This window comes from Bos grunniens, chromosome 24 (genome assembly GCF_055505025.1).
Source record: "Bos grunniens cultivar Pamir isolate PY7600 chromosome 24, Bosgru_T2T1.0, whole genome shotgun sequence".
In the NCBI taxonomy this organism is placed as follows: domain Eukaryota; kingdom Metazoa; phylum Chordata; class Mammalia; order Artiodactyla; family Bovidae; genus Bos; species Bos grunniens.
Genome location: NC_141188.1, coordinates 17,585,208 through 17,657,296, shown reverse-complemented (window position 1 = coordinate 17,657,296; position 72,089 = coordinate 17,585,208).

Below are 72,089 nucleotides of genomic sequence, written 5' to 3'. Positions count from 1 at the left end.
ATCTCAAAAATGACAGAATGATCTCTGTTTGTTTCCAAGGCAAACAATTCAATATCACAGTAATCCAAGTTTATGCCCCAAGCAGTAATGCTGAAGAAGCTGAAGTTGAAAGATTCTATGAAGACCTACAAAACCTTTTAGAACTAACACCCAAAAAAGATGTCCTTTTCATTATAGGGGACTGGAATGCAAAAGTAGGAAGTGAAGAAACACCTGGAGTAACAGGGAAATATGGCCTTGGAATATGGAATGAAGCAGCGCAAAGACTAATAGAGTTTTGCCAAGAAAATGCACTGGTCATAGCAAACACCCTCTTCCAACAACACAAGAGAAGACTCTACAAGTAGACATCACCAGATGGTCAACATCAAAATCAGATTGATTATATTCTTTGCAGCCAAAGATGGAGAAGCTCTATACAGTCAACAAAAACAGGACCAGGAGCTGACTGTGGCTCAGACAAAGAACTTCTTATTGCCAAATTCAGACTTAAATTGAAGAAAGTAGGGAAAACCACTAGACCATTCAGGTATGACCTAAATCAAATCCCTTATGATTATACAGTGGAAGTGAGAAATAGATTTAAGAGCCTAGATCTGATAGATAGAGTGCCTGATGAACTATGGAATGAGGTTTGTGACATTGTACAGGAGACAGGGATCAAGACCATCCCCATGGAAAAGAAATGCAAAAAAGAAAAATGGCTGTCTGGGGAGGCCTTACAAATAGCTGTGAAAAGGAGAGAAGTGAAAAGCAAAGGAGAAAAGGAAAGATACAAACATCTGAATGCAGAGTTCCAAAGAATAGCAAGAAGAGATAAGAAAGCCTTCTTCAGCGATCAATGCAAAGAAATAGAGGAAAAAAAACAGAATGGGGAAGACTAGGGATCTCTTCAAGAAAATCAGAGATACCAAAGGAACATTTCATGCAAAGATGGGTTTGATAAAGGACAGAAATGGTATGGACTTAACAGAAGCAGAAGATATTAAGAAGAGATGGCAAGAATACACAGAAGAACTGTACAAAAAAGATCTTCACGACCCAGATAATCACGAGGGTGTGATCACTGACCTAGAGCCAGACATCCTGGAATGTGAGGTCAAGTGAGCCTTAGGAAGCATCACTACGAACAAAGCTAGTGGAGGTGATGGAATTCCAGTCGAGCTATTCCAAATCCTGAAAGAAGATGCCGTGAAAGTGCTGCACTCAATATGCCAGCAAATTTGGAAAACTCAGCAGTGGCCACAGGACTGGAAAAGGTCAGTTTTCATTCCAATCCCAAAGAAAGGCAATGCCAAAGAATGCTCAAACTACCACACAATTGCACGCATCTCACATGCTAGTAAAGTAATGCTCAAAATTCTCCAAGCCAGGCTTCAGCAGTATGTGAACCTTGTACTTCCTGATGTTCAAGCTGGTTTTAGAAAAGGCAGAGGAACCAGAGATCAAATTGCCAACATCCGCTGGATCATGGAAAAAGCAAGAGAGTTCCAGAAGAGCATCTATTTCTGCTTTATTGACTATGCCAAAGCCTTTGACTGTGTGGATCACAATAAACTATGGAAAATTCTGAAAGAGATGGGAATACCAGACCACCTGATCTGCCTCTTGAGAAATTTGTATACAGGTCAGGAAGCAACAGTCAGAATTGGACATGGAACGACAGACTGTTTCCATATAGGAAAAGCAGTTTGTCAAGGCTGTATTATGTCACCCTGTTTATTTAACCTATATGCAGAGTACATCATGAGAAACACTGGACTGGAAGAAACACTAGCTGGAATCAAGATTGCTAGGGGAAATATCAATCACCTCAGATATGCAGATGACACCACCCTTATGGCAGAAAGTGAAGAGGAACTCAAAAGCCTCTTGATGAGAGTGAAAGTGCAGAGTGAAAAAGTTGGCTTAAAGCTCAACATTCAGAAAACGAAGATCATGGCATCTGGTCCTGTCACTTCATGGGAAATAGATGGGGAAACAATGGAAACAGTGTCAGACTTTATTTTTTGAGGGCTCGAAAATCACTGCAGATGATGATTGCAGCCATGAAATTAAAAGACGCTTACTCCTTGGAAGGAAAGTTATGACCAACCTAGATAGCATATTCAAAAGCAGAGACATTCCTTTGCCAACAAAAATTTGTCTAGTCAAGGCTATGGTTTTTCCTGTGGTCATGTATGGATGTGAGAGTTGGACTGTGAAGAAGGCTGGGTGCCAAAGAATTGATGCTTTTGAACTGTGGTGTTGGAGAAGACTTTTGAGAAGCCCTTGGACTGCAAGGAGATCCAATCAGTCCATTCTGAAGGAGATCAGCCCTGGGATTTCTTTGGAAAGAATGATGCTAAAGCTGAAACTCCAGTACTTTGGCCACCTCATGCGAAGAGTTGACTCATTGGAAAAGACTCTGATGCTGGGAGGGATTGGGGGCAAGAGGAAAAGGGGACGACAGGGGATGAGATGTCTGGATGGCATCACTGACTCAATGGCTGTGAGTCTGAGTAAACTCCGGGAGTTGGTGATGGACAGGGAGGCCTGGCGTGCTGGGATTCATGGGGTCACAGAGTCGGACATGACTGAGCGACTGATCTGATCTGATCCTTACTCTATTTTAAAGTTGAATAAAACCAAAGGCCCGGGAAATGATAAGGTTTGCCAAAAATTTTACAGACTCAGAAAGTAGACTAGTGGTTGCCTGGGTCTAGAGGAGGGGTGATAATTACCTTTAAATGGGAATAAGGAATCGTGGGGGAGTGATGAAAATATTCTAAAGGTGATTTATGGTGATGCCATTTGTATATTTATTAAAAGGTTTTGGATTGTACCCTGGAATGGAGTAATTGTATGATTTAAAAAATATACCTCTGATAAAGATGTTTAAGAAGGAAAATCATACCAAAAGTCACATCACTGTATTCTACCCTTGGTGATTGCACACTTACTGCAATGCAACAAGCTCTGGGAAAACAGTGAAGAACTTTGGGCAATTTATGTACATTTTCTGGGTTGTAGTTTCTTCAACTATAAGTGAGGTCACTAAACTTGTCACGTGTCTCAAAGATCTTGAATTAATTCTAAGAGTATCTAATTCTAGCTGAGTAAGCTGTCCATGAATTGGCATGGAATAGTATAATATAAGTCAAAAATTGCATATCAAAAATTATGATTCTGGAAAAGGAAAGGCATGAAAGAGATTATTATCACTTGATAGTGGGGTCTGGGAATTTAATTTCTTCCCTTTTTATCTTTTTATTTTTAAAACATTCTAAAATAAATGTGTTTCAAAAAGGAAGTGACTTTTATTCAAAGAAAAACAGCTCAGTAAGAACATTTTATGAAGACAATTTCCTACATAAAATAAAATGGAAAATGCTGGAGTGCTGAAGGCAGAATTGAGACAATGCTATAGTTCTTGCTTCAAGTTAAAAATAACAGATCTACAAATTTATGCAACTATTTAACTTTATGTAGCATCAAATCTGAGCTTTGTTTGGTTACTTGGTTTTCTTGGTAATTTCATTGGTGAGTTGATAATTTATGAACACCCAGAGTGTGTCCCTAGGATACAGTTAGAGTTCTAGAGTTTCTACAAAGCACACTGATCTGCAGTGACACAGCAACATGAGTGACAGGGCCATTATAAAAACAGAATGAAAGATAAAATTATTTTTAAATCCAATCTAGGTTATCAACGTTTTCTTTAAGAGAAGTCAATATGAAATTGAATAAAGGCATGCTGCTGCTGCTGCTAAGTCGCTTCAGTCGTGTCCGACTCTGTGCGATCCTGTAGACAGCAGCCCACCAGGTTGCCCCGTCCCTGGGATTCTCCAGGCAAGAACACTGGAGTGGGTTGCCATTTCCTTTTCCAATGCATGAAAGTGAAAAGTGAAAGTGAAGTTGCTCAGTGGTGTCCGTCCGACTCTTCGAGACCCCATGGACTGCAGCCTACAGGCTCCTCCATCCATGGGATTTTCCAGGCAAGTGTACTGGAGTGGGGTGCCATTGCCTTCTCCAGAATAAAGGCATAGAGGGAATATAAAAAGGGTACAGTATTTTCTCAAGAAAAATTATATTTACATTACTTTTTGTATATTTATTTCCAATATCATGTATTTTCTATATCAGTTTCAAATAAGAGTTAATTTAGAAAATTCAATTTGTATATTATATATCCATTTCAAAATATGCCCATTGCCTAAGATGAGGCACATTCACATTCTGAATGCATGTGAAATGCTGTTGTTTTGATAAGAGTAGGTATGCAGATAAAAGAACTTCTTACAGCAGGGAAGGAAGGAAGAAACACTGAGCTTAAGTGGAGGCAGTGAGAATATAACAAATAAATCTATGTGATGCCAAATATTTGGAATAAAAATTAGCATCTTGCACACAGATGTATTTGTACTACACCTCTGAAATTTTGGCCATATGAACATAAATATCAGGATAGTGGACACTATTCACATATAATTCAGATTTTAGCTTAAATACTGTTTTGAGAACTGCTCTCTGACTTGGTATGCAACCAGATTGCAATTCATATTTAAGTATTTCTCTATGTGATATATGAAAAGTACCCATATTGTAAATGCAGTTACACATAGCTTAATTGTCACTTCTGCCATTTTGGTTAACTATAGGAGTTATTCATACAATCATTAAGTCTAAAAATACTCCGTGGTGGTTTTGTCCAATCTCCCACCAAAATGAAGGCTCTCAGTCCTAGATATGGATATTTAGATCCTCTTTACATACCTTCATGGAAGATGAACTCAACTCTGAGGAGGTTAGGACCATTTTTACATTTTTTATGTTTTAGAAAATTGTTCCTATATTCAAACCTGAAATATATTTTGTTAACAAGATAAGGTTTTATTATCAACAACTGAGGATGAACAGAATTTTATTAACTTTTTTTAAAAATTGGCATATCCTTTTATATTGGAATAGTTACTATTTCCCATGCTATATGTTTCTAGAATAATCTACCTTTTCTCATATACTATTTTTTTAAATCATAGAATCCTTATGAAAGCAATGTTTTGTGAAGGTGTGCTTGTGAGAGGGGAAGGGTAGAGGGAAAAGGCAGACTCATAAATGTCTTTATGTGGATACTAAGAGAAGAATCATTTGGATAATGGAAATTTAATCTTATTTATATTGTATTACATTATCTTGTATACTCAAGTCTCTTCATGGGTCACAGCCTTGTCATGGCAAATGGGCTTGCATAACTCAATGAAGCTATGAGCGATACCATACAGGGACACAGAAGTTGAATCATAGTGAAGAGCTCTAACAAAATGGGGTTCACTAGAGGAGGAAATGGTAACCACTCCAGTATTCTTGCATATAGAACCCCAAAGATAGTATGAAAAGGCAAAAAGATATAACACCATAACATGAGCTCCCATCAGAACTTGTCAAATATGCTACCAGGGAAGAATGGATGTCAGTTACTAGTAATTCCAGTAAGAATGAAGCAATTGGGCCAAAGCAGGAATGACACTCAACTGTGGATGTGTCTGGTGGTGAAAGTAAAAACTGATGCTATAATATGAAGAAAGGTATGGCATAAGAACATGGAATGTTAGGTCCATGAATCAGGGTAAATTGAACATGGTTGAACAGGATATGGCAAGAGTGAACATCAACATTTTAGGCATCAGTGAACTAAAATGGACGAGAATGGGTAAATTTAATTCAGATGATCATTATATCTATTACTATGGGCAAGAATCCTTTAGAAGAAATGGAGTAGTTCTCATGTAGTTCTCATAGTCAACAAATAAGTCCAAAATGCAGTACTTGGATGCAATCTCAAAAATAACAGTATGATCTCAGTTCATTTCCAAGGCAAACCATTCAATATCATAGTAATCCAAGTCTAAGCCCAACCACTAATGCAGAAGTTGAAGTTGACTTATTCTATGAAGACCTACAACACTTTCTGTAACTTACATCCAAAAAAAGATCTTTCTCATCTTAGGGGATTGGAAAAATTCGAAGTCAAGAAATAGTTCTAATGAGGTGGATGAAACTGGAGCCTATTATACAGAGTGAAGTAAGCCAGAAAGAGAAACATCAATACAGTATACTAATGCATATATATGGAATTTAGAAAGATGGTAATGATAATCCTGTATGCGAGACAGCAAAAGAGACAGAGGTGTATAGAACAGTCTTTTGGACTCTGTGGGAGAAAGCAAGGGTGGGATGATTTGAGAGAATAGCATTGAAACATGTATATTATCATTTGTGGAACAGATCACCAATCCAGGTTTGATGCGTGAGACAGGGTGCTCAGGTGCACTAGGATGACCCAGAGGGATGGGATGGGAAGGGAGGTGGGAGGGGGGTTCAGGATGGGGGACACACGTACACCCATGGCTGGTTCATGCCAATGTACGGTAAAACCACTACAATATTGTAAAGTAATTAGCCTCCAATTGAAATTAATAAATTAAAAACAAAAAAGATATCCAGAATGATAGGCAAGTTGTTTTTGGAGTACAAAATGAAGCAGGACAAAGGCTAACAGAGTTTTGTCAAGAGAACATTCTGGTCATAGCAAACACCCTTTTCCAATAACACAAAAGATTGCTCTACACATGGACATCAACAGATAGTCAATACTGAAATCAGATTAATATGTTCTTTGCAGCTGAGGAAACACTCTATACTGTCATTGAAAACAAGACTATGGACCTGACCTGACTATGGCTCAGATTATGAACTCCTTATTGCAAAATTCAGGTTTAAATTGAAGAAAGTAGGGAAAACCACCAGACCATTCAGGTATGCATGTTAGTTGTTCAGTCATGTCTGACTCTTTGAGAACCAGTGGGCTGTAGCCTACAGGCACCTCTGTCCATTGGAGTGGATAGCCATTCCCTTCTCCAGGGGATCGTCCCAATACAGGTATCAAACCAGGGTATCCTGCATTGCAGGTGAATTTTTAACCATCTGAGCCACTAAGAAAATCCCTTGTGAGTATACAGTGGAGGTAACAAACAAATTAAAGGGATTAGATATGGTAGACAGAGTGCTTGTAGGACTATGGATGGAATTTTGTAATATTGTACAAGAGGCAGTGACCCAAACCATCCCAAAGAGAAAGAAATGCAAGAAGGCAAAGTGATTGCCTAAGGAGACTTTTTAAATAGCTGAGGAAAGATGAGATGCAAAAGACAAGTGAGAAAAGGAAAGATATACACAACTGAGTGCAGAGTTCTGAAAAATAACAAGGAGAAATATGACCATGTTCCTAAACGGACAGTGTAAATAAATAGAGGAAAATAATAGCATGGGAATGACTAGAGACCTCTTCAAGAGAATCGGATATGTCAAGGGAATATTTCATATAAGGATGGGCACAATAAAGGACAAAAACTGTAAGGATCTAACACAAGCAGAAGAGATTAAGAAGAAATGGTAAGAATACACAGACAAACTATTCAGAAAGGTCTTAATGACCCAGATAACCACAATGGTGTGGTCACTCACCTGGAGCCAGACTTCCCGGACTGTGAAGTTAAAAGGGCTTAGGAAGCATTGCTACAAACAAACCTAGTGGAGGTGATGGAATTCCAGCTGAGCTATTCCAAATCTGAAAAGATGATGCTGTTAAAGTGCAGCATCCAAAATGTCAGCAAATTTGGAAAACTCAGCAGTGGCCACAGGACTGAAAAGGTCAATTTTCATCCCAATCCCAAAGATACAGAGAAGGCAATGGCATCCCACTCCAGTACTCTTGCCTGGAAAATCCCATGGGAGGAGGAGCCTGGTGGGCTGCAGTCCATGGGGTCGCTAAGAGTCAGACACGACTGAGCGACTTCACTTTCACTTTTAATTTTCATGCATTGGAGAAGGAAGTGGCAACCCACTCCAGTCTTCTTGCCTGGAGAATCCCAGGGACGGGGAAGCCTGGTGGGCTGCCGTCTATGGGGTCGCACAGAATCAGACACGACTGAAGTGACGGGCAATGCCAAATAATGTTCCTACTACCATACACTTGCATTCATTGCACACACTAGCAAGCTTATGCTCAAAATGCTTCAAGCTAGGCTTCAGCTGTATATGAACCGAAAACTTCCAGATATATAAGCTGGATTTTGAAAGAGGCAGAGGAACCAGAGACCAAATTGGCAACATTCATTGGATCATGGGAAAAAACAAGGGAGTTCCAGAAAATACTTGCTTCATTGACTACTAAAGCCTTTGACTGCTTGGATCACAACAAACTGTGGAAAATTCTTAGAGATAAGAATACCAGACCACCTTTCCTATCTCCTGAGAAACCTGTATGCTGGTCAAGAAGCAAGTCAAATTTTAACTGGTCAAGTAATAATTGGACATGGAACAATGGACTGGTTCAAAATTGAGAAAGGAGTAAGACAAGGATGTATATTGTCATCTTGCTTATTTAACATCTATGCAGAGTTGCTGCTGCTGCTGCTAAGTCGCTTCAGTCATGTCCGACTCTGTGCGGCCCCAGAGATGGCAGCCCATCAGGCTCCACCATCCCTGGGATTCTCCAAGCAAGAACACTGGAGTGGGTTGCCATTTCCTTCTCCAATGCATGAAAGTGAAAAGTCAAAGTGAAGTCACTCAGTCATGTCCGACTCTTAGCAACCCCAGGGACTGCAGCCTACCAGGCTCCTCCATCCATGGGATTTTCCAGGCAAGAGTACTGGAGTGGGGTGCCATTGCCTTCTCCGTCTATGCAGAGTACATCATTCAAAATGCCAGGCTAGATGACTCTCAAGTTGGAATCAAGATTTCCAGGAGAAATATCAACAACCTCAAATATTCAGATGATATCTAATTGGAGAAAGTGAAGAAGAACTAGTGTCTCTTGATGAGGGTGAATGTGGGGAGTGAAAATGCTGGCTTGAAACTCAATATTCAAAAATTTAAGACCATAGTATCCATCACTTCATGGAAAATAGGTTGGCGGGGGGTGGGGCAAGTAGAAGCAGTGACAGATTTTATTTTCTTTCTCCAAAATCACTGGACAGTGTAGTCAAAGCCATGATATTAAAAACTACTTGGAAGAAAAGCTATGACAAAAGTATACAACATAATTAAAGTAAAAAAATAATAATAATAAAAAGAAAAAAAAAAAAGCATAGACATCACTTTGCTGACAAAGGTCTATAGAGTCAAAACTATGGTTTTCCTGGTACTCGTGTATGGATATGACAGTTGGACCATAAAGAAGGCTGAATGTCAATGAATTGATGCTTTCAAATTGTGGTGTTAGAGAAGACTCTTAAGAGTCCCTTGGTTTGCAAAGAGATCAAGCCGGTTAATCCAAACCAGTTAATCCTGAATATTCATTGAAAGGACTGATGCTGAAGCTCCAATATTTTGGCTTCCTGATGCAGACTCCACTCTTTGGAAAAGATCCTTATGTTGAGAAAGACTGAAAGCAAAAAGAAAAGGGGGTGGCAGAGGATGAGATGTTTTGATAGCATCATGGACTCAATGGACATGAACTGAGCAAACTGCAAGAGATAGTTTAGGACAGTGGAGCCTGGCATGCTACAGCTCCTAGGATCACAAATAGTCAGACATGACTTAGTGACTGAACAACATGACAACAAATATAGCCAAGCTTTTGTTCAGTCAGTAATGAGTTGCTTATAAGAAAGTCTACACAAGTCCACATGTATGCTATTAATATTTTGATAGACACAGCATAAGGCAACTGAGGATTCATGAGTACCAGCAACATACTTGGGTATATAGTAAGAACTTTACCCATATTACTTGTTTATATCATGTCATGAAGCATTATGTTTACATTTAGATGACATATGTAATAATAGGAAGCAGAAAATGTCTTATTGAAATGAGATGATGGGGCTGAGGGGAGACAGTGATCTGGGCCTTAAAGAAAAATGAAACACACACAGAAGGCGAGGGCATGTGGACATGGTTACAACACACAAACAGCACTGTGTATGCCAAGTCATAGATGTAGGAAACTTTATAGGAGCAGGTATAAGGTGATTTTAGAGCAAAGACAGTATTGAGAGATATCCTTGGAAATGAAGTTAGAATGGTATGTTGAAACTAGACGGTGGTGGTGATGGTGCAGAGCAGAGTGGATCATTAATGCCAGTCATAATAATCTGACCTTGTTTTGTGGATGTTTAATGTCATTGAATGCTTTTGATCAGAGGTATGATATGATCACAGTCAAACTCAAAGAATTTTCCTCTAATACCCTTGAGATACATGGTCCTTTTAGGGCACTGATGCTTGGAAGTTCTCAGGGCTCACCCTGAAGTCCTCCTCAGTCCTCCTTTGTTTTCTTTATTGCTAAGCAGTCTCACCCAGTTTTAGGTTTTTCTCACTAGACACCTGGTAGTGATGTTTCTCACAGTTTCATGTTTTCTGAACTCCAGATCTATTTGACCACTCTCTAATCAGAATCCACTCTAGCTTTCAAGCTAATCTAAAATTAATAAGTCCAAATAAATTTATACATACATATATAAAATTTGGCTCTTTTCCAGATAGGCTCATTTTCTGTCCATCATCTACCCATCATCTCCGTCAACCCAAATTTATAATCCAGAAACCAACAGTATTTCTAGATACCTCGCCCCCTCACCAGTAATATACAATTCATCACCAAGTCACTTTCTGGATATAGTTGTCTTAGTAATCCCCACTCTTTCTGTCACTGTGACCTACAAAATCGTCTTCCGCTAGGCTTTGGATGGCTTCTAACCTTGTGCTCTCAGAATTTCATTGCTCTCCATGCAGCCTCAAATTCTCAGTGCTACAGAAAACAGAGAAAGAGATTACAATCAGTGGAAGCAATTTATAGAAATGAGGGATCAAAAGAGCCCTTATTTGTTTTAAAAAACAATGGATTTTTTTCAATCTGAATATCTGTCTAATTGAGTAATCAGAATGTGTTTGGCCTGATGATTCAGCTACTGAGGCAGGAGCTGTGCAATGTCAATATTTTTCAAGCAGGATTCTAATTCATCTTTTAGAGAAATAATAGATCATGGAGACATAATTTTTCTTCTTTCTTTTCTGCTGTGTCAAAAGCCATTTAGTATATTGTGGGAAAGTTTCTTAAAAATCTCACTAGCAGTGATTAATACCTTTAAATCTGATTTTATCAGTAGACATGTCTTCAAATAGCATGGCAAAAGAGTTATGCTAAGTCTCTCCCATGGAAAATATTGTCTGTAGTTCCCAAAACTACATCTGCCACAAGCGTATCCTTAAGTTGATCAAGTGACCTCATTTTACTTTCTAAAAGGATGAAAGTTTTATGATCAATCAGTGAGTAGGAGTTTGCCCAACCCTATGGAATTGGCTTTTCTCTCTCTTATACTACAACAGTATAAGTCCACTCATAATTAATTGGAATTTCACAATGAAATTAAAATTTAAAGAGGTTCAAAACATCTTATACTGTCACTGTATAAAGGTATGTTATTCAATATTTTTCCGTGAATGTAAATAAAATGAATTCATGATTATCTGTGTTCAGAATGGGAAAATTAGTTAACATTTGAAGGAAACTTCCACATCTTATATGAAATAACCTGGTTTATTGTCAAACTAAATGTCTATCTTGTTGAAATGAGCTCTCTGAATAGGTATCTCAGGAGCCCTTTGAATTGCCGAAACAGAATCTCATAAACATTCATTAATATAATACTTTGGGAAATATTTTCCCTTTTCCAAAACATTGTAATTTCTGAAAAAAACATTTTTCCATATCATAAAGATAAATCCTAATACTGTAAGCAATTAAAAAGAGAAGAAAAACAAAGGTTTTAAAATGTTATCTCTGTATAACAACTGGTGGAGAAGGGGTGGAGGAACTCTGAGGGATTTGCAGCATTTTTAGTTTCTTCAGGACAAAGCTGAGCAAGTCAGCAATTGTTTTCCCCTGTAATATTTGCATTCTTCCTTCACTTTTCTGATCAGGACTAAATCTAGGTCTGTCCATTCTTATACATTAGACATGTTGATTTAAAACTTGAGCCACATCTGTAAAGAGACAGACTGAACTGTTTAAAGCTTTAAAAATAATTGTAGAGTTTCTTCAGAAAAAGATGCATTTGACAATGGCAAATAGAAGGTTGGTCTCTTCATGGTGTAACACTGGCCTTTTATAAATCTTCCAAGTATGTATGAAATTCTGAGACAGACAGACTGAGTACAGTTCTAAAGTCTGGTTTAGTGCTTCTGAGATTGGGTTCACATAATGGGAGATATCCACAAAACAGAATTTTATGAGATTAAGAGACTCGCTACAGAGCACATGTGTTATAAAGAATAACAGAACCTGTTGTTGGGGTAGAACCTGTTGTTTTTAAACACAGTCCGTAAGGCTTCCTACTATTTATTGTAAACGGGCATGGCTCATTCAGCGATAGTAATTAACATCACTGTGTGACATTATTCTAAATGCAGGAGATATGACACTGAACAAAGCTCATAAAACCCCTATCCTCCTGACAGTTTCATTCCGAAGAAGGGAGACACATAAGCAAAATAGGTACTGTCAGTTCTGTAATGTAAGTACATAGAAGTAGTATAAGTCATATGTCCTATGGAGAAAAATCTAATTAATTGGAAAAGGGGATTGAGAGTTTGGGGCAGCAAAATTTTAAATAGAATATTCATAGCAGGCCTCAGAGAAAACATGACATTTAAATAAAGACTTCTAGGAAAGGACGGAATAAGCCTGGGAATAACTGAGAAATAGAATCCAGGCAAAAGGGGAAGCAAATGCAGAAGTTTTCAGACAGTAATGTACCTGATAAATAACAGGAAGACGAAGTAGCCCCATGTAGTTGGGGGATCTAGTCAGAGAGGTAAGTGGAAGAATATTCTCATAGAACCTTTTAACAAGACATTAGTTTTGCTCAGAAAGAAGGGAAAAGCTTTAGGAGTACTTTGGACAGAAAATGACATCGTCTGACTTGGTTTTAAGGTGATGGCTTTACACTCCATATATTTTTGAAAATAGATCCAAGAGGGGAAAAGAGAAAAATGGGACAACACATTTGTGAATAATCACAAGAAATTGGTTTGATAAGCTTGACAGGGTTTGGAATAGAAATGGCAAGGAGAAATTGCACTCTGGATACATTTTTTTAAACTGTCATAATTTGTTGAATAATTAGTGGTGGGGTATGAGGTATGGGTTTGATCCCTGGGTTGGGGAGATCTCCTGGAGAAGGAAATGGCAACCTTTTCCAGGATCCTTGCCTGGAGAATCCCATGGACAGAGGAGCCTGGTGGCTTACAGACCATGGAGTCGCAAAAGAATTGGATATGATTTAGCAACTGAACAAAAATAACATGAAATAAAGAAAGGAGAAAGAATGTCTTTAAGGTTTTTGAATGAGTACCTGGAAGGATGAAGTTGCTATAATTGAGATGGAGAGACTGTAGTAAGATATATTTAGGAAAGCAGAATAGAGGTCCGGCTTTCTATATGTTAAATCTGAAATACCTGTTAAATAGAGATATGATGTGAATTTGGATATACATGTTTGGAGTTCACAAAGGAGATACTAGGTTGAATGATGTCCCCATGAAATTCATGTTCTTCTTGAAATCTCAGAATGGGACTTTATTTAGAAATATTTATTGCAAATGTAATGAATTAAAATAAAATGAGATGACACTAGAGTAGGGTGGATTCTTCATCAGTATAACTGTGTTCTTATTTAGAGGAAAAGACATAGACATGCAAGGAAGCATGTTACAATGAGGAGGGGAGATTGAGTGAAGCATCCATAAGGCACAATAACACCCCCATTTTCCACCAATACTAGAATTGAAGAGAAGAACATGGAAGAGAGTCTCCCCTAGAGCCTTCAGATAGAATATCGCCTTGACAACACCATGGTTTCAAATTTCAGCTATCAGAACTGTGAGAGAGAAATTTCAGTTGGTTTCAAGTTACCCAGTTTATGGTACTTTGTTACAGCAGCTCTGGAAACTAATAATTAAGCCATCAGCATACAGCAGTTATTTAAGTCAAAAGACTACATTAAAATCTCCAAGATAATAAGAATAATTATAAAAAAAGATGAAATAAAATGTCTGAAATTTGGGTTATAGTACATTTCAAGGTCAGGGTGATGAGAAGAAACCAGAAAAAGAGACTAGGAGGTAGTCAGTGAATTAGGAGAAGAACAAGGAGATTGTGGGATCTTGGAACCCAAATGAAGGAAGCATATCAAGAAGAAAGTTATGTATTACATAATGCAAATAAGTAAAGTAAGATCAACGTTGAGAATTGGCCATTGGTGTTATTGATGTAGCAATCACTGGTAACACTGACATTGAATTAAGTTATCAAATTAAATGATGTCTTGACAACTTTTTTTTTAAATATTCAAAGATAATTATTTACACAATCTAATATAATTTTAGGGAGCTAGCTGACAAAAGATGATAAGATGAGAAAAGCAGGATATAGTGATATTTTCAAGATGAATATTTAATTCTGGTAAAAATAAAGCATCCGTAATTGACTATTATTATCACAATAAGAAGTAAAATTGAGAAATCAAACTGCAAATCTTCCACCATTGCATGTGCTTGTATTTTAGAAGACATTGGTATGTATTTTGGCTGTTCCATTTCTCCTTTGTGTTATTAAATAGAGGAGAAAAAAAACATAAAAAATGAGACAAGACAAAGAAAGCCACAAATACAAAAGAAGGCAAGAGAGTGAGATTCATATGGGACCATCCTGTTTGTTGTCGCCAGGTGAGAACAGTTGATGACAGAATGCAGAGCACCAGAAGAAGTCTTTGTCAACAGCGTTGATGTTCCCACTGTATTTCTTTGCTTTGAAACCAATTTGCAATTCTCCTGACATCAGTTTTCAATTTATTACCCCAGGTGGGTCGGTCTCTGAGGAAGGCCAGCCTACATATGCAGCAGCTGAAATAACTAGTTGGGGCTAATGAGACTGAGAATGTCATGGGCTGGTTAATATTAATTTATTTGAAGGGAGCATCTCTGTTTAACCTGAGGGCTATATTTCATTAGATTTATGCACTGTAATGCAATACCTGAAACTGAATGAAACTGGTGTTGTTTTCTTAAATACCAGCAGTTTTCATTTATGCTTGAGATGAAAATCTGCCCATCTTTGGCATGTATAAAACCTGTTCTCTCTCAGCTACTAATTTTTTTCTTATTGTGGTCATTGTGTCCTAATGTTGAACATAAGTAATTTTCTTGGATATTAGACATTTTTTTTCTCCACAACAGGTAATGTAGCTTCTTTGTCAAAAGTCTTAGGCAGCTGTAACAACTAAAGTAATTATTGCAGCAGGGCCAGGAGATATATATTCCTGTCCGTGGAATGCAGGGTAATGGAGGCAGTGCAATGTCCAGGCATGAAAGATTAGATTCCCAGAGGATGAAACACATGTAAAGGTAAAGGTAAATGGCAAATGATGTCCGTATGATTTTGTTAGACAAAGAGATATTGAATATCATTGTAAGCAAGAAGAGTCCAGAATGGTACACGTCAAAATTGGACTGCATTAGAATCAAGTGAGGATCCTATTAAAACATACTCACGTCTAAAACCCCCAATCCTACAGGCCTGCTGAATTAGAATATATGACATGAGATTGTAGGTATCTGTATAGGAAGTAGAGACAAGAAGAGCCTGCAGTGAACAGTTAGCAGTGAACCCAGTTTGACATAAACTCTAGTAAAATTATGCATTGTATTTAATGTCATATTATTATGCCTTTTTTTTCCCATCTTTCCTGTTGAAATTTGGAAAGATTACAGAGGCTTTCATGTGAATCCTGTTACTTTTTAAGGTATAGAAAAACACCAAGGAGAGGAGTTAAAGAATGGTTCAAAAAACACTCATTCCAGAAGGTACTGCATGCATGCACATACAGAAAGATTTCATTACAAAATATACATATGAAGCACTGAACACACACACCCCTGAAGATATTTTTATGACTCAAATTACACATTAATTCATTTCAGACTATGTGAAATACTACAATTAAAAAAAAAAAAAAAAACTCTTTGTCAATTCTCTTTTTTTTTAAATTAGTGTTCCTAGATATTTTGGCCCTTGGAATCATTTTTTTCTTGTACATCCTCAATACAGTTTGGAAAATACTGCCTTTTGTGGACTTTTTGGTCTATTAATTTGTTTTAAGTTTTACTTTTGATTCATGAGTTTGCATGTAATATATATTTTATTTTAATGAATCCTTTTCTTTGTTAGTTTTTTTTTTTTTTTAACTGCAATTATCCAGTTGAATACACAAAACCAGGAGCCTCAAACTTAAATGCACAGAGTTCAAGAAAGTAATAAAATGTGTGAGCTGAATTGGCTGCAGGTCAATTGGTAAAGGTGGTGTCTGTGGGCAACGAGAATTTATAATTGTTAAAAAGGATCTTGTTCTCCCAATCTTTGCCCAACAACACAAATATACTTGCTGTCTTTCATATCTATATGTTTGTTTGTCCATCATCTATCTATTTGTCTACTGTCTATTTATTTTGAGAGAAAGAGATTTTGCTGAAACAATTCAGGCTTTCGTCTTAATTTTCAAATTCTATTCTAAATCAATCTTGTCATTAAGGATAAGAATTCCAATATTTTTCATAGCATTCAATTACCTGTTCATTAGTGTTTCATTCAAGTGGCTCCTGATACCTAGATGTCATAGTGCAAGGCAATAATAGACACTTGATAGGAAGTGATAAAGTACATATATGCTGGGTTTAATGGGTGGGAGAGAGGGGGAATAGTACAGGAAATAAAAGGAAGTAGCTGAGACAAGCCTTCAGACATGGTGTAAAATCTTCAGGCTCTAGGAGCTAATGAGTCACAGAAATAATTAGAAGAAGACAAGAAGCTGTCTTATGTGCAACGGGGCATTGCCAGCCCTTTCTTGCCCAGTGAAATTAAGAGAAGTCAATCTACCTATATTCATTTTATTTTTGAAAATTTTTGTATTTTCTTTTGAAAATATAACACTTCATGTTGATGTATGGCAAAACCAATACAATACTGTAATTAGCCTCCAATTAAATAAATAAATTTATATTAAAAAAAAAGAAAATATAACACTACATGAGCAGGTACTTCTTGTTTTTGCTCCCTTTGGTTGCACTGTAAGGTATGTGGGATCTTAGTTCCCCAACCAGGGATCAAATCTGCATGGCCTGCAGTGAAAGCACTGGAAGGGCAAAGTCTCAATCACTGGATCACAGGGAAGTCCCCTGAACATGTACCTTTGAGAGATAAGTAGGACCATTGTGAAAGAACTTTGCCTCTAGGAAATGTGGCCATTCTGGTGTTTCCATTCTTGGGCCTCTAGCTGTGGGAGCTCAGAAGACAAAGTTTAAATGCTTTAGCCTAAACTGCTTTCTCCAATGGGTAACACAGTGTACTGAAAGTGAAAGTAAAAGTCTCTCAGTCATGTCCAACTCTTTGTGACTCCATGGACTGTAGCCTGCCAACCAGGCCAAAATACTGGAGTGGGTAGACATTCCCTTCTTCAGGGTATCTTCCCAACGCAGGGATCAAACCCAGGTCTCCCACATTGCAGGTGAATTCTTTACCAGCTGAGCCACCAGAGAAGCCCAGTATATTGAAAGGAAGCACTTAACTTAAAAATAGTAACAAGAGTGGCTATTCTTAGGTTTTATTGACTTAAAATACTTTCCCTTCTCTGTCCTGTTTTGTCAAAGCACTTATAAATTTTTTAAACATTTTTAGAGGAATTTTAGGCTCATTGCAAAACAGAATGGTACAAAAATGTCTCATATACTCACTGCCCCAAGAAAAGTAGTCTCCCCTATTAATATTCCCTATCATGGAATGAATGAATGAATGAGTGGATGAATCACAAGCTAGAATCAAGATTTCCAGGAGAAAAATCAACAACTTCAGATATGCAGATGACATAATTCTAAGGGCAAAAAGTGGAGAGGAACTAAAAAGTCTTTTGATGAAGGTGAAAGACGAGAGTGAAAAAGCTGGCTTAAAACTCAAAATTCAAAAAATGAATGTCATGACATCTGGTCCTATTACTTAATGGAAAATAGAAGGGGAAAAAGTGGAAACAGTGACAGGCTTTATTTTCCTGGGCCACAAAATCACTGCAGATGGTGACTGCAGCCATGAAATTAAAAGACACTTACTCCTTGGGAGAAAAGCTATAACAAACCTAGACAGCATATTAAAAAGCAGAGGCAAGCATATATGCAACAAAGCATTCTGAATTGTACACCTAAGTGCAAATCATTCCAACATATTATCATCCATTTATGTTGTGATTTTAAATTTTTCTATAAATTCTTAGATTTTAAAATACTGTTGGTTGAGTTCTAACCATGTCTAAGGCACTTTGCATGCATTTACTTTTTTTTTTTTTTTTTTTACTTTACAATATTGTATTGGTTTTGCCATTCATCAACATGAATCCACCACTGGTGTACATGTGTTCCCAATCCTGAACCCCCCTCCCAAAAGTAATAATTTCCCCAAATATGACTTATTCCTGTGTCTCTGGATGATGATTACAATGACAACAACAATGATGATGCCTTTGATGATTGTAATATTTAAGTTAAAAGGCTGATCTGGAACTCACATTCTTGGTCTTTATTTTTATTATTGCTTTCTTCATGTCTTTATTCCTAAATGAGTAAATGATTGGATTTAAAAGGGGAGTAAAAATTGTATAAAACACAGAGAAGGTCTTATCTATGACAAAAAAACAAACAAACAACAATCCATTTAGCTATATTCTTCCTTTAGGATTTAAGGAAATCATCTTAGATAATTCACTCCATGGTGTCTGTGATAAGAATGTGATAGAACATGTTCATTAAATTCTAGTTTACCTTTAAAAAAAAAAAGCAGACGCATCACTTTGATGACAAAGATCTGTATAATCAAAGCTATGGTTTTTCCAGTAGTTGTGTACAGATATGAGAGTTGAACCATTAAGAAGGCTGAACACCAAATAATTGGTGCTTTCAAACTATGATGTTGGAGAACACCCTTGAGAGTCCTTTTGATTGCAAAGAGATCAAACCAATCAATCCTAAAGGAAATCAATCTTGAATATTCATGGGAAGGACTGATGCTGAAGCTGAAACTCCATTCTTTTGGCCATCTGATGGGAAGAGCTGAATCATTGGAAAACACCCTGATGCTGGGAAAGATTGAGGGCAGGAGGAGAAGGGGCAGACAAGGATGAGATGATTGGATGACATCACTGACTCAGTGGACACAAGCTTGAGAAAACTCTGGGACATAGTGAAGGACAGGGAAGCCTGTCGTGCTGCAGTCCATGGAGTTGCAAAGAGTCAGACATGACTTAGCGACTGAACAACAAATCAGAATGGTACATGCTAACAAATGGTAATCTTATATTGAATATCATAATCACCCAAAGTTCTTAGTTTACATTAATGTTCACTGTTGCTCTTATATATTCTGTTAGTTTAGATAAAAGTACAATGCCATATGGGGCTTCCAAAATGGCTAAGTGGTAAAGAATCCACCTGCAATGCAGGAGACCTGGGTTCGATTACTGGTGTGGGAAGTTACCCTTCAGAAAGGAATGGCAACCCACTCCAGTATTCTCACCTGGAGAATCCCATGACAGAAGAGCTTGGCGGGCTACATTCTATAGGGTCTCAAAGAGCTGTAAATGACTGAAGTGACTGAGCATGCCCACACACACAGTGGAATGTATCTATCACTATAGCACCATGCAAAATATCTTCATTGCCCTGAAAATCCTCTGTACTCCATATATTTACCCTTCTTCTACCTCAGCCTCTGACAACCACTGATCTTGTTACTATCTCCATAGTTTTACCAAGAATGTCATATATGGTAGCTGTAAACTTTTACTATGTAGTTTTTCTATTTTTTTTCAGATTGGCTTCTTTCATTTAATAATACACAATTAACATTCCTCTGTGTCTTTTCTTTTTAATTTTTTTGTTTATTTATTTATTTTTGACTGTGCTGCATCTTTCTTGCTGTGCAGGGTGAGCAGGGGCTTCTCTATAGTAGTGGTACACAGGCTTCCTGTTGTGGTGGCTTCTCTTGCTTCAGTGTACAGGCTCTATGACCCTTAGGCTCCAGTAGTTGGGGTGTATGGCTCTAGAGTATGTAGACATCAGTAGTAATGATGCGTGGGATTTGTTGCCCCATGGCATGAAGAATCTCCTTAGACCAGGGATTGAACCAGTATTTCCTGTATTGGCAAGCAGATTCTTAACCTTTGGACCACCAGGGAAGTCCCATATCTTTTCATAATTTCTTACTTTTGTAAGAAACTGCCAAACTGTTTTCAACAATGGCTAGTGGAAATTACATTTCCTCTAGCAATGTATTAGGGTTCTGTTGTTCTACATCCTCAGCATTGGGTATTGTCAATGTGCTAGATTTGGTCATTCTAATTGGTGAATAATGGTATCTCATTGTTTTAATTTGCATTTCCCTGATGGTATGTGGTATGCAATGGCTCGTTTCATGTTTATTTGCCATCTATATAAGAGTTGGACTGTGAAGAAGGCTGAGCGCCGAAGAATTGATGCTTTTGAACTGTGGTATTGGAGAAGACTCTTGAGAGTCCCTTGGACTGCAAGGAGATCCGACCAGTCCATTCTGAAGGAGATCAGCCCTGGGATTTCTTTGGAAGGAATGATGCTAAAGCTGAAAGTCCAGTACTTTGGCCGCCTCATGCGAAGAGTTGACTCATTGGAAAAGACTGATGCTGGGAGGGATTGGGGGCAGGAGGAGAAGGGAACAACAGAGGATGAGATGGCTGGATGGCATCACTGACTCAATGGACGTGAGTCTCAGTGAACTCCGGGAGTTGGTGATGGATAGGGAGCCCTGGCGTGCTGCGATTCATGGGGTCTCAAAGAGTCAGACATGACTAAGCGACTGATCTGATCTGATCTATCTTCTTTGGTGCTATTTGTTCAGGATTTTAACCAATTTTGTAATTAGGCTACTTTTATTTTTATTGTTAAATTTTAGGAGTTCTTTCCATATTTTGTATAATATTTTTCTATGTTGTTGCTTTTTTTTGGCAAATATTTTCTCTCAGTCTATGACATCTTCTCATTCTCTTGATATTGAAATTCACATAGCTAAAGGTTTTAATTTTGATGAACTCAGTTCATCTGCATTTCTTTTATGGATCATGCTCTTGATGTTGTATCTAAAAACATCATTGCCATACCCAGGGTCATCTAGATTTTCTATTATGTTATCTTCTAGGAGGGCTTCTCAGGTGGCTCAGTGATAAAGAAGCTGCCTGCCAAGCAGGTGATATGGATTTGATCCCTGGGTTGCAAAGGTACCCTGGAGAAGAAATGGCAACCCACTCAAGTATTATTGCCTGGGAAATCCTATGGACAGAAAAGCCTGGTGGGTTACTGTTCATGGAGTTCCAAAAGAGTAGGCCATGACTTAGCAACTAAACAACAAGAACATCTTTTAGGAATTTTATCGTTTTGTATTTGTTTAGGATTGTGTACCATTTTGAGTTATTCTTATGCAGGATATAATATCTATATCTAGACTCATTATTTTAATTTGAAAATTCAGTTGTTCCAGAACCATTTTTTTAAAAGGTTATCTTTGGTTCATTGTACTGTCTTTTCTACTTTGTCAAAAATCATTTACTATATTTATGTGAGTCTATCAATGGTCTTTTTCCTCAATTCCATTGATCTACTTGTCTATTTTTCACCAAAAGCACACTGTTTTAATTACTGTGGGTTTATAATAAGTTTTGAAGTTGAGTAATGTCAGTCTTTCAAATTTGTTCCTCTCTTTCAGCTATTATGGGTCTTTTGTTTCTCCATTTAAACTTTAGAAAGTTTGTCAATATTGACAAAATAGTTTGCTGGGTTTTGATTGGTATTGCATTGAATCTATAGATTCAGGAGCTGACATCTGACAATAGTGAGTCTTCTTATCCATACACACAGAATATACCTTCACTTTAATTACGTGGTTTTGTTCTTCAAAGTTTGGTAACTTTTTTTATATTGTTGTTGTTGTTGTTTAGTCACTTAGTCATGTCCAACTCTTTTGCTTCCCCAAGAACTATAGCTCACCAGGCTCTTCTATCTATGGGATTTCCCAGGCAATAATATTGGAATGGGTTGTCATTTCCTTCTCCAGGGAATCTTCCCAACCCATGGATTGAAACTGCATCTCCTGCTTTGGCAGGCTATTCCTTACCACAGAGCCACCTGGGAAGCCCCTTCTTTATATAGTTCTTAACATAGTTATACCTAGGCATTTCATTTGGGCAGCTGTCAATATAAATGATATATATATATATATATATTTTAATTTCAAATTCCATTTGTTCACTGTTGATATATAAGAAAGTGATTAACTTTTATACTTTAACCTTGTATCCTGAAACCTTGCTATTACTTGCTTATTATTTCTCGAGATTTTTGTTGTTGTTGTTTATGAATATGTCATTGACAAACAAGAAGAGTTCTATTTCTCCCATCTTGTTATCTAAAATTTGTAGTTCCTTTTATTGTCTTACTGCATTAGCTAGATCTTCCAGTAGGATGTAAAAAGGAGCTTCGAAAAGAGAAATGTTCTATAGTCCAAAGATTAAATCTGAGTCTTTTAGTGAGTCTATGCCTCAGAACTGTGCACTTGGCAAATGTTTCTCAATTTTTCTCTCCCTTAATATAGGACAGGATAGCCACAGTGGGCTGATTTGTGTTTTCCTTCTTCTATAGGGAAGTTTAGAAGGGCCAGTAGTTGAGGATTTTCTTTTCCCAGGTGGAGCTGAGAAGTGATACTAGAACTAACTGGTGTTGGTTACTTTCCTCCCTTCAGGTTTCAGTTAGACTCAGAAAATAATCCAGAAGGTTATACTCTGGCTAACTAGTTTCTCCTAAGGGACAGTCTTTTCAAGAACAAAATGTTCTGATATGTTTCAAATGATTAATTTTCTCCTCTTCCTGCTGAAAGGCTAAGTAGACTTTTTTTTTTTTTTTTCCAGATGTTTACTTTGGGGACCTAGTTTAGTTCCTGGAGGTGAATCTTACAGTACTGTAGCAGACCTCTATAATTGGTTCTCCCTAAGTATTTTAACTCTCAGAGTTGTCTACACTGAGTCTCCTGCAATTTTTCTATCTGAGGTCAAGTTTTCCTACCTGGCACTGGTTTCTGTGGTGGATGGTAATTGTAATTCTCTGTATTCATCTGTATATCTCTCCAGTCTTGGTGGCAATAGCTTGCCCAGTGTCATCCCTTCTCTTATGATCCAAGGAGAGTTGTTGAGTTTTCCATCGTTCAGTTTTTTACTTGTTTTTAGGACAAAGGGTTGCCTTCCAATCTCCTTACATGTTGAACTAGAAACCCAAGTCCATTCATTTTTTTTTTCTTTTTTCATTTGACACACATGATAATAGACCCTTTGCAACATGACAGCCTTTTCTTGATGGGGAGAAGAATCTCGAAGTATATGAAGAGGCATTTCAAATATAAAATAATAAAGGTTGTGAAGAGGTGAGCAAAGTGCCTTGTAGAAGAGTGCTCATGTGTGCCCAGTCATGTCTGACTCTTTGCAATCCTGTGTATTGTAGACCACCAGGTTTCTCTATCCATGGATCTTTGCAGACAAGGATACTGAAATGGGTTGCCATTTCCTACTCCAGAGGATCTTCTCAATCCAAAGATTAAACCCACATCTCTTCCATTTCCTGCATTGGCAGTCAGATTTGTTATCACTGCACCACCTAGGAAGCTCTGTAGAAAAGATACTGAGCTCTAATTAAATATATAGCATCCTGTGTATTCTGCAATGGGATAATGGTATACAAATAAACATGATGAACCTGTTTTGGTAACTTCTGATATTGTTTAAATAAAAGGACATAATGTTTCCTCAGTCTCATATTAACTATACATCCCAAAGTTCTCTCTTTTCTTCTTGGTTTCCTTTTTTCTAGGGAGTTCTGAAAGCCATAGTATCTGTCATCAAGTTTATGTTAATACTTGACAACTAAAACATGAGATACAATCCTAGAAAAGGATATATTTTGATGAGTATAAAGGAAGCTACTCTGATTATTATAAATTATTTAGTCTTCTGCTGTAATAAAAGCTGTCACTTGGAGATATCTATGTAAACGTCCAAGAAATGAGAAGTGAAATTACCCAATTCCTCCTCTACACAACAATATGTCTTCAAAATTCTTGTGTGTGTGTGTGTGTGTGTTAGTTGCTTAGTCGTGTCCGACTCTCTGCAACACCATGGAGTATAGCCTGCCAGCTTCCTCTGTCCGTGGGGATTATCCAGGTAAGCATACTGGAGTGGGTTGCCATTTCCTTCTCCATAGAATTGTACCAGTGTGTTAGTCCATTTGGGCTTCCATAACACATTTTCATATATCAGATGGCTTAAAAAAAAAAAAAGAAAAATAGAATTTTATTTCTCACAAGTCTGGAGGTGAAAAATCTAAATCCGGGTGCCACGATGGCTGAATTCCATGAAGAACCCTTTTTGGGGTTGAAGATGTCTGAGTTCTTCTATCCTCACTTATCAGAGAAAGTGTGAGCTAGTTCTTAATTTTCTTCTTATAAAGGCACAAATACCACTCTCAAGGGCTCCATCCTCATGATCTGATTACCTCACAAAAGTCCATTTTCTGGATAACATTACATAAGGGGTTAGGCATATGCATTTTGATGGAACATGGACATGCAATGGAAACAGTGACAGATTTTATTTTCTTGGGCTCCTAAATCACTACAGATGGTGACTGCAGCCATGAAATTAAAAGACACTTGCTCCTTGGAAGAAAAGTTATGACAAACCTAGAAAATATATTAAAAAGCAGAGACATTACTTTGCCAACAAAGGTCCATCTAGTCAAAGCTACAGTTTTTCCAGTAGTCATGTATGGATGTGAAAGTTGGACCATAAAGAAAGCTGTGCACCGATGAATTGATGCTTTTGAACTGTGATGTTGGAGAAGACTCTTGAGAGTCCCTTGGACTGCAAGGAGATCAAATCAGCCAATCCTCAAGGAAATCAGTCCTGAATATTCATTGGAAGGACTGATGCTGAAGCTGAAGATATAATACTTTGGCCACATGATGGGAAGAACTGACTTATTGGAAAAGACCTTGCTGCTGTGAAGGATTGAAGGAGGAGAAGGGGAAGGTAGGATGAGATGGTTAGATGGCATCATCAACCTGATGGACATGAGTTTGAACAAGCTCCAGGAGTTGGTCATGAATTTGGAAACCTGGCGTGCTGCAGTCCATTGGGTTGCAAAGAGTCAGACACGACTGAGTGACTGAACTGAACTGAATTGGATGTGTGATTCATATCACTCAAGTATCCTAGGAAAAAAACTGTGTGAATTGGACAATCATGCTTACACTGAGAAAGTAGTAGTTTTTATTTGGGGGTCTTTAGCAGTTCCTTTCAACATTTTTATAGTTTATTAAATATTTTTGCTTTTTTGTTTGTTTCTAGTACAGTAGGCTCTGGACATTCCCATTAGTAATGCCCTGGAAGCATGGAGTACCACAGATAATAAAAGTGAGAACATCTACTTCTAGGACTGATATAATTTATCACTATATTACAACTGAAAGTGTAGATCATTTTGTGAGTTAACATGACTTTTTATTATTATGTAAATATTTGATAGTCAAATTTTGTCTCTGAAAATAGAGATGTAACACATCAAAAAGTAGGTTGGAGTGATAACTTAAATAACACAGAAATGGTTGAGCTTTGTGAGTTAGAAATAAGTATACATTATAACTCTGTTTAAGTCCATTTATGGTATAATATGTAAGGAAGATCTGTAAACATTTTGTTCAATAATAGTATGATTTACACTTTACTTTTTTCTTTCTCTCTTTTCCTTTCACTAGTAGACATTTTGAAAAGGAAACAATGGAAAAGGAAAAGATAAAAGAAATTCCAGCTCCATCAATTTTCTCACTGTGTGTCTCCTTAACTAAGACCAATGTCAGTACCTTTGTCATTTTTGTAGTATTGACTTTAAGATATTTTCCATTTGTGAAAATAAATGACTTCCTCCATTTCTTTGTTCCTTCTGAATAACAGAATCCTATGGACTCAAGTGCAGTAATAGCCTGACAATATTTAAGATGTTTCTTAATGATTCCCATAATAATGTTAGAAGTTGCAGTATCAGTGTTAAATAAACTTGCAATCTGTCAATTTTACGTTTTAAATTTTGTCTTATGGTTTTAGTTACATACCTGTTCAAAATTACTATATCTTCATGGGGAATCATTACTTTTAACTTTAGATAATGAACTTTATCATTCCTCCTACTACTTTTGACTTAACTAGTATCATATAGATAACCAGATCTTTTTGGTTAGCACTATACCCAGTGCTAAAGAAAATCAAAGGAGAAAAGGAAAGATATAAGCATCTGAATGCAGGGTTCCAAAGAATAGCAAGAAGAGATAAGAAAGCCTCCTTCAGCAATCAATGAAAAGAAATAGAGGAAAACAACAGAATGGGAAAGACTAGAGATCTCTTCAAGAAAATTAGAGATACCAAGGGAACATTTCATGCAAAGATGGGCTCGATAAAGGACAGAAATGCTACGGACCTAACAGAAGCAGAAGATATTAAGAAGAAATGGCAAGAATACACAGAAGAACTGTACAAAAAAGATTTTCATGACCCAGATAATCGTGATAGTGTAATCACTGACCTAAAGCCAGACATCCTGGAATGTGAAGTCAAGTGGGCCTTAGAAAGCATCACTACGAACAAAGCTAGCGGAGGTGATGGAATTCCAGTTGAGCTATTTCAAATCCTGGAAGATGATGCTGTGAAAGTGCTGCACTCAATATGCCAGCAAATTTGGAAAACTCAGCAGTGGCCACAGGACAGGAAAAGGTCAGTTTTTACTCCAATCTCAAAGAAAGACAATGCCAAAGAATGCTCAAACTACTGCACAATTGCACTCATTTCACAGGCTAGTAAAGTAATGCTCAAAATTCTCCAAGACAGGCTTCAGCAATATGTGAACTGTGAACTTCCTGATGTTCAAGCTGGTTTTAGAAAAGGCAGAGGAACCAGAGACCAAATTGCCAACATCCGCTGGATCATGGGAAAAGCAAGAGAGTTCCAGAAAAACATCTATTTCTGCTTTATTGACTATGCCAAAGCCTTTGACTGTGTGGATCACAATAAACTGTGGAAAATTCTGAAAGAGGTGGTAATACCAGACCACCTGACCTGCCTCTTGAGAAATTTGTATGCATGTCAGGAAACAACAGTTAGAACTGGACATGGAACGACAGACTGGTTCCAAATAGGAAAAGGAGTACTTTAAGGCTATATATTGTCACCCTGCTTATTTAACTTATTTGCAGAGTACATCATGAGAAATGCTGGGCTGGAAAAGCACAAGCTGGAATAAAGATTGCTGGGAGAAATATCAATAACCTCAGATATGCAGATGACACCACCATTATGGCAGAAAGTGAAGATAAACTCAAAAGCCTCTTGATGATGGTGAAAGAGGAGAGTGAAAATGTTGGATTAAAACAACATTCAGAAAATGAAGATCATGGCATCTGGTCCCATCACTGTATGGGAAATAGATGGGGAAACAGTGGAAGCAGTGTCAGACTTTATTTTTGGGGGGCTCCAAAATCACTGCAGATGGTGACTGCAGCCATGAAATTAAAAGACGCTTACTCCTTGGAAGGAAAGTTATGACCAACCTAGATAGCATATTGAAAAGCAGAGACGTTACTTTGCCAACAAAGGTTCGTCTAGTCAAGGCTATGGTTTTCCCAGTGGTCATGTATGGATGTGAGAGTTGGACTGTGAAGAAGGCTGAGCACTGAAGAATTGATGCTTTTGAACTGTGGTGTTGGAGAAGACTCTTGAGAGTCCCTTGGACTGCAAGGAGATCCAACCAGTCCATTCTGAAGGAGATCAGCCCTGGGATTTCTTTGGAAGGAATGATGCTAAAGCTGAAACTCCAGTACTTTGGCCACCTCATGCGAAGAGTTGACTCATTGGAAAAGACTCTGATGCTGGGAGGGATTGGGGGCAGGAGGAGAAGGGGACGACAGAGGATGAGATGTCTGGATAGCATTACTGACTCAATGGACGTGAGTCTGAGTGAACTCCGGGAGTTGGTAATGGACAGGGAGGCCTGGCCTGCTGTGATTCATGGGGTTGGGAAGAGTCAGACACGACTGAGAGACTGAACTGAACTGAACTGATACCCTGTACTAGGGCTTCCCACATAGTGCTAGTGGTAAAGAACCTGACTGCCAGTGAAGGAGACAAAAGAAACAGTGAGTTTGATCCTTGGGTTGGGAAGATCCCCTGGAGGAAGGCATGGTAACCCATTGCAGTATTCTTCCCTGGGAAATCCAATAGACAGTGGAGCCTGATGGGCTACAGTCCATAGCATCACAGAGTTCTACACCACTGCAGCAACTTAACACACATACTCAGTATGACTTAATTCATCCTTTCACTTTCTGTTCTTCTGATAGAGCTAATAACTTTTCTTGAATTTATTATGATATATTTGGACTGGTTCAAATCAACTCATTTTGTATCCCTACTTTTTTTTTTGCTTCAGTTTTTTTTCTCTGTTGCTTTTATTTGCTATTTTATTTTCCAGTGAAACACAACTTTATATTACATTTATTTTAATTCAATTGTTGCCCTTAAGTTTTTATAACATTTCCTTCTCCTAGGGATCTTCCCAGCCCAGGTATTGAACCTGGATCTTCTGCACTGAAAGCAGATTCTTTACCATCTGAGCCATTGGGAAGTCCTACAAAAAAAAAAAAAATAATAATAATAACTGGTTAAATTGAATTGTAAAAAGAAAAATACTCAAATAATAAAAAAGGATGGGAAAAGTGAAAGAGACTAACAATAGAAGAAATAAAAAATAATAATAGTCGATTTAAAATTGTTCATATCAGTACTTTCATTAAATATTAATATACTAAACACTTCTATTAAGAAGCAAAGATAATTGGAAAGGATATTAAAGTAAATTTCAACTCTATGCTGTCTACAAAAATATATTTTAAATAAAAGGCAAAAATATAAAATAAATAAATAATGTAAACTTGCCTGCAGATAGAAAACACAAAAACGTTAATGTGAATATAATAAAATCAGATAAAATAGATTTTAGCAAAACATTTCACCCCAGATTGAGGCCTTTTATTATAATAAATTAGCAATTCATCAACAAGATATAACAGTTATTAACATGTATAGATAAAGCAGAATTTCAACATATATGAAGCAAAAATTGACAGAAAGAAGAAACTCACAGTTTCATTAATAGGACATTTTTCAGTAGTACGAAGTTTTATCATTGTTTTGTCAGCAACTGATAGAATAATAAGACCTTGATACCATATGAATAAATACCTAGAATAACTGAAAAACATTATTTACTCTTTTGTCTTTATCTCTTTATGTTTTTATAATATAAAAAATTATATCAGAGGATAGCCTTTAAGCTCAGTGTATTTAATGAAGAAATCAATTATAATATGTAAGAACACCCAAACATGTTAAGATTAATCATTAATCATGTTTTAAAAATATTGAGCCAAAAGCAATCACAAAAATTAGAACATATTTCAAATGAAATAAAATAGATACAAATTTGTGAGATGGAGCTAAAGCTACTGGATAAAAATTCATAGCTTTAAACATTTATAGACATGAAGAAAATTTTTAAATCAATGACCTAAATTTTCAATTCCAAAATCTAGAAAAGGAAGAAAAAAGTAAATCTAAAGTAAGTAGAAAGATATAAATAAAGATAAGAGCTTAAATCAGTGAAATTGAGCATATATATACCTAACCCTAACACTTGGACTCCAAGGAGATCCAACTAGTCCATTCTAAAGGAGGTCAGTTCATTGAAAGGACTCCAAGGAGATTCAACTAGTCCATTCTAAAGGAGGTCAGTTCATTGGAAGGACTGATGTTGAAGCTGAAACTCCAATACTTTGGCCACCTGATGTGAAGAACTGACTCATTTGAAAAAACCCTGATGCTGGGGAAGATTGAAGGCAGGAGAAGGGAACGACAGAGGATAAGATGGTAGGATGACATCACTGACCCAATGGACATGAATTTAGGTAAATTCCGGGAGTTGGTGATGGACAGGGCGGCCTCGCATGCTGCAGTTCATGGGATCACAATGAGTTGGACATGACTGAGCGACTGAACTGAATTGAACTGAACTGATACAATAGAGAAGCTACACAAAACCTGGGAAATGTCTACCAATTATGAGTAAACATAAAAATAATATTAGGAATAAAGGGTGGTTACTATAGATGCTGCTGCTGCTACTGCTGCTAAGTCACTTCAGTCGTGTCCGACTCTGTGCGACCCCTTAGATGGCAGCCCACCAGGGATTCTCCAGGCAAGAACACTGGAGTGGGATGTCATTGCCTTCTCCAACGCATGTAAGTGAAAAGTGAAAGGGAAGTCACTCGGTTGTGTCCGACTCTTCGTGACCCCATGGACTGCAGCCCACCAAGCTCCTCTGTCCATGGGATTTTCCAGGCAAGAGTACTGGAGTGGGATGCCATTGCCTTCTCCAACTATAGATGCTACATATATTAAAAAGATAATAAAATGTTATTAACACATACATGACAAAATGTAAACAGATACATTAAAAAAATACCACTTGCAAAAATTTATGCAAATGAAATAAAAAGTGTAAATAGCCCTATACCTATTTAAGTAAATTATCAAAGACTCCCAACCAATTAAATTCTATAGCTACAAGTTTTGTCAGTGAATTATATCAAACATTCAAGAAAAAATTAACACCAATTCTGTAAAAGTCCTTCAGAAAATTAAAATGCTTTCAAAATTGTTTTATAAGCTTTACATAACCCTGAAAGCAAAAGTTAACAAAGATCTTACAAAAATAATTACAGAAAACTTTAAATCTTTCTTTTACATAGGTGTTTATTTGTTTATGTCAGGGATCTTAGATTATTCCTTGCCAGACTCAATTTATTTCATTTCATTTCTTAGGGACAGAGGTCCAAAACTTGAGTTTTTCAAGACTCATAGAACCAGGCAGCAATAAAGTTTGTAGTAGTGTTCTGCAGCAATGGATGCATTTTTTTTTTTTCTCATTCATTGCTTATTTGGTTTCACCCAGGGCCTTCAGTTCTAAGTTCTTGACCCTTTAGATCTAAAGTTTTGACTTGCATCACAATGTAGGCATTTATATCCAAGGTCCTAAAATTTTCCAGCAACATCTCAGGTCATATTAAGTTTCTCTAGGTCTTACTGGCTTTGATTCTACCACCTTCTTATTACTAAGATATTTTCTTTCCTTTATTTCCCATAAAACCTCTGCAATGCATTTTAATTTTCCTTTTTGTTACTGTAATTAATGAGTATGTTTTAGATGTTTATAGAGAAGATTTCTTAAGTTACTATATTTTTGTTATAATAAATACATTTTAACATGTCTATTTTTAATAACACAGAAAATGGTCAAAATATATTGTTAAAAATAAAATAGTAAAATTGTTTTATAGTATCATGCATATTAGTAATATAATCATACAATAAATTAACAAGAATAAAAGTGATCATTTTTATTACTCTATTCAAGAATTATATATTGAATATATTCTACATTTACAGTTGAATAAGGAAAAGTTATTAAAATTAAAATAAAGAAAAGAAAGTTAGCATACATATAATACATTGGAAAATATAAATAGCTCCTCTAACACATTGAAGAGTTTTCCTGCAAACATAAAATGAGTGGAGTAGATTCTTTAAGAAACTCTAGTCCTAATTTAAAAATTATTTTACAAAGTTCATTTCAAAGGGATTTCAATACTAGAAAATGTGTGTCCAATTCTCTCTATATTTTGTGGAAACAATGAACCTGACAATTCACAGCAGAGCAATACCAACCCTGGTGAAGTAAAGAAATAACTGAAGAATTATAGGTCAAGCTTTTATTTCTATTTTGCATTAATATTCACAACACAGACCCTACCTTGTGGAAATGTGACTACTAGAGATGATTGGCAATGGCACCGCACTCCAGTACTCTTGCCTGGAAAATCCCATGGATGGAGGGGCCTGGTAGGCTGCAGTCCATGGGGTCGCTAGGAGTCAGACACGACTGAGCGACTTCACTTTCACTTTTCACTTTCATGCATTGGAGAAGGAAATGGCAACCCACTCCAGTATTCTCGCCTGGAGAATCCCAGGGATGGGGGAGCCTGGTGGGCTGCCATCTATGGGGTTGCACAGAGTCGCACACGACTAAATTGACTTAGCAGCAGCAGCAGAGACGGTTGTGGTCTTTATTGTTATCTTCCTTACTTTCCTAACTGCCCCCAAACGACTGGTCTAGCAGACCCAATTCTGATGCAGTAAAATTTGAAGTCACTCAGGAAAGGATTAACTTTATATTTAACTGATCGTAAGATGGATTGGATGAACTATGAGGAGTTACAGAGAATACGTGTACATTAAAGTAGATGACAGGAAATTGAAAATATTACTATAACTTATTAAGTATTGATTTTTACAGATTTCTTGATATTGCTTGACACAAATAAATGATAGAGGCAAAGAAACTTGATAAAGATAAGAAGGGTAAGAACACAGTCATCTGAGTGAAGAACTACAGATTTGGCCTCAGGTGCTATTAATTATATGCCTAGAGAAGAAAGCAAAAGCAACAAAATGACCATAGATAGAAAGTATGGGCAGGATGGATGAGAACATAAAATTAATTTTCAAAAAGAGTGTGATTTCAAAGTTGCAGAATTGTTTCTTTTGATAAGTTATTATATTATTTTCTTTAATTTCTTCCTTCTATAGTTGAAATAGAATATCCTCAATATCTCATTTTTGACAAGATCTTGTGTGGAAAGTCTATCATGATTAGCATAAGCTGAAAAAAAACTCTTTCTTTATAAAGATTATGATGTTGTATACTACTGCTTTCGAATTTACATGTGTAAAATTCACTGTTGCAAGATACCAGAGCTCCAGGCAAACTAGACTGAAGGAGGAGAACAGGCTCCTCCTTTTACTCAAACTCTTATTTTTTGATATCTGTTACTTGAGTCTTAAGCTCTCAGTACACAAGTTCTCGGACGTGGGGTAACTCCTCTTTGCCACTGCCCCTCGGGCATGGGGTCCTCCCGGCTTCTGCCCCTGGCCTTAGACGTGGGATGGCTCCTCTCCGCCGCACTATGTGTGCCATCGCAACCGGCCGCGCTATGTGCACCGTTGCAACCACCCGCAAAAGGAAAAATTAGTAGAAAGGAAGTGGGAGCAAAGTCCAGACTGAAAAAAAGACTGAGTTTTAAAAAGTTATATCCACAAAATAAATACAGACTAAAATCCTATTTTAAAAGACATGCAAAGAATTGGAAGGAACTCTTCCAAATTAAAATATGAAAGTAGAAGTAAAATACTCAATAGTAGGGTTGAAAAATAAAGTCAAAAAAATCTCCTGGAAACTAGTACCTAATGACAAAAAGATGAAAAACTGTTAGACAAAGAAAAGAAACAGAAGAAAAAAATCAGATGACCAATCCAGGATGCCCAACATCCAAATGGCAGCTTCATAAAGGCAGAACAGAGTAAGCAGAATAATGGAAAGAAATGATTCAACAAAATTTCCCTGACCTAAAGGACAAGTATCCTCTGGAAGCTATTCTGGCCTTGACAGGCCTTTGGGTACACGCAGAGGTGGAAATTTCAGTCTGTCTGGGTCTCTCACCTCAGAAACGCAGAAATGGCCTTCAGGGCCTCAGCAGCCACCTCCAGCACAGGGCTGCTCACTGCCTCTCGGAGGGCATGGCCAGCATCTCTGCACATGGCTGAGCTTGTGAAGAGCTTGATCTCTTCTGGCTGCCGAGTCAGGATCTCAGCAAAGAGCAACAGGCCCTGCTTGTGCAGCTCAGTGTTGTTCATCCTCAGGGTTCCCTGTAGTCTCCTCACCACCAACTCGATCCCTACCTCAAAATGAAATGGCAGAGGCCAGGGATCAGTGCCCAGTAGTCTCCTAACTGCCTTCAAAGGAGAGGGGAGAGGCTCTGGACAGCACACAGTTGTTGGCAGCCCTCCTGGAAGTGCTGCACTCAATATGCCAGCAAATTTGGAAAACTCAGCAGTGGCCACAGGACTGGAAAAGGTCAGTTTTCATGCCAATCCCAAAGACAGGCAATGCCAAAGAGTGCTCAAACTACCACACAATTTCACTCATCTCACACACTAGTAAAGTAATGCTCAAAATTCTCCAAGCCAGGCTTCAGCAATACGTGAACTGTGAACTTTCAGGTGTTCAAGCTGGTTTTAGAAAAGGCAGAGGAACCAGAGATCAAACTGCCAACATCCCCTGGATCATGGAAAAAGCAAGAGAGTTCCAAAAAAACATCTATTTCTGCTTTATTGACTATGCCAAAGCCTTTGACTGTGTGGATCACAATAAACTGGAAAATTCTGAAAGAGATGGGAATACCAGACCACCTGACCTGCTTCTTGAGAAACCTATATGCAGGTAAGGAAGCAACAGTTAGAACTGGACATGGAACAACAGACTGGTTCCAAATAGGAAAAGGAGTACATCAAGGCTGCATATTGTCACCCTGCTTATTTAACTTCTATGCAGAGTACATCATGAGAAACACTGGGCTGGAAGAAGCACAAGCTGGAATCAAAATTGCTGGGAGAAATATCAATAACTTCAGATATGCAGATGACACCACCCTTATGGCAGAAAATGAAGAGGAACTCAAAAGCCTCTTGATGAAAGTGAAAGTGGAGAGTGAAAAAGTTGGCTTAAAGCTCAACATTCAGACAACGAAGATCATGGCATCTGGTCCCATCACTTCATGGGAAATAGATGGGGAAATAGTGGATACAGTGTCAGACTTTATTTTTCTGGGCTCCAAAATCACTGCAGATGGTGACTGCAGCCATGAAATTAAAAGACGCTTACTCCTTGGAAGGAAAGTTATGACCAACCTAGATAGCATATTCAAAAGCAGAGACATTACTTTGCCAACAAAGATCCGTCTAGTCAGACTATGGTTTTGCCAGTGGTCATGTATGGATGTGAGAGTTGGACTGTGAAGAAAGCTGAGCACCAAAGAATTGATGCTTTTAAACTGTGGTGTTGGAGAAGACTCTTGAGAGTCCCTTGGACTGCAAGGAGATCCAACCAGTCCATTCTAAAGGAGATCAGCCCTGGGGTTTCTTTGGAAGGAATGATGCTAAAGCTGAAACTCTAGTACTTTGGCTACCTCATGAGAAGAGTTGACTCATTGGAAAAGACTCTGATGCTGGGAGGGATTGGGGGCAGGAGGAGAAGAGGATGACAGAGGATGAGATGGCTGGATGGCATCACTGACTAGATGGACATGAGTCTCAGTGAATTCCAGGAGATGGCGATGGACAGGGAGGCCTGGCGTGCTGCGATTCATGGGGTCGCAAAGAGTCGGACATGACTAAGCAACTGAACTGAACCTCTGGAATCTACTCTGGCAGTGAATTTAAAATTAGTCTTTTATTTGTGTCTCAAGATTAAGTCCATCTTAAGCACTGTAGTCTTATTGATATGCTTAGTACATCTGTATAGAACATAACCGGAGAAGTACCCCACTCCAGTACTCTTGCCTGGAAAATCCCATGGACAGAGGAGCCTGGTAGGCTGCAGTCCATGGGGTCGCTGAGGGTCAGATACGACTGAGCGACTTCACTTTCACTTTTCACTTTCATGCATTGGAGAAGGAAATGGCAACCCACTCCAGTGTTCTTGCCTGGAGAATCCCAGGGATGGGGGAGCCTGGTGGGCTGCCTTCCATTGGGTCGCACAGAGTCAGACATGACTGAAGGGACTTAGCAGCAGCATCAGCATACAACATAACAGCTCACTATTCACCTACAATTCTGTGAGATTTTGTTTCCATTTCTTTGCTGTTACATCCTCCATGATTCCTGGATTGGAAAGATCCCCTGGAGATGGAAATGGCAACCCACTCCAGTATTCTTGCCTGGAGAATCCCATGGGCAGAGGAGCCTGGCAGGCTACTATCTGTGGGGTCGCAAAGAGTTGGACACGACTTAGTGACTAAACCACCACCATTTCCTCCATGAAGGCATTTCCTTTTTCTACTTCCATCCATCAGTTTATGTCCTCATCCTTTAAGGCCCAAATAGAAGTGTTATATATTTCAAGGAAAGCTCATTTTACTCTACAAATAAACTCCTCTGTTTTTCTTTAAAAACATTTAAAGCAAATGGACCTGTTGAGACCAAGATACTCGAGTTAATGTTCAGAAAGTAAATGCAACCAGAGATTTGGAAATTTTCACCTAAGGAAGAAGTCTACATTGAAGAAGAACTTTTGTAGGCAGTTAGCATACATGCTTGTTGGAAGCTGTGTGAAGCAATAGCTCCCTCAGGTAGACACTCAGTCAGTCAGTTCAGTTCAGTCGCTCAGTTGAGTTTGACTCTTTGTGACTCCATGAATGCAGCATGCCATCACCAACTCCATCACCAAATCCTGGAGTTCACCCAAACTCATGTCCATCGAGTCGGTGATGCCATCCAGCCATCTCATCCTCTGTCATCCCCTTCTCCTCCTGCCCCCAATCCCTCCTAGCATCAGAGTCTTTTCCAATGAGTCAACTTTTATCATGAGGTGGCCAAAGTATTGGAGTTTCAGCTTTAGCATCAGTCCTTCCAATGAACACTCAGGACTGATATTTAGAATGTACTGGTTTTATCTCCTTGCAGTCCAAGGGACTCTCAAGAGTCTTCTCCAACACCACAGTTCACTAGAGTATTTAATAGTGTCAGAGCTCTCACGTTGTGTACAGCAGGAAAGCTAGGCTTTTGAGTTGCCCCTGCAACATTTCTGGTCCCAGATTAGTTTCCAAACTTTCTTTTTTTCATTGAATTCTGCACTTGTCAATGGGCTTTTTGTTTCTAGAATCTTCTATATTACTAAGATTGTGCATTTTCATATGATGCTCTTTTCTTCAGGTATTTCATCCAACTCCTGTTTACATCCATCCTATTCATTTTTTAAAGAAATAGTTTATATGTGAGGTCTTTACTAACTTCACCATAATGTCTTCCAAAAAAAAAAAAAAAAAAGCTATATCATTATTATGAGGCTTCCCTGATGGCTCAGTGGTAAAGAATTCATATACAATGCAGGAGACACAAGAGATGCAGGTTCAATCCCTGGATCGGAGGGTAAGGCAACCAACTCCAGTATTCTTGCCAGGAAAATCCTATGGACAGAGAAACCTGATGGGCTACAGTCCATAGGGTTGCAATGAGTCAAGACATGACTGAAGCGACTAAGTACACATATCATTATTATACCACAGAGTCAATCATTTGAAGGCATAAAATCACACAATTAACTAGATGAGGGACTAGTCCAAGTTCACACAACATGTACAAAAATTCTGATACAAGTGTATGTCAGAACCTACACCAGAGAGATCCTTTCCATTTCCATTTCATTTTTAGGTCTACTGAACTTGCCACTTTTCATTACTAATTGACCTTTTAAATACATACATTCCTCCTCTCTGCCCCATCTTAGCTTTAAACATCTTGAATGCTCAGTTCACATTTTAAATGCCTTTGTATTTAGCAAAGTACTTAGCAGAAGTACTTGGCAGACTAAATTCTGGATTGTACATACTCAATGAACTTTAATTTTCTTATTAGAGACTCCAAGGATCAATATTAAATTTTAAGCTATATTGTAGTTCCTCCCAAATATCCTTTGCACCATTTCCTGATCTGTTAAACAGTAGAAAATCTGGATCCTTCCTACTTGTTTTCCTTGTAGCCTACTTATTTTTACTGTAGTAATTACTGTTTGGGAAGCTTTTGAAGTCTCGGCCAAACCATTTTTGGAAGGTGAAACATTTTCAGCTAAAAAGTAGAAAACAGATTTTCAAATCTCGTCTTTGTGTCAGCATATAGTATTTTTAAACTAATCTATTCAGTTTTATTTTTCCCACTTTGTTAAACATCAAAGACAACTCAATGAATGTTCATTCTTTCCATATGTATTAAATGTATGGTTTGCTGAAGAGAAAAATAATTTTAACTCATTATTTTAATGCCATGAGAAGCCTATAGATGTATTGCTTATATTAACAGTGATAATTATGACTTTATTTCATTACAGAAAACTTTAAATATATCATTTAAAATAAATAAATCAGGTATCATTAGCTCTATTTTACTGGTGAAAAAACTGAAGCTAAATGAGATTCAGCAACTTGCTCAGAAATCCCCAAGCTAATATGGAGAGCTGGATTAGAATCCAGTTCTCCTGTCTCCATTCCCAGTCCTTCCTATTACTTTATGGCCTGTCCCCAATTGGCGAAGCAAGGCCCATTTTGGCTGTGAAACGGAAATAGCCTGTAATTGCTGCCAAGGAGGCATATTGAGTGGGATGTACTGAATCTTTCGGTTGCATCAGGTTCTGCTGTGCATGTATGATTTTTGCCAGAATCAGCTTCTTTCATCAAGATGTTCATTTTCCAGAGATGAAATTTAATGGGATGAAATTTCATATAGTCCATGGTTAGTGGATAGGAAATAAAATATGAATATTCTGTGTTGGATAAACTCCACAAAAAAGATTGAGAAAATTCTTATGGTCACTACAGGAAAACTTCAATTTGGCAGAACTCAATTCTCAAGAAATCTTGATTAATGGGAAAATGGACAGAATAGGAATCTTACAGGAAAAAAAGTGAGCAGTGCTTTGTGTGTGTGTGTGTAACTTGAATTCTAATCTTTAATTATTTTCCTCCCACATAAAAGTTTCCCACTGATTTTTGTATATCATATCTTAGTTGGTTAGATCAATTGAATGTTATGGAAGTATTTAGGAAGAAATGGGGCTTCACTGGTGGCTCAGACAGTAAATAATCTGCCTGCAATGAAAGTGACCTGGGTTCAATCCCTATATCATAAGATCCCTTAGAAAATGGCATAATAACCCACTCCAGTATTCTTGCCTAGAAAATCCCCTAGACAGAAGAGCCTTGCAGGCTACAGTCCATAGGGTTGCAAATAATTGGACACAACTGAAGCAACTTAGCACTCATGCAGGAAGTGTTTAACAATGATTTTCAAGTTTCCTGGCTTGGGACCTGCAGAGGATGATGGTGGCATTCATTCTTTTTTTTGTTGTTGTTTAATTGGTACAACTGATGTTCAGAACACAGTTTTACAGGAAATAGAGTAGGGAAGGCTGTTATAGAAGCTATTATAAATGAGTGAATGGCTCAATTCACAAATAGGATTGAAAATGAGAATTTCTGGGATGTTTTTCCTGGTATTTTCATTTTGCAGACTCAGGACCCTCTGTCACAGAGTAGGAAGAAACGAGCTTCCATTGGGTCATATTCTCTTTTCTAATTTATCTGATAAAATCTCTTCTAGTTCATTATTTGCCTTTTTTTCAGTTATCACAGAAGACTGTATAACTTTCCTAACTTCGGCATTTTAATCCTGAGATGTTTGGTGACTGATGTTCCTTCAAGGAATAAAGGTCTTGGGGTATCAATACCAAATTAGAGCTTACATTATAAGCTGCCAATAGCAACAGCTTGGTAAAACACAGATTCTTAGGTGCTGTGGTTTCCATCTTTATCAAAATTCACTTTGTGTGAAGGCCTTAACTTCGTTGTTCAATGACCAAAAGAAGAGTGGATGTAAGCTTTTCTTTCTCTTCTTTATCAAGTCTTCCCAGGTAGACAAGGGGGGGCTGACAATGTTGTCTCTAGCTTTTCTCCTTTTATTCACTCCTTTTTTCAACCCACTTCAGTCTTCTGAAAATGTACTTTCCCCAAACATGTTCTTCATATGCCATCTTTGTTTAGTTGTCCTATCATCTCTTATTGTGTATGATTTATCTGTGAAAAGTGCAACACCAAGCTGGGGTGGCCTCTGCGGTCACTTGATGTTTACTCATATAATGCAAACTGATTCATGGTTTGTCCAAGAAAAACAGTACCCCAAATCAAACCTATTATTAAAGCTTTTTCTCAAGGGTAAAACGTTGAAGAGAAATTAATAACAGAAAATATATAATTTAAGTTATCACAACCATCCTCAACAAAACACAATGATTTTTGTGTTTATAAGATCAATGATTTTGTACAAGAACAATAATAGGATAGTCTTGTTCTTTTTATGATGTCTCAACTACCCCAAATATTGCCTAAAACCAAGAACTAATTGAACATGGAATTTAATATTCCCACAATTGCTCTTATGTGCTACTGTTGTTATTGGTGCATAATGTATAACTGTAATAGTCAGTCAGTCATGTCCAACTCTTTGTGACACCATGGACTACAGCCTGCCAGGCTCCTCTCTCCATGGCATTCTTGAGGCAAGAATACTAGAGTGGGTTGCCATGCCCTCCTCAAGGGGATCTTCCTGACCCAGGGATTGAACCTAGGTCTTCCACATTGCAGGCAGATTCTTTACCATCTGAGCCACCAGGGAAGCCATAAATATAATTGTAGCATAGTGTATTAAACCACACCCATGGTTATAATATACATGATAAACAGAAAGCAAAAACTTTAGGCCAAATCCCCAAGTAACTTTAATCTACAAAACAACTTAGAGCATTATTTAATTATTATTATTGTAAACAGTTATTCTTTAGCTCAAAGGAATCCTCCCATTCTATTCATTTTAGCTTAAAATTGGAGAACAGCACTGAAGTGTGAAGCTTGGGGAGCAGAGAAAAACAACAGAGGGAGAGAGGAGAAAGAGGCTAAGTTGGAGTCTTTGGAGGACAGTGTCTACTTGCGACTGTGCTATAAAACTTCATTTGTACTTCAGTGTCCCTTAAACCCTGAGAGTCTCAAAGGCTAAATGATAACCCAAATCTCTTTCAGCTACACTGACTACGTGGTTATTAAAACCAGGCAAAAAATCACTGTCACTATCTCTGTGTTGTAAACAAAAATAAGTTTAGGAACTGGCAGCATCAGCTGTCCTATATGGACAAAGTTTTCCTTGTTGAAGTTTAGGGGCACTGGCTCCCATGGCTATAAATTCTTAAGTAGTACTTTTCAGGAAACAGGCAACTAGAGTGTCTTAGAAAATAATTTTTCTTGTAAAAGTAAATGGTATAATGAAGACACTTTTTAAAATCACCAGGATAGCATACCCAAATCTAGAAAGGCTAGATTTCATTTGCTTACATGCTTTCTGAACTATCACTGCTAAGCTCATTATATTTAAAACTCTTTGAGAATTCTTTTTTTTTTTTTCAAATTTCTTAACTTTATTTTTTACAAAAGAACCACGAGAAGATGTCCTTGTCATTGGATTTTTTTTTTACATTTAATTTTATTTTATTTTATTTTTAAACTTTACAATATTGTATTAGTTTTGCCAAATATTGAAATGAATCTGCCACAGGTATACATGTGTTCCCCATCCTGAACCCTTCTCCCTCCTCCCTCCTCATACCATCCCTCTGGGTCGTCCCAGTGCACCAGCCCCAAGCATCCAGTATCATGCATTGAACCTGGACTGGCAACTCTTAAGCATGAAGCACTCTGCATAAAGCCAAATTTTATTCTAGTTCAGTCAACTTTAAAGATTGTGGCTAAGGCTTCCTTTTTTAAATCACTGCTATCCAGAGTGACACACCTGCTCTGTGATATACTACAAGGCACAGATTAAAAAAAAAAATTGGATAACAATTCTGGGATTCATAAATGCTTCCTCATGACAACACTCTGCCACTAGAGGCACAGAAAACAGAGATAACCCAGCTGGTATGACTTACTTTCCAAAGCCATAACCCTAATGCATCCCAGAGGGGAAAATGAAAAGAGATTTATTATTAGTTCTGAGCTAATGCTGATCAATGAACAAAACACCACGAGGCTGTGGCCAAAGCTGTATATGCTGTCCAAGAAAAAATAAAAGGGAAGGATATGGGGGAAAATGCCTTCAATATGCAAGAGAAATACAGGGGAGAATAAAACCTCTTTTGTTAGGAAACTATCCCTCATGACCAAGAGTGGTGCTCTGCCATCTGCTCTCTGAACTGTGGTCTCACAGAGCAAATGCCTGTCATGTACAACAAGCAAATGAAGCGTTAGGAAAAGAGAACATTTCCGAGGTAATTTTCCTAATATCAAGTAAGTTGATCAACAATCTGCTGGCCTGTCTTTTATTATGTATCCTGAAGTCTCAGTTCTATAAGGGCAGACTCCAACAGAGCAACACACTAATGCCAAGAGTGGAAAGAACAGAGACTTAGACCCTCAGGACGGCAGTGAGATAAACCAAAGTGACATAAAGAGACGAGGAGACAAATGGACATGGCAACTACAAGCTCACTGGAAATATATATAATATGAAGCATTCCTGTTCGCTTTGCTGTGAGGTGGCCTTTGCATCTTAATTACCAGCTGACATTCCCAAAATATCCCTGCACCCATGGGGAAACTGTAGTAGAAGACTTTAAGCAGTGGCAAAGCAAATGACAAAAACAAAGGTCTTGGGCACCAGGAAATGTGACCATCAAGTGCAAGTACATGCAGTAGCAAGTGGAACAGGCAGAAGCTCAAACAAGGGAAGAGGTGGCTTGTTCCCAGTCCAGAGGCTAGGCTTCTGGACTTGTCTAAGAGGACATTCTACTTGTCTAAGAGGACAAGTAGAATAAGGAGGATGCTAGAACCAGCTTTAGATGAAATGTCAGTTGCCATTGGAAACCCAAAGACTAGTAGGATGCAAACACCAGAAAATCCACCAGATCTGAGAATGCAGAGAGTGTACTATAAAGACAGGCAGGGACACAATCACTAACAAAAGCCTTGGTAGCTAGAATGGATCTATACAATTTCACCTTTATTTCCCAGCTATCCTGTTGAGAGACTATGTTGAACAACATAGGCCAAGATGTCAGTCAGTCAGTTCAGTCACTTAGTTGTGTCTGACTGTTTGGACCCCATGAATTGCAGCATGCCAAGCCTCCCTGTCCATCACCAACTCCCGGAGTTCACTCAGACTCACATCCATCAAGTCAGTGATGCCATGCAGCCATCTCATCCTCTGTCACCGCCTTCTCCTCCTGCCCCCAATCCCTCCCAGCATGAGGTGGCCAAAGTACTGGAGTTTCAGCTTTAGCATCATTCCCTCCAAAGAAATCCCAGGGCTGATCTCCTTCAGAATGGACTGGTTGGATCTCCTTGCAGTCCAAGGGACTCTCAAGAGTCTTCTCCAACACCACAGTTCAAAAGCATCAATTCTTTGGCACTCAGCCTTTTTCACAGTCTAACTCTCACATCCATACATGACCACAGGAAAAAACATAGCCTTGACTAGATGGACCTTTGTTGGCAAAGTAATGTCTCTGCTTTTGAATAAGCTATCTAGGTTGGTCATAACTTTCCTTCCAAGGAGTAAGCATCTTTTAATTTCATGGCTGCAGTCACCATCTGTAGTGATTTTGGAGCCCAAAAAAATAAAGTCTGACACTGTTTCCACTGTTTCTCCATCTGTTTCCCATGAAGTGGTGGGACCGGATGCCATGATCTTCATTTTCTGAATGTTGAGTTTTAAGCCAACTTTTTCACTCTCCACTTTCACTTTCATCAATAGGCTTTTTAGTTCCTCTTCACTTTCTGCTATAAGGGTGGTGTCATCTGCATATCTGAGGTTATTGATATTTCTCCTGGCAATCTTGATTCCAGCTTGTGCTTTTCCAGTCCAGCATTTCTCATGATGTACTCTGCATATAAGTTAAATAAGCAGGGTGACAATATACAGCCTTGACGTACTCCTTTTCCTATTTGGAACCAGTCTGTTGTTCCATGTCCAGTTCTAACTGTTGCTTCCTTACCTGCATATAGGTTTCTCAAGAAGCAGGTCAGGTGGTCTGGTATTCCCATCTCTTTCAGAATTTTCCAGTTTATTGTGATCCACACAGTCAAAGGCTTTGGCATAGTCAATAAAGCAGAAATAGATGTTTTTCTGGAACTCTCTTGCTTTTTCCATGATCCAGGGGATGTTGGCAGTTTGATCTCTGGTTCCTCTGCCTTTTCTAAAACCAGCTTGAACACCTGAAAGTTCACAGTTCACATATTGCTGAAGCCTGGCTTGGAGAATTTTGAGCATTACTTTACTGGCATGTGAGATGAGTGCAATTGTGCGGTAGTTTGAGCATTCTTTGGCATTGCCTTTCTTTGGGCTTAGAATGAAAACTGACCTTTTCCAGTCCTGTGGCCATTGCTGAGTTTTCCAAATTTGATGTCGGTAGTAAATGTCAGTTTAAAATAGTTAGTCTGTTAGCAATCATGAGTACAGGAAACAGAAAAACTGAGTATCCACCAACAAAGGCAGTCATACAGTGGAGTATTTTTAACACAGAAGCCACTTACCAGACTTTAAATATACAAGAGACAAACTCACCTAGTGTTTAAGCTTATAGACTAAAATGGACAGAAATTTGAATCTTCTCTTACTTTTTTCTCTTAGGACTGTGACATTTGACAAGTCACTAGATCTGGATTTATAATCTATACTCTTTATCACATAACTATTTTAAGAATTAGGTGAAATACTCTGCATAAAATTCATATCACAGTATCAATATTCCTTGTTCAATATCTTTTATATTGTGTCCATTATGTGACAAGTATTGCCCCAGGCATCAAAGATTTGGAAATGGACACACAAAACCCCTCTTTTTACAGAGCTTACAATCTGATGTGAGCATACAGTTACATTAAATAAACATTAGCTATTATTATTATCATTTAATGTATTGTTTAAATCAGTAGTACTGCTGTTATGATGGAAACTGACACACCCAGTTCTAGCCAAACAATTAAAGTTATTCAAACAATAAAGAAAAATGCATATTGACTTGGTAGAAAGGAAGAAAGGAAAAAAGAAAGGAAGGAAGGGAAGGGAAAAAGATGAAGAAGGAAGAAAGGGTTAGCAAAGCAGACACACGTATAGAACAGTCTTTTGGACTCTGAGGGAGAGGGGGAGGGTGGGATGATTTGGGAGAACGGCACTGAAACGTGTAATATCATATATGAAGTGAATCGCCAGGTCAGGTTCGATGCATGATACTGGATGCTTGGGGCTGGTGCACTGGGACGACCCAGAGGGATGGTACAGAGATGGAGGTGGGAGGGGGTTTCGGGATGGGGAACACGTGTACACCTGTGGCGGATTCATATTGATGTATGGCAAAACCAATACAATATTGTAAAGTAATTAACCTCCAATTAAAATAAATAAATTTATATTAAAAAAAAGAAAGGAGGAAGGGGAGAAAAAGAGGAGGGAGGAGAGAATAAAATTTAAAAAGGTTAAAAAATAAAACAGTGAAGAATGGGATTCTGCAAATCTGAGTCTGGCAGATAACCCCAGAAAGCTGGGGAAATAAGGCATGGGAAGCTCTCGATAAGGTGCTGGTACGTGGAGACTAGGGAGTATAATAATGGACCGGAAAGTGAAAAAGTGAAAGGGTTAGTCACTCAGTTGTGTTTGATTCTTTGTGGCCCTATGGACTGTACCCATCACTCTCTTCTGTCCATGGAATTCTCCAGGCAAGAATACTGGAGTGGGTTGCCATTTCCTTCTGCAGGGGCTCTTTCCCACCCAGGATCAAACCCGGGGCTCCACCATTGCAGGTGGACTGTCTGAGCCTCCAGGGAAGCCCATAATAATAATGGACCTGCCCCACATTATTTCTTAACATTGGGTATGGTACTAAACTCAGTTCTCTAATCCAGAAAAATAAGTATAAGAGTTCAATGAATCTGATAGACATTGAATTAAATATTCAATATAAAATGATCATCAACATGCAAAGTACAAGTAATATTTTGAAAAACTGTTGAGTCATAGAACATTTTAATAATACAAGATGACATAAAGTGTTCAGAGGAAAGCACTTTATCCTGACTGTGTTGTTGGGCCCAACTGTTCCATGAAATTAATTCCTTCCTGGACCCTGAGTAAAATTTCATATAATAATCTTATTGAATATATAAGAACAATAATTTTTTTAATGCCATGATTACAAATATCATTTTTATGGTCTGGAGTTTTACCCGGGTGTTTCAAATATTTTGCTATCCATTCTAATTGGTCATCAGTTTGCAAGATAAAAAATGTTCCTTAACATATCTTGTCCTCTTTATTTTTTTATTTTTTGCTTTTATTATGAGTAAGGACATCTTTTATCAACATCTTCGTGGTGTTTGCTGCTATGGCACATGCTTTGCAAGTACAGACTGGCAGTAGGGTGCAGTTCTTTGCACATTCAGTGAAGGAAGAGTTATATTCTCTCTCCAAGCTTCTGCTGCTTCTTCTGTGAAATGGGTATAATGATATTTACTTCACCAGACTGTTTTAAACATTAATTGGAATCTATTTAAAATACTTAACACAATTTCATGACACAGTGCGGTGAATAGTCAATGATATGACAATTAAAGTATTTTTGTTTTAGTGCATTATACAACAGAATTATTTTACTTCTTTTCTAAGATAAACACGATGTAGTCCAGTGGGGCCATTATTTGTATAAAATTTCATGTATTTTCTATTAAATAGATTTTTTAAAAATATCTGTTTTCCAAAATTAGATCAATGTATTGTTTGATTTTAGAGAGAGCTCTGGCATTTTAGGAACTCTCTTATTCATTTTGAGAATAAATTTAAATATTTCCATTTTATAAAGTGATGAATATTTTATATACCATATGTACTACCTGCTCATTTAACACAATGTGTCAGTAAAATCATTGGAACTTAGAAGTTTTCATTTAAATATTGCTTTAAAATTTTATTTATCTTTCAGTCAGAATAATGAGAAATATGTAATAACTTGCATATAGTGCATATAGTATTTGCTTTTTCACAAAAACTTTATCTATTGTGCTCATTTCTAACTAATTTCATAAGGCTTATAACAGATAAAACTCTATGAGTCTGACTGATTCTTTTTTTAACTAACACGTTAGAAGTGTTAGCTTTTCTGAACTTTTAATTTTTTTTTATTTTTTCTTAAACTCTATTTTCAATTTTATTAACTTTTGTTTTTTATTTATTAAAGAAAAACAACCAATAATAATTGCATAAAATGATTACATGATTTTTTTTTCTTTTATTTTAATAATGTAAATTGTTAAAAGCATTTCCTTCTAGAACTTTGGTTTATCCCACAGATTGTTGTATAGATTTATTTTTAAAATGTTTTACCTAATAATGCAGAATTAGATTGCCTCCTCCATAACATTTGTGATGTTTTTACTCCAAAGTACTGAGGGGGTTTTTGGGTTTGTGTTTTTAAATATGACCATCAATTTTTAATTTTAAGGGTCATGATCATTATCTAATTTATGCTCTTGATCAAATGGGAGCTTACCACTTTGCAGAGAGTCCAGAGTACATAGACTTCGTATTTAAGGGTAGGAATTAGCAGCATTTGCATGCAGGCATTAGATAAAGAGTCAAAAAAGATTTCAAACAAAGCAATGGGGTCTGTTGGATCCAAGTACCAATTTGAGATAAACAAGTGTCCATTTTTGTCGGTTTTTAATGAGAACATAAGAATATTTTCTGTATGTTGTATATACAAGAACCTGGTGTACTGCAGTCCATGTGGTTGCAGACTTGTACATGCGACTGAACAATAACAAGAAAATAATGCAAATTAGAAAAAAGGTATGTGATATTAATGTCCAATTCTACCCCAATCAGATCAGATCAGTCGCTCAGTCGTGTCCGACTCTTTGCGACCCCATGAATCGCAGCACGCCAGGCCTCCCTGTCCATCACAAACTCCCGGAGTTCACTCAGATCCACGTCCATTGAGTCAGTAATGCCATCCAGCCATCTCATCCTCTGTCGTCCCCTTCTCCTCCTGCCCCCAGTCCCTCCCAGCATCAGAGTCTTTCCAATGAGTCAACTCTTTGCATGAGGTGGCCAAAGTACTGGAGTTTCAGCTTTAGCATCATTCCCTCCAAAGAAATCCCAGGGCTGATCTCCTTTAGAATGGACTGGTTGGATCTCTTTGCAGTCCAAGGGACTCTCAAGAGTCTTCTCCAACACCACAGTTCAAAAGCATCAATTCTTCGGCGCTCAGCCTTCTTCACAGTCCAACTCTCACATCCATACATGACCACAGGAAAAACCATAGCCTTGACTAGACGAACCTTTGTTGGCAAAAAAATGTCTCTGCTTTTGAATATGCTATCTAGGTTGGTCATAACTTTCCTTTCAAGGAGTAAGCGTCTTTTAATTTCATGGCTGCAGTCACCATCTGTAGTGATTTTGGAGCCCAGAAAAATAAAGTCTGACACTGCTTTCACTGTTTCCCCATCTATTTCCCATGAAGTGATGAGACCAGATGCCATGATCTTCGTTTTCTGAATGTTGAGCTTTAAGCCAACTTTTTCACTCTCCACTTTCACTTTCATCAAGAGGCTTTTGAGTTCCTCTTCACTTTCTGCCATAAGGGTGGTGGTCATCTGCATATCTGAGGTTATTGATATTTCTCCCGGCAATAATACCTGGTAATTATCTTCAATTATTGGAAGCTACTGGAAGAGATCTTATACCTTCCCAGATGCTTATAATGATATCTTTAACATGGCCTAGTTCTATTTAGTTTATATGGGAGACATTTCCCAAAATCTAATTTTTCTAAGGTGTTTTCTTCTTATTCTTCTTCTTTTTTCTTTTTTTTTCTTTCTGGACCATCTACCATTTATATGGTAAGGTCTTCTGATTATCTTCTAGAAGTCTTGCTTTTTCTTCACAATTTTTTGATTTTCTCTTCTTTTTTCCCTTCTTATTTGATTTGGTTCTATTACTTGTTTCCTACATATATAATTATATCTCAAAAGTAACTACCCTCCCTATACTTTAGTTAATAAATATTTTTGTTTGATATTTATTAATATTTATTTTAATATTTTATTCTGTATTCCCTCTTAGAATTTTGTGTCTTACAAATTTTATTAATTTTTCTGTTTTTGTTGTTGTTGTTTAAGTTACTGACTTACTTATTATTTCAATAATTCTGTTTTACTGGAAGCCATTTTTTTCTGTTGCTTTGAACTGTGGTACGGGAGAAGACATTTGGGAATACCTTGGACAGCAAGGGGATCAAACCAGTCAATCTTAAAGGAAATCAACCCTGAATATACTCACTGGAAAGACTGATGCTGAAGCTGAAGCTCGAATAATTTGGCCACCTGGTGCGAAGAACCAACTCATTGGAACAAACCCTGATGCTGGGAAAGATTGAAGGCAGGAGGAGAAGGGAATGACAGAGGATGAATGAGATGGTTGGATGGCATCACTGACTCAATGGGCATGAGTTTGAGCAAACTCAGGGAGATAATGAAAGACAGGGAAGCCTGGCCTGATGCAGTTCATGTGGTCACAAAAAGTCTGACATGACTTAGTGACTGAACAATAAGATTTAGGAACCAAAGGCACACTCTTTTCTAAAGATGAACATTTACTTTCCAAGTTAGCTGCAGTCCATGGGATCTGAAAAGCCGAATATGACTTGACGACTGAACAACAATGGAAATCTTGTCTGCATTTCCTTTAGTTCCTTTCACTCGGAACTTGGAAAACTTTATGTAATTTTTTTAAAATTATGTTTAAATGTTTTTTCTTTTCTTTCTTTCTTTCTTTTTCTTTTCTTTTCTTTTTTTTCATTTTTTTCATTTTCTTGTTCTCTGGAATATAGATCCAGCTTCTGGGGCTTGTAGCAGCAAGGTCATGAGTTGCAGGAGGTATGGATGGCCTGCCAAGTGCATTATGTAGTGCAAAAGTAGGAACCACATCACTTTCCTGTCTGTCCATCCAGTTCATGTCTCTCTTTCCTGATCTGCTCAGCTTAAAGGATGGCAATTGCTGGCATGATCCTGGCTTAAAAGTTATAGAGAACTTTTCATGAATCTTCAGCCTGTCTACAACTCCTTAAAGAATAAGGACACCAGCTAATTTAAAGGATATAAAGTGGGCAAGAACATTCTCTCTTCTCTCTCTGTTCCAGTGTCACACAAATCATCTTTTCAAATTTCACATTTTCTTTATGAGCCTCCCCTCATAATATATCAATATTTGTTAAAATAAGACATTAAAACAATAAAGGAGAAATTCTAAATACATGCTAAAAAGGCACTATGAAATATTCTTCTAATAAAACCTCTATATAATTAAAATAGGATCAGTTCAGTTGCTTAGCCATGTCAACTCTTTGTGATCCCATGGACTGCAGAATGCCAGGCTTCCTTGTTCATTGGCAATTCCTGGAGCCTACTCAAACTCATGTCCATTGCATCGGTGATGCTACCTAACCATTTCATCCTCTATCATCCCCTTTTCCTCCTTCCTGAAATCTTTCCCAGCATCAGGGTCTTTGCACATGAGTCGGTTCTTTGCATCAGGTGGCTAACATACTGGAGTTTCAGCTTCAGGCTCAGTCCTTCCAATGAATATTCAGGACTGATTTCCTTTAGGATCGACTGGTTGAATCTCCTTGTTGTCCAAGGGACTCTCAAGAGTCTTCCCCAACACCATAGTTCAAAAGCATCAATTCTTCCGCACTCAGCTTTCATTATAGTCCAACTCTCACATCCATATGTGATTACTGGAAAAATCATAGCTTTGACAAGGTGGGCTTTTGTTGGAAAAGCAATGTCTCTGCTATTTAATATGCTGTCTAGGTTGGTCATAGCTTTTCTTCCAAGGAGCAAGCATCTTTTAATTCCATGGCTGCAGTCACTGTCTGCAGTGATTTTGGAGCCCCCAAAAATAAAGTCTGTCACTGTTTCCACTGTTTCTTCATCTATTTGCCATGAAGTGATGGGACCAGATGCCACGATCTTAGTTTTCTGAATGTTGAGTTTAAAGCCAACTTTTTCCTCTCCTCTTTCACTTTCATCAAGAGTCTCTTTAACTCTCCTTTGCTTTCTGTCATAGTTTGGTGTCATCTGTATATCTGAGGTTATTGATATATCTCCCGGCAATCTTGATTCCAGCTTATGCTTTATCCAGCTCAGCATTTCTCATGATGTACTCTACATATAAGCAAATAAGCAGGGTGACAGTATACAGCCTTGACATACTTCTTTGCTTATTTGGAACCAGTCTATTGTTTCCTGCCCAGTTCTAACTGTTGCTTCCTGACCTGCATACAGATTTCTTAGGAGACAAGTCAGGTGGTCTGATATTCCCATCTCTTTAAGCGTTTTCCACAGTTTGTTGTGATCCACAGTCAAAGGCTTTGTATAGTCAATAAAGCAAAAGTAGATGTTTTTCTAGAACTCTTTTGCTTTTTCAATGATCTAGTGGATGTTGAAAATTTGATCTCTAGTTCTTCTGCTTTTTCTAAATCCAATTTGAACATCTGGAAGTTTACAGTTCATGTACTGTTGAAACCTAACTTGGAAAATTTTGAGCATTATATTGCTTGTGTTTGAGATGAGTACAATTATGCAGTAGTTTCAACACTTTTTGACATTGCCTTTCTTTGGGATTGGAATGAAAATTGGCCTTTTCCAGTCCTGTGGTCACTGTTGAGTTTTACAGACTTGCTGGTATATTGAGTGCAGCACTTAAAACAACTTCATAGAATTCATAGAAAATATTATCCTAAAGAATGAAATACCAATTCATTAATTAAAAGCAAGAATACTGGTATGCCTAGTATCACAATATTATTAAGTATCAGTTTATGAGTTTTAATAAATACGATAAGATGAGAAAATGAAGTAAATGTAATCATTGGAAAGGATATGTAAATACTTCTTTATTTTGGTGATATATTTACTTTTGATAAATACATAAAGCAAGAATCAATAATTATCTCTATCTTTGATAGACTAACTAAATATCAAAGTGCAAATTTACCCCAAATTAATATAAAAGTATTTTGTTTTGCTTTGGAAAAATGTTATCAATGTTCCCCAGTTAATCAGGAAAAGTAGGAAGTAAAGAATAGCTATTGAGGAATGGCCATATCTGATATCAGAGCACACTATAAAGCCATTAATCTAATATAATCAATATGACATTGCCTTAGGAATAAAAAAAATATGTTATTATAACACAAAAGTTGGCAAACTAAGGTCAAAGATCAATTCCTATTTCTCACCTATTTCCACGTGTGTTTCATATTTTTAGATGATTGAAAAAATGTCAAAAGAATAACATGGCTTGACACATGAAAATTACAAAAAAATTAAGAACAGCTTCATTAGAACATAATAAACTCATTTATTTGTGTATTTCCCGTGGTTCTCTTTGTGGTACAATAGCAGGGTTGAGTAGTTGTGAAAGAGGCCATCTTATATGCAAAGTCAAAGTGTAAATTGTTTAGTTTCTGGCCATTTGCATAGAAAAGCTTGATAATGCTTGGTGTAACATATTGTAGTATTCATTCTTTATATATGATATTTTATTATATGACAACAGTAGTATAATTTGCCCTTCACAAACAGGTAGCAGTGTCTATGAAAATTAAACAATTACCTATCATATAGAGAAAACAAAACTTAATATGGATTAAAAAGTTAACTATAAAATGCAAATGAAAATTTTCAAGAAATCTGATAAGCTGAGACATAGAGAAACTTTGTTTTTAAAGTGCAAACAAGAACCTGAAATTGTAGATATTATATAACCATAAAAATGAAAATATTTTTGTAAAAGATTAAGAAGTCTCAATATATTTACCACAAATTTAGTAGAGAAATTGTGAAACAGGGATCAGACAAAAGGTTAATCTGTAAATTATAGCTTTATTCTTGTCTATTTGCAAGAAAAATGACAAGCAATATAAAGATAAAATTCATTAAAAAAGCAAATCCAAATGGCTAAACAAAACAAAACTCAAACTTAGTGGTAGTTAGAGAAATGCAAATAAAAATGTGTTATTACTTTACAACTGTCAGACTGGGAAAAATTTCAAAAGAGCATTAACACTTATTGCAGGTGGCTTATGGATATTTAAACTGAAACAGCCTTTTTGGAAATCAATCCAGATGAGTGTTCTGAACATTTGAACATATATCTATATATATATGTTCTCATCAATTCTACTCCTGAGAATCTTAGAAATAATAAAAACAGGGAAAGAATTTTTGTCTGAGTTTTTACATTGCATAGTTGTACATAGAGGAAAAAATAAGAGAAACAACCATCGCTAGGTGCATGATTGGATAGATTATGGTGCATCTCTAGTATGGAATATCTTGCAACCATTATTTAATTGGAAGTTTATTGTGATCATAGAGAAAAAAGTAGGTGAAGGCATACCTTCACAGTATGCCTCCTTATACTATCTTAATATTGTTTATCTGAGGAATGGGATTGAAAATATCAGGGAGAGGAAGATTAGGGGAAGAAAACTTTTTAAAATGTAGCAAACAACAACAAAAAAATTGCCCACTGTACCCTAACTCTATAATGATTACTTTGGCACATTTGTGAATATACATGTTTGTGAATTAAGAAATTTCAGAAAATTCATATACAATTTTGTTTCTGCTTTGCTCAGCATTTTCAAATAACCTGCACTTTGTGTAATTTATTAATGCTTTTGATCCATGTAATTAAAATGTTGTTAATGTCAAATATTTCTTGTTTACCATGGGACTGCCCTATTGATATTTATATTTCCATTTTTTGCCTTTCTAGTATCATATTTAATATTTACTTAGCAGTTTGCTATCACATAACCCCATTGTGACATTGTATGCTTTAGTTGTTTGTCATGATAAAATATTTAACTGACAGTTCTTCATTTGTATCAATTAGATTTTTCTGAACTGTTCGGAGAGGGCAATGGCACCCCACTCCAGCACTCTCGCCTGGAAAATCCCATGGACGGAGGAGTCTGGTGGGCCACAGTCCATGGGATCACTAAGAGTCAGACACGGCTGAGCACCTTCACTTTCACTTTTCACTTTCATGTATTGGAGAAGGAAATGACAACCCATTCCAGTGTTCTTGCCTGGAGAATCCCAGGGATGGGGGCTGCCGTCTATGGGGTTGCACAGAGTCAGACACGACTGAAGTGACTTAGCAGCAGCAACTGTTTCAACATAATCATCACACTTGTCTTCCTTTTGCTTAACATACATGCCAATTCTCTGTTTTTTTTTTTTTTTATGTATAGATTATAACTGGTGGATTGATACTTACTATATATTTATAAGTAATGGATACCTCTTACATTTCATTTCTTCTTCTAGGAATGAAACTTTACATGGGCTATCTTGATGGTTTAATGATCTGTCTCCAGTATAAATTATATCATATATTTTAACTTTGTTCTTTATTTCTTCTCCTTCCTGTTTATTTTTCCAAATCTATCCTCAGTAACAGTGACTTCATATCATGTAATACTATATCTTCCTCTTACATTTCCAACTGAGAATTAAATTCAGATACTATGCTACATGGGCTTCCCTGGTGGCTCAGACAGGAAAGAATCTGCCCACAATGCAAGAGAATCCAAGTTTGATCCTAGGTTGGGAGGATTCTCTGGAGAAGGAAATGGCAACCCACTCCAGTGTTCTTGCCTGGAGAAATCCCATAGACAGAGGAGCCTGGCAGGTTACAGTCCATGGAGTTGCAAGGATTCTGACATGACAGAGTGACTTTCACTTTCACTATGCTGTTTACTGTCCTACTGCACATATTTTGTTGACCTATTCTCATATTATAGAAGCAATGCCCTTCACTTTATAAAGAATATATATCAATATCTGGTAGTTTTATCCTTTTCTTTAATTTATAAAAAATATATACTAATGTTACAAATTCCCTCAACATTTTTTTATTATTATAATTAAATTTCCTATAGACTCAGATATGCAGATGACACCACCCTTATGGCAGAAAGTGAAGAGGAACTAAAAAGTCTCTTGATGAAAGTGAAAGGGGAGAGTGAAAAAGTTGGCTTAATGCTCAACATTCAGAAAATTAAGATCATGGCATCTTGTCCCATTACTTCATGGCAAATAGATGGGGAAACAGTGGAAACAGTGTCAGACTTTATTTTTCTGGGCTCCAAAATCACTGCAGATAGTGATTGCAGATGTGAAATTAAAAGACGCTTACTCCTTGGAAGGAAAGTTATGACCAACCTAGATAGTATATTGAAAAGCAGAGACATTCCTTTGCCAACAAAGGTCCACCAAGTCAAGGCTATGGTTTTTCCTGTGGTCATGTATGGATGCGAGAGTTGGACTGTAAAGAAAGCTGAGCACCGAAGAATTGATGCTTTTGAACTGTGGTGTTGGAGAAGACTCTTGAGAGTCCCTTGAACTGCAAGGAGATCCAACCAGTCCATTTTAAAGGAGATCGGTCCTGGGTGTTCTTTGGAAGGAATGATGCTAAAGCTGAAACTCCAATACTTTGGCCACCTCATGTGAAGAGTTGACTCATTGGAAAAGACTCTGATGCTGGGAGGGATTGAGAGCAGGAGGAGAAGGGGACGACAGAGGATGCGATGGTTGGATGGCATCACTGACTCAATGAACGTGAGTCTGGATGAACTCCCGGAGTTGTTGATGGACAGGGAGGCATGGCCTGCTGCGATTCATGGGGTCGCAAAAAGTCGGACACGACTGAGTCACTGAACTGAACTGATAGACTCTATGTTGTTGTTTTTTTTTTTCCTTTTTCATAAACCAAAGCTCACTTTGAAGAGAGGTCACAGGTAAAGATTGCTTTCAGTCCTGACAGGCTGAATGCTAGCAGAGACAATTAGAATCTTGATGCTGGAAAGCTATGCCAAGCATTGTTCTTGAAACAGTTAAGATTTCTTACTAAGGTGCTAGCAATGTTTACTTTTGGGGCTTCCCAGTTGGTTCTAGAGATAAAAAATCCTCCTGCTAGTGCAGGAGACATAAGAGTCACAGGTTCAATCCCAGTGTAGGGAAGATCCCCTGGAGGAGGGCTTAGCAGCAGACTCCAGTATTATCGCCTGGTGCATCTCACCGACAGAGGAGACTGGTGGGCTACAGTACATAGGGTTGCACAGAGTCAGACATGACTGAAGTGACTTACAAGGCAATATTTACTTTTAGGTACAAATATATATTCTTCTTGGATTGACCCTTTATCATTACATAGTGTCCTTTTCTGCCTCTTGTAATAGTCTTTATGTCTATTCTGTCTGATATGAATATTGCTACTCCAGCTTTCTTTTGATTTCTATTTTCATGGAATAACTTTTTCTATCCCCTCATTTTGTCTGTACTAGATCTAAAGTGGATCTATTGTAGACAGCAGGTATATGGGTCTTGTTTTTGTATCCAATCAGCCAGTCTATGTCTTTTGGTTGTAACATTTAATACATTTATAGTTAAGATAATTATTGATATGCATGTTCTTATTGGGCTTCCCAGGTTGCACAGTGGTAAAAAAAAAAAAAAAAAAAGCCTGACAATGCAGGAGATGCAAGATATGTGAATTCAATCCCTTAGTCAAGAAGATCTTCATTCCAGTATTCATCCCTGGAAAAGTCCACAGACAGAGGAACCTTGCGGGCTACAGTCCATGGGGATGCAAAGAGTCGGACACAATTGAGCACAGACAAACATACACCCTTATATTATTATGCTATTGTATTCATCATTTTTGATTTGTTTTTGTAAGTATATGCTTTCTTTCCTTCCTTTTTTGTTATATTGTGATATATTGACTAACTTTAGTGTTGTGTTTGGATTCTGTTTTCTTTTTTGTGTGTATCTATTGTAGATGTTAGGTTAGTATTTACCATGAGCTTTTGGTGCAACAATCTATATATAAACAAGTTTGTTTTAAGTTGCTGGTCTTTTAATTACAAATACATTTCCCATATCCTGCCATTGTATTTCCCTCTTCCCAAAATTGTTGGTTTTGATATATTTGTGTGTGGGTAATTCCTTACCCTTACTCTATATTTGCCTTTATTGGTGAGCTTTTTCATTCATAATCTTCTTGTTTCTAGTTGTAGCCTTTTCTTTTCCATCTAGAGAATTTCTTTAATACTTGCTGCAACGCTGATCTGATGATTTTGAATTCTCACTGCTTTTGCTTTTCTGTAAAGCTTTTGATTTCTCCCTCAAATCTGAATAAGAACCTTGCTGGATAGAACATTCTTGTTTGTAGGTTTTTCTTTTTCATCACTTTAAATATATTGTGCCACTCCCGTTTGGTCTACAGAGCTTCTGCTGAGAAATCATCAGATAATCTTATGGGAATACCCTTAAATCCCCTTTGTGGCTTTTCCCTTGCTGCTTTTAATACTTTTTTGACTTTAATTTTTGTCATTTGGATTAATATGTGTCTCAGTGTGTTCATCTTGGGTTTATCCTGCCTGGGGCTCTCTGCACTTCCTGGACTTGGGTGACTATTCCCTTTCCCATGTTAGGAAAGGTTTCAACTATTATCTTTTCAAATATTTTCTCAGAGACTTTATTTCTTTCCCTTCTGGGACCACTATAATGCAACTGTTGGTGTATTTAATGCTGTCCCAAAGTTCTCTTAGGCTGTCCTCATTTTTTTTTTCTTTATTCTATTTTGCAGCAGTGATTTTCACCATTCTGTCTCCAGCTCATTTATCTGTTCTTTCTCCTCAGTTACTCTGCTGTTGATTCCTTTTAGTCTGTTTTTCATTTCAGTTATTGTATTGTTTATCTCCGTTTGTTCTTTAGTTCTTTTTGGTCTTTGTTAGTCTTTTCTTGTATCTTCTTGATCTGTACTTCCATTCTTTTTCTGAGATCTCGGATCATCTTTACTATCATTAATCTGAATTCCTTTTCATGTAGATTTCCTGTCTTCACTTCACGTAGCTGTTTTTCTTATGTTTTATCTCTTCCTTTCACTGGGAAATACTCCCCTTCTGTCTCATTTTGTCTGACTTTCTGTGACTGTGGTCTCTGTCCTTTCAGACTGCAGGGTTGTAACTCTTCTTGCTTCTGCTATCTCCCTCCAGTGGATGAGGTTGTCCAAGAGGCTTATGCAGACTTTCCTGCCCACTGGTGGGTGGAGGTGTGTCTTATCCCTCTGGTGTGTAGAGCTGTTATTCCCACCATGTTGGTCATTTGGCCTGAAGCATCTAGCAGTGGAGCTTATACACTGTTGGGTAAGGCCAGCTATTGGTGAGAAATGGTGGGCTCATGCCATTTCTCACAAGCCCACAATGGCATGCTCATTGGTATGAGCCCACTACCATAGGCTCATGCCAATGAGCACTCCCCAGAGCTACCACCACCAGTGTCTTTGTCTTTGCAGTGAACCACTTACCTTACCTCTTACCTCCATAAGAGATCCTCCAATACTAATGTGTAGGTTTGGTCCAGGCTCTTATGAGGTCAGTGTTTTGATTTCCCTGTGTCCTGGTGTGCATGAAAACTTTTTTTGTCCCTTCCATGAGTCGGTTTCTGTTTCCTCTATTTATGTGGAATTCCTGCAATAAAACCTCATTGGCCTTCAGAGTCAGATTCTGTGGTGGCTCCTCCCTTTTCTGGACCACGAGACAGGGAAGCATGGTGTAGGACTGAGAACTTTAACACCTGTGGGAGAATTATATGGCATAATTAATTTCCAGCTTGTGGGTCAACCTGGTTGATATGGGATTTGATTTTTTTGTGTTTGTACTATTCCTGCCATCTCATGGTGGTTTCTTTTGTCTTTGGTTATAGAACTTTTCTTTTTGTGTTCCAATTTTTTTTTGTTGTTGTTTGTTTTTTTTGTCAATGGTTGTTCAGCAGTTAGTTGTGAACTTTGTGTTTTAGTAAGGAGAAGTAAGCTCAAAACCTTGTACTCTGCTACCTTGTCTCTATCTCCCATATAGTCAAGATACTGAGTTGTCCAGTGAATCCCTACATGATCACAAAAGTTACCCAATTACTCTTGGCTTTGTTCATCTGCAGCACTCTCTAGCCAGAGCAGCACATCGCTGGTAGACTAGGAGCTCTTCTTGTGGGTGCACACATACTGCTCTTTCATCATGGGCCAAGCCAAAAATCATTAAGAAAATATGGTTTGTTCTAATTTATCACTTTATAGTAGATACAGTAGTTGTGTAGGAAGGAATGTTTTCCTATGTGCACACAGAAGTCTAATTGGTTTCTAAAGTCATAATACACTCTATTACTTTATCATTCACCTTTCTTTATTTTCTCCTCTGATCTCTCCTCCATTCTCCTTTCCCTTTCTCTTTATCTTACACTAGTCTCCTTAGTAATTACACTATTTTTTTTTCTTTATAAATATCTACAAGATAGGATAGGAGTAAATTAATAGGTCAATCTGCTTATAGTAGTATATTTCTACAGAATGGAAGAGAGCCTCCTAAAACACCTGGATAAATGGGAAAGGATGTGAGAGTAAAAAATGAGATTCTGAGAGTGCATTTTAATGTATTACCCTTTAAAAATTGTCTTACCTTTTTTATGATGGAAATAATGTGAGTTATTGTATTCAATCTGGAATATGCAAGACAGGATGGAAAAAAATTCACTTGTAATCTCAGTTCAGTTCAGTTCAGTTGCTCAGTCGTGTCCGACTCTTTGCGACCCCATGAATCACAGCAAGCCAGGCCTCCCTATCCATCACCAACTCCCCGAGTCCACCAAAACCCATGTCCATTGAGTCGGTGATGCCACCCAACCATCTCATCCTCTTTCATCCCCTTCTCCTACCCTCAATCTTTCCCAGCATCAGGGTCTTTTCAAATGAGTCAGCTCTTCGCATCAAGTGGCCAAAGTATTGAAATTTCAGCTTCAACATCAGTCCTTCCAATGACTATTCAGGACTGATTTCCTTTAGGATGGACTGGTTGGCTCTCCTTGCAGTCCAAGGGTTTCTCAAGAGTCTTCTCCAACACCACAGTTCAAAAGCATCAATTCTTCTGTGCTCAGCTTTCTTTATATACCACCTTGAAATAACCATTGTGAAAATACAAGCATATTTTTATAGTACTTTTTTTAATTTGTGTAAGTTTAAAATGTGAGTTGGGGTCATTCTTGATATACTTACGAGTAAATATCTTTTATACAATTGACAATATATTGCAAACTCTTTATGTTTATTTTTTCATTTTGCAAAAATGTTTTTAGTTCCTTTACATGAATGCTAATTTAAAACCAATCCTTTCTTATCAAGCTTTTAGATTCTTTCACTTTTTGTTATTATAAAAATTATGTGATATAATTTTGTATATAAATATTTTTGCTTGGCACTGATAGTTTCCTTATTTTAAATAATAGAATGCACTCTTTTAATATAATAATAATTTTGCTTTTCCTTTAAAAGAGAATATACGCTAGTATACTTCAGGATCTTAATGGACCTAAAAGAAACAATTTCCCCAAATTAAGTAAAGCATATAAACTGTCACTATTTTTAATTTTTTTCTCTTATTTGCATTTAAGAGCTTCTAAAAGAGCATAAATAAACTACTATAAATGCTAAGAACTTTTTGATGTTTAACTCTAGTTTTTAGATGAAAATTAAATCATTAAGCACGTGTTTGGAAGGATCCTGCCAATAATTCTATCTTGTATATTCCATGTATATGGTCTTTCTTTTGACATGATTTACAGTCCTGATAATGTTCTATTTGCAATATGTCTCTGCTTTCTATTTCAAATGTTAAAAATATCTCCAACTTATCTCTCTTCACAAACTTGAACCAAAAATTTTTAATGAGTTTAATACAAGTAAGTGATATTCTCTGAACTTACAAAGTGTTCATAATTTAATGAACAAGGATAATAACAAGCATTATATTGATCATCTTTACTATAGAGAGGCTGCACTGTCTTCCAAATACAAGGCAGTGAGAATGTGTTAGAAAAAAATCTACAACTTACTTGATAGCTAGATGGAAATATTTTTATAAACTGAAACTTAACAAAATTTTCATGTAAGAAAGGCATACCAGTAGCACACAACTTCAAACTGTCCTTCAAAGGCATTTAGAAAAATTAGGATTGTATATTTCTAGCTATAGTTTTCATCTTGATAAAAATTAAGCCCATATGTAACTTAAAGTTCACCAACTTGAAATCAAGGTGTTGGGGCCCTGTGAAATTGAATGCTTTTGTTCAATTGAAAGAATAATAAAATTAAAGCTTAAAGAACTGATTTCTACTTAGAATTCCTAGTACTATAAATGCAACAAATATTTGAGGAAAAAAAGAGGGAAGAAAAAAATAGATGAAAGAAAAGACAGATGGGTAGCAGAAAGGGCTGTCCATCTGTCTGTATGAAATAAAAGAAAGGAATAATGGAAGAAAGAAGAAAGGCTGAGAGACTGGGTTGAATTTTTTTTTTTTGGTACATGAAGTATGGAGTAAATTAATAGTTTATCTCTAGTACATCTCATGGCTTCTGCTTTTTCTTTTTTTTTTTTCATTTTCCACATGTCACATTATCTATGACGTAAAGAAAGTGAAGAAGTCAGTGCCTGGACAAAAGGGGATTATTAAGATGTTTCTATTATTTTTCAGATTTATCAGTTAAAATAACCATTTTTTCCTCACCACGGGATTTATATATTTATATGCTACATTTAACATAAATTAATTGAATAATGGTCCAAAGAATCTGGAGTCTATCAGACAAAGGTATCAAAGAGTGGTTTGGGAAAATTTTCAAGACACTTCAGTGACATTTATGGTCAGCTACTCAACAAGGAGTGGCGGCTGCATGGGCGCAGGAGGGCCGAGAGGAGCTACTCCACGTTCAAGGTTCAGGAAGAGTGGCTGTGAGGAGATACCCCTCATCAAAGGTAAGGAGCAGTGGCTGCGCTTTGCTGGAGCAGCTCTGAAGATATACCCACATCCAAGGTAATAGAAACCCAAGTAAGACAGTAGATGTTGCGAGAGGGCATCAGAGGTCAGACACACTGAAACCATAATCACAGAAAACTAGTCAATCTGATCACACAGACCACAGCCTTTTCTAACTCAATGAAATTAAGCCATGCCATGTAGGGCCACCCAAGACAGATGGGTCATGGTGAAGAGGTCTGACAAAATGTGGTCCACGGGAGAAGGGAATGGCAAACCACTTCAGTATTCTTGCCTTGAGAGCCCATGAACAGTATGAAAAGGCAAAATGATAGGATACTGAAAGAGGAACTCCCCAGGTCAGTAGGTGCCCAATATGCCACTGGAGATCAGTGGAGAAACAACTCCAGAAAGAATGAAGGGATGGAGTCAAAGCAAAAACAATACCCAGTTGTTGAGGTGACTTGTGATAGAAGCAAGGTCCAATGCTGTAAAGAGCAATATTGCATAGGAACCTGGAATGTCAGGTCCATGAATCAAGGCAAATTGGAAGTGGTCAAACAAGAGATGGCAAGAGTGAACATTGACATTCTAGGAATCAGCGAACTAAAATGGACTGGAATGGGTGAAATTAACTCAGATGACCATTATATCTACTACTGTGGGCAGGAATCCCTCAGAAGAAATGGAGTAGCCATCATGGTCAACAAAAGAGTCTGAAATGCAGTACTTGGATGCAATCTCAAAAAAATGACAGAATGTTCTCTGTTCATTTCCAAGGCAAAGCATTCAATATCACAGTAATCCAAGCCTATGCCCCAAAAATTAACACTGAAGAAGCTGAAGTTGAACAGTTCTATGAAGACCTACAAGATCTTTTAGAACTAACACCCAAAAAAGATGTCCTTTTCATTATAGGGGACTGGAATGCAAAAGTAGGAAGTCAAGAAACACCTGGACTAACAGGCAAATTTGGCCTTAGAGTATAGAATGAAGCAGGGCAAAGGCTAATAGAGTTTTGCCAAGATAATTCACTGGTCATAGCAAATACCCTCTTCCAACAACACAAGAGAAGACTCTACACATGGACATCACCAGATGGTCAACACTGAAATCAGATTGATTATATTCTTTGCAGCCAAAGATGGAAAAGCTCTATACAGTCAGCAAAAACAAGACCAGGAGCTGACTGTGGCTCAGATCATGAACTCCTTATTGCCAAATTAAGAATTAAATTGAAGAAAGTAGGGAAAACCACTAGACCATTCAGGTATGACTTAAATCACATCCCTTATGATTATACAGTGAAAGTGAACAATAGATTTAAGGGACTAGATCTGATAGACAGAGTGCCTGATGAACTATGGACGGAGGTTCATGACATTGTACAGGAGACAGGGATCAAGACAATCCCCATGCAAAAGAAATACAAAAAAGCAAAATGGCTGTCTGGGGAGGCCTTACAAACAGCTGTGAAAAGAAGACAAGCGAAAAGCAAAGGAGAAAAGGAAAAATATAAGCATCTGAATGCAGTGTTCCAAAGAATAGCAAGGAGAGATAAGAAAGCCTTCCTCAGAGATCAAAGCAAAGAAATAGAGGAAAACAACAGAATGGGAAAGACTAGAGATCTCTTCAAGAATATTAGAGTTACCAAGGGAATATTTCATGCAAAGATGGGCTCGATAAAAGACAGAAATGGTATGGACTTAACAGAAGCAGAAGATATTAAGAAGAGGTGGCAAGAATACACAGAAGAACTGTACAAAAAAGATCTTCATGACCCAGATAATCACAATGGTGTGATCACTCACCTAAAGCCAGACATCCTGGAACGTGAAGTCAAGTGGGCCTTAAGAAGCATCACTATGAACAAAATTAGTGGAGGTGATGGAATTCCAGTTGAGCTATTTCAAATCCTGAAAGATGATGCTGTGAAAGTGCTGTACTCAATATACCAGAAAATATGAAAACTCAGCAATGGCTAAACGACTGGAAAAGGTCAGTTTTCATTTCAATCCCAAATAAAGGCAAAGTCAAAGAATGCTCAAACTACCACACAATTGAACTCATCTCACATGCTAGTAAAGTAATGCTCAAAATTCTCCAAGCCAAGCTTCAGCAATATGTGAACCGTGAACTTCTAGATGTTCAAGCTGGTTTTAGAAAGGCAGAGGAACCAGACATCAAATTACCAACATCTGTTGAGCCATCAAAAAACCAAGAGAGTTCCAGAAATACATCTATTTCTACTTTATTGACTATGTCAAAGCCTTTGTGTGGATCACAGTAAACTGGAAAATTCTAAAAGAGATGGGAATACTAGACCACCTGACCTGCCTCTTGAGAAATCTGTATGCAGGTCAGGAAGCAACAGTTGGAACTGGACACAGAACAACAGACTGTTTCCAAATAGGAAAAGGAGTACATCAAGGCTGTGTGCTGAAACCCTGTTTATTTAGCTTATATGCAGTGTACATCATGAGAAATGCTGGGCTGGAAGAAGCGCAAGCTGGAATCAAGATTGCCAGGAGAAATATCAATAACCTCAGATATGCAGATGAAACCACCCTTATGGCAGAAAGTGAAGAGGAACTAAAAAGCCTCTTGATGAAAGTGAAAGAGGAGGGTGAAAAAGTTTCCTTAAAGCTCAACATTCAGAAAACGAAGATCATGGCATCTGGTTCCACCACTTCATGGGAAATAGATTGGGAAACAGTGGAAACAGTGTCAGACTTTATTTTTCTGGGCTCCAAAATCACTGTAGCTAGTGATAGCAGCCATGAAATTAAAAGACACTTACTCCTTGGAAGGAAAGTTATGACCAACCTAGATAGCGTATTCAAAAGCAGAGACAGTCCTTTGCCAACAAAGGTCTGTCTAGTCAAGGCTATGGTTTTTCCAGTAATCATGTATGGATGTGAGAGTTGGACTGTGAAGAAAGCTGAACACTGAAGAACTGATGCTTTTGAACTGTGGTGTTGGAGAAGACTCTAGAGAGTCCCTTGGACTGCAAGGAGGCCCAACGAGTCCATCCTAAAGGAGATCATTCCTGGATGTTCATTGGAAGGACAGATACTAAAGCTGAAACTCCAGTACTTTGGCCACCTCATGCGAAGAGTTGAATCATTGGAAAAGACTCTGATGCTGGGAGGGATTGTGGGCAGAAGGAGAAGGGGACAACAGAGAATGAGATGGCTGGATGGTATCACCGACTCGATGGACATGAGTTTGAGTGAACTCCGCAATTTGGTGATGGACAGGGAGGCCTGGCGTGTTGCGATTCATGGGGTCACAAAGAGTCGGACATGAAAGAGCGACTGAACTAAATTGAACTCATCTCTACAGAATTCACTGAGAGGCAGTATAAGTACTTTTCCATTAGCCTAGAAATTACACATCAATTTGTGTCTCTTTGGGTCACATTATTTACAATATACTAGGGATTTCGGAATAGACTTAAGCTCTTTTTTTATTTACCTCAAGAAAGTAAATAAACTTAACCTAAAAAAATAAAGGAGAAAACAAATTGATATTCCTTTTTCTTGATATTTCCACAAAGGTTATTTTTATAAAATAATCAGTCTAAAAATTTTCTGAATAATTACTGTATTTCATGCATGAAATGAAAAGTAGAAGTATTAATTAATTACCCTTGTGCAAATTTAGGTATAAAATGTCTGCAAAATTTTTTATCACAATTTCTCCAAATAATTTAATTTGAAAAAATTAAATATAGCTTATAATGGAAAAGAAACAAATAAAAAGTTTCTTAAAACAGTATGTAAGCGTACATAATTCAGGAGTTTGTGTTTGTGTATATACATGGATATGCATATATGCGTGTGTGTTTCAGGATACATACTATCTCTATGTATAAAATACTTTGAGAGTTTGATTCTATCTCTTTCTACATTGTAATCATGTATTTATTGAGATACAGAAACTAAAGTTTTTACAAAGTTTCACAACTTACTATGAGCTGTCAAAGCAACTCACTGAAACACGGCATTCAATTTACTGCTTGTCATCACGAGCTTTAGTCAAGTCATATTGGAGGTCAGGTCCATTTTCAGCCTCTGTTTTGACCTCACAGATTTCAGGGTCCTATCATTGTAATATTAAACTGACTATTCTTTTGTAAGATAATAGATACTCTCTGTGATATTTAAGTCCATATTCCTTTTTGAACAAGCACATGGCAACATTCTCCAGGCTGATATGAATACAGAATAATTGGAATATTTGACTGATATAACTTATCTTACAAACTATGCAACATCTGTAGTTACCTTCCCTAGGAATATTGGCCTTAAGGAGATGTTACAGCAAAACAGATTTCATATTCAGAAGAGCATTCTAACCAATATTCTTATAAAAAGGAGGACTAAAGATAAGTCAGAGTTGATACAATAAAGCTAAATAACACATTTTCTTTGATTCTCCCTTTCTTTATGGTGATATATATTAATATATATATGTATATATATTATATGCATATGACAATAATAAAAATCACTAAGTTGCATTTATTTATTCTCCAGTAAGTTCCAGGTGCATATAGAAATCTTATCAAAAGTGAGTAGAGACTAGTCATAATGTTGTGACTGCTGATAAGTTACTATTTCCTGTGAAAAAAATTCAAATTTTAAAATTTAACAATTAAAATGTAATATGAAAATTGTATAATAATATTGAAAAATATTGAAAATTTGTAATAATATTTTATATAATTTTAGATTTATTTTTTTATATTCTAGAATGACAGGGATGTTGACTTTAGTCAAATTTTTATTTTAATGTTCAAAATTCTACCATTTGGCTTTTAACCAAAGTATGTATGGACTAAACATTGAAAAATAGATATCTCAAGCATATTATTATCAAAAGAGAACTAGTATTTTCCAAAGAAAATCCTTTATTGATCCTTCTTCTCAATTCCCCTCTCCCGTTTTCCTCAATTCTTCTCTCCACTATTTTGGTCTTGATATATGATTTGATATGTTACGTATTTATCAAAATTTATGACCTGCCTACTGAATTTTAGGTCTCTATTCAATATGGAGATGGTTGGAATTTTTCACAGCCTTGTAGGACTGGGTTACCTGTACCAAAGTCTGCCAAGTGTGTGTGGATCCTTAGTTTCACTGTGAGTCCGGTACAGAGAGATTACCATTGTAGACAGGCCATAGTTACATACTGAAGTCTTTGTAAGCACCTTCCTTGTTTTTATCCTTTCAGCTCATTGAAAATTTGTTTCCTGGAAGAGACTTATGTTAATAATTTAGCTATATTTTTATTAATAATCATGATCTTCATTAACATCATTATTTTCTCCTTACTGATTTTTTTTTCTTTTTTGTACAGGAAATACCTCATCTGTATGAATAGTTCAACAGTACGGAACACTATACATGGCAGGGATGGGCAAACGTCTATGTAAAGAGCCAGATGATAAATGATTTTAGCTTTTCAGGCCATACAGTCTCGGTCACAACTACTCAACTCTGCTGTGGGAGCATTAAGCAGACACAGGCAACAGGAACTAAATAGAGTTATCCATGTTACTATAAACTATACTTTTAAAATTGACAATAGACCAGATTTAGCATATCGGCTGTAGTTTGCTCATCTGTGATACAGTGCAGCAAATAAAATTTCCTGTCTCCATATCCTTTAAAAATATTTTAAACTGCAGGTTGTCATTTGAGGAGATATAATATAGAACTCTGGGCTTCCCATGTGGCTTAGCTGGTAAAGAATCTGCCTGCAATGTAGGAGACCTGGGTTGGTTCAATCCCTGGGTTGGGAAGATCCCCTGGAGAAGGGAAAGGCTACATGCTCCATTATTCTGGCCTGGAGAATTCCATCTAGAACTCTAATTGCATGGCTAATTTACATGTTTATAAGGTCACTGATGGAAATCAAAACACTTTTCCTTGTAAGAGTAAACATGTTTAAAACCTCTTTATTGAAATGTTTCTGATATCACACATATCTAACCTTAAAATCCAAATATACATACATAAAATTTTAGAATTTATCTTCTAATTTCTAAAATTGTTTTAATTAATTTGTCTAAGAATAAATATAAACTGATTAACATTAATTAAAATTTCTGTGTAGGAATAGACTTCAAATGTTATATATGTCCACAATATACATATAGACAGAAATTGAAATATTCATTTGCTAACTATTTATATCTAACGTTTGGAAAGACAGTATGGATTTAAAACATTTAAAATTAGCCTCAGCCTTGCATAAGTAGTCCTTTTTATCTTTTCTATCTCCCAGTTACTTTCTTGCTCTTCTTCTTGAATAGAGTCTACACATAGTTGTCATAAACTAGTTGCCAAACCATGTGTTATAGTGCCATTCTTCACATCACTCATTCCCACAGAAAATGTCAATGGTTTCCCACAAACTGCAAAAAGGAATCCAATCTTCAGGCATTGCCTCATATAATAGTTTCAGTCTTCAAAACCTTCCCTTTCTTCTTTCGTCTTTCTTTTTGTCTTCAATACCTTCCCTTTCTTCTTTCTTTTTCCTTCTTTTGTCCAAATCCAGAATTCATGATATCTATATGAGTATATATGTATTTTTCTAGGGAGAAGACAATATTGTTTACCTGTAAAAATTTTCAGGGAAGAAGGAATGATAATTGAGTGGTTAGAAATCTGTTACTTTCACCTTAATCTACCACATCTGGTAGCGAAGTACAGTTATCCATGAGCTGTGCCAAAGAGAGAGAGTCAGTCAGCATATAACTTATAGCCCTGAGAATAACATATTCCCTGAGAATATGATCACAAATGCCTGGATATTCCCATATCCCAGAGAAATATGGCTATAAAGTAAAATGAACAAATGGAATGATAAATACATGTGTAATAAGAAATTAGTAGTAAGATAGTGCTTAATTTGACTTAAGTGAATAGCAACCTTGAAATTAGGAATGGCTTTGTGGTATAATTGAACTACAAGCAATTTTTCTTCTTCATTTGGTTAATCCTGTTCATTTAAATATCATCTTGCTTCTTTGTATCAGGAAAGATTTGTGTTTTGTTTAGTTTGCTTAGTATTCTTACTCGACATGATGTGCTCTGATGAGTGAGTACAATAATCTCACTCACTCAGTTTTTCTCCATCTGTCCCCCATCTGCTTACACATTATGACACTAGTCTCTGTTAGCCCTCTTTACTCTTTCTATTTCCTTCTTTTCATTTCTTTTCTTTTCCTCCCACCCTGCACCTTAGCCATATGTGCATCAGTCCTCCTAGAATATTGTGCAGAGAAAGTAAATCAGAATGGCAAGTGTATGGAAAAGAACCATGCAAGTGGAATTGAAAATAATTAAAAGTGAAAGTCACTCAGTTGTGTCCAACTCTTTGTGATTCCATGGACTATATGGAATCCTCCAGGCCAGAATACTAGAGTGGGTAGCCTTTCCCTTCTCCAGGGGATCTTCCCAACCTAGGGATTGAACCCAGGTCTCCTGCATTGCAGGTGGATTCTTTACCAGCTGAGCCACAAGGGAAGCCCAAGAATACTGGAGTGAGTAGCCTATTGCTTCTCCAGAGGATCTTCCCAACCCAGGAATTGAACCAGGGTCTCCTGCATTGCAGGAGGATTCTTTACCAACTGAGCTGTGCAAACATTTAAAGTTATACAGTATATTTAATAAGCTGAGGGGCTAACATGAGGAGAAGAAATCACTTTGGCCCAGGTAATTCCAGAAAATAAAACTAGAACCAAGAGGCAGATTTGTGCTTACATCATGAGCAAAATTTTCCAACAATGTATTGTGCTGCTTAGTCAGGACAGAAATTTGCTGTCATATAAAACAGTGAACCATACCCAAGAAAAATAAATTCAATAAGGCAAAATGGTCATCTTAGGAGGCCTTACAAATAGCTGAGTAAAGAAGAGACGTGAAAGACAAAGGAGAAAAAGAAAGATCTATCCATCCAAAAGCAGAGTTCCAAAGCCTTCTTAAGTGAGCAGTGCAAAGAAATAGAGGAAAATAGTAGAACGGAAAAGGCTAGAGATCTCTTCAATAAAATTAGAGATACCAAGGGAATATTTCATGCTAAGATGGGCACAGTAAAGGAGAGAAATGACATGGACCTAACAGAAGCAGAAGATATTAAGAAGAGGTGGCAGAAAATACACAGAAGCACTATACAATAAAAGATCTTAATGACCCAGATAACCACGATGGTGTGAATGCTCACCCAGATCCACACGTCCTGCAGCGTGAAGCAAATTGGGCCTTAGGAAGCATTACTACAAATAAAGCTAGAGGAGGTGATGGAATTCCAGTTGAGCTATTTCAAATCCTCAAAGATAATGCCATTAAAGTGCTGCACTCAATATGTCAGTGAATTTGAAAAACTCAGCAGTGGCCACAGACTTGAGAAAGGTTGGTTTTCATTCCAATCCCAAAGGAGGTCAATGCCAAAGAATATTCATAATATTGCACAATTGCACTCATTTCACATGCTAGCAAGGTAATGCTCAAAATCCTTTAAGCTAGACTTCAACAGTAGGTAAACCAAGAACTTCCAGATGTACAAAGGCAGAGGAACCAGAGATCAAATTGCCAATGTCTGTCCAATCATAGAAAAAGCAAGGGAATTCCAGAAAAGTATCTAATTCTGCGTCATTGGCTACACTAAAACCTTTGACTGTGTAGATCACAACAAATTGTGAAAAATTTTTAAAGAGATAGGAATACCAGATAATCTTACCTGCCTCCTGAGAAACCTATATGCAGGTAGAGAGGCAACTGTTAGAACTGGAAATGGAACAATGGACTGGTTCAAAATTAGAAAAGGAGTATGCCAATACTGTATATTGTCACCCTACTTATTTAACTTCTTTGCAGAGTGCATCATGTAAAATACTCCAATCTTTTCTCCATCTGAAGTGAAGAGCCAACTCACTGGAAAACATCCTGATGCTGAGAAAGATTGAGGACAGGAGGAGAAGGGAGTGACAGAGGATGAGATTGTTGGATGGACTCAAATGGACATGAGTTTGGGCAAACTCCAGGGGACAGTGAAGGACAGGGAAGCCTGGAGTTCTGCAGTCCATGGGTTTGCAAAGAGTGGGACACAACTGAGTGACTGAACAACAATAGCAACAAAAATAGTGAATCTGAGTATGCCAGGGATGTAAGAGATTAATACCTTGGGAATTAATTCTGGTTACTGTAGACTCTTTCATGTTAAAAATCAAACCCACTACTCTGATTGAAACAAAGATACAAAACAAATTTGCAGGGTAGTGTTTGTCTACAAGATTTTCCTCATTGTGGTAGTAACTGATTTGTCTACTCTCTTACACTACCCTTCCTCCAGTTAGTATTCTGATAGAAAACAGACAATTTGGCAATCAGTGTGGGCATATGTTGAAACTGAAGGAGTATAAATATCTCATTACATTATTGTGGCAAAAATGATTGGATTAGGTAAGAACAACCAGATTCCTTCTCTAGACAGGCAATCAATAAGAAGAAAAAACCCTCCTTCTGCAATGTGGTTGCTAAGTTAAAGGATCTGGTTTGTGTCTGTCCAGTGGTTATTTTCCCTGATCAAATGTAGGAAAAGCTTGTGTAGTAGAAAAAAATATATGACTACACATAAGAATGAAGACAAATGATTTTTAAAAAGTAAGAGTTGAAAGTATATTGTTAAATTTCTTTGGATTCTGTCAGGTCTCTATTCATTTTCATTCCTTTGCTTCCCAATTATGCCATTTAAGAAATGTCCTGGTGTGTGTTTGTGCACGCACACATGTCACTCAGTCATGTCTAACTCTTTGTGACCCCACGGACTATAGTCTAACTCTTTGTGACCCCATGGACTGTAGCCTGCCAGGTTTGTCTGACCATGGAATTCTCCAGGCAAAAATACTCGAGTGTAGCCATTCCCTTCTCCAGGGGATCTTCCCAACCCAGGGATTGAACCTGGGTCTCCTACCAGTCTGAGCCACCAAATAAGCCCTCTAATGGTCCTCCCATACTTTACCAAATCTAGTTTACCTTGTTGGTCCTAAATCCAAAATCTAGTCACATATTTATAACACTAATTACTTTGCACGTAAGAGGCATTAAAAATAACCAGCCTTACT